General features: G+C 37.7%; 3 protein-coding genes, 1 long non-coding RNA gene and 1 pseudogene across 4 annotated transcripts; 2 read left to right on the top strand and 3 right to left on the bottom strand.

Annotated features, from left to right (window-relative positions):
* LOC141443230 (uncharacterized) overlaps positions 1 to 2,656 on the bottom strand; it is a 3,070-nt pseudogene extending 414 nt beyond the window's left edge.
* A 25,387-nt stretch (positions 2,657 to 28,043) lies between these two features.
* LOC141443232 (putative trypsin-6) lies at positions 28,044 to 28,865 on the top strand. The gene has a single exon (XM_074108440.1). It carries the CDS (start codon positions 28,044 to 28,046, stop codon positions 28,863 to 28,865), a length of 822 nt encoding a protein of 273 aa, XP_073964541.1.
* A 6,363-nt stretch (positions 28,866 to 35,228) lies between these two features.
* Positions 35,229 to 36,828, top strand: LOC141443491 (brachyurin-like). Its single transcript, XM_074108811.1, has one exon. It carries the CDS (start codon positions 35,383 to 35,385, stop codon positions 36,199 to 36,201), a length of 819 nt encoding a protein of 272 aa, XP_073964912.1. The 5' UTR covers positions 35,229 to 35,382; the 3' UTR covers positions 36,202 to 36,828.
* A 7,163-nt stretch (positions 36,829 to 43,991) lies between these two features.
* LOC141443366 (uncharacterized) lies at positions 43,992 to 45,415 on the bottom strand. The gene is made up of 2 exons (XR_012453017.1): positions 45,248 to 45,415; positions 43,992 to 44,317 (listed from the first exon to the last, which is right to left on the bottom strand). It is a non-coding gene; the product is annotated as an uncharacterized lncRNA (long non-coding RNA).
* An 8,361-nt stretch (positions 45,416 to 53,776) lies between these two features.
* On the bottom strand, positions 53,777 to 56,118 carry LOC141443413 (putative trypsin-6). Its single transcript, XM_074108675.1, has one exon. It carries the CDS (start codon positions 55,897 to 55,899, stop codon positions 55,072 to 55,074), a length of 828 nt encoding a protein of 275 aa, XP_073964776.1. The 5' UTR covers positions 55,900 to 56,118; the 3' UTR covers positions 53,777 to 55,071.
* Positions 56,119 to 62,876: the final 6,758 nt, after the last annotated feature.

A 62,876-nucleotide genomic window follows, 5' to 3' on the forward strand; every position in this document is an offset into this window, starting at 1 on the left:
AGCATAGCTCTCTCCATAGCTCGTTGCGTGACTTTGAGCCTCTCTAAGAGGCCAACAGTTAAGGACCACGTCTCAGCGCCATAAGTCATCACTAGCAACACACACTGGTCGAAGACTCTAGTCTTCAGGCACTGCGGAATATTGGACGAGAAGACATCACGAAGTTTCCCGAACGCTGCCCATCCGAGTTGGATTCTTCGGGCGACCTCTTTGTCGAAGTTGGACCTACCCAACTGGACAACTTGTCCAGGTAAACATAGTGGTCAACAACTTCGAGTACATCGTTCCCAACGATAACCGGCACGGTGTGACATGGACATTTGACATGATTTTAGTCTTGTCCATGTTCATCTTAAGACCCACCTGTTGGGAGACGATACTGAGGTCACTGAGCATAGTATTGAGCTCCTCCAGCGACTCCGCCATTATGACTATATCATCGGCAAAACGAAGATGGGTGATGTACTCGCCGTTGATATTGATGCCGAACCTGTTCCAGTCCAAGAGCTTGAAAACGTCCTCCAACGCATTTGTGAACAGTTTCGGAGAAATAACGTCTCCCTGTCTCACACCTCGCTGCAGTTGGATTGGTTGTGTACTCTCGTCCTGCAACCGGATCGACATAGTGGCGCTGCTGTACAAACTCTTTAACACCTCGATGTATCTATAGTCAATATGGCATCGCTGAAGGGACTGCAGTACAGCCCAGGTCTCGATTGAATCGAAGGCTTTTTCATAGTCCACAAACGCTAAACATAGTGGCCGATTATACTCCTCGGTCTTCTGTATAATCTGGCGGAGCGTGTGAATGTGGTCTATGGTGCTAAAGCCTTTACGGAATCCAGCTTGTTCGGGAGGCTGGAAATCATCAAATCTTCGCTCGAGACGATTCGTAATGACCCTCGAAAACAACTTGTATACATGACTCAGGAGTGAGATGGGTCTATAGTTCTTCAATAAGGTATTGTCGCCTTTTTTGAAGAAGAGCACCACCACACTCCTGTGCCATGCTTCCGGCGTGGTACCCTCGAGTATGACGGAATTAAATAACCTCTGGAGGACTACAAGTACCGGTTTACCACCCGCTCTCAGAAGTTCTGTCGTGATTCCGTCATCCCCCGGAGCCTTGTTGTTTTTAAGTTGTTTGAGAGCCACTCTAATCTCGTACAGGCTGATATCTGGGATGTCTTCAGTGTAATGACGGGTTAGTTTAGCTCTGGTATCTTGAGCTGCACCTACAACGGGCTTCTGTGTCGAGGCATATAACTGTTCGTAAAACCTTTCGAGCTCTCTCAACAACTCCGGTTTCGATGAGATGATACTGCCATCGTCGATCTTCAACTTAGTCATTTGGCTTTTCCCAATAGACGAATTCTTTGCAAACACTTTAGAGCCCTGGTTCCGCTCAATTGCTTCCTTAATACGTGCAGTATTAAAGGCACGCACATCGTGTCGCATGGATTTTGAGATTCGCCTATTAAGTCTGCCATATTCCGACATGTCAGTTGAAGATTGCAGCCTCATCTCGTTCCGAAGTTCCATTAATTTAATCGTTTCATTGGAGAGCTTCTGAGGTCTTTTCCGGCGCGGAGTCTTGAAGAACTGGGACCCCACGGCCTGAACAGTTTCTACCAGCCCGTTGTTGATCTCGTCCGCTGTTTTGCATTCGGCTAGGCACTGGAAGCGATTATGCAATAAGAGTTGAAAGCTTTCGGGGTTCTGGATTTGGACAGGACAAGGACGGAGCGTGGACTTCACAAGACGTGACCGTTCTAGCTTCACATTAATATTCAGTGTGCCTCTGACAATACGATGATCACTTCCGGTTTTCACCCTGTTGATCACAGAGACATCACTGAATATTCGCTTCTTGGTCGTCATAATGAAGTCAATCTCATTTCTGACTGAACCATCGGGGCCGATCCACGTCCACTTCCTGGATGGTCGCTTCTGGAAAAAGGAGTTCATTACGTAGAGCTTCTCTTTCTCCAAGAAGTCGACCAGCCGCTGGCCCCTTTGGTTCCGCTGCCCATAACCGTACGGCCCCACTCTCAACTCATCGCCATTCTGAGTGCCCACCTTAGCATTGAAGTCCCCATAACAACGGTGAAGTATGTCTCAGAGGAATGTATGGCTTGAGAGATTTCTTCATACATAGCCTCTACTTCATCGTCAGGGTGTGTCGAGGTTGGCGCATACACCTGGATAACCTTCAACGAATACCTATCGGTGATTCTGAGTATCAGGTATGCTACCCTGCTCGACACACTATCGACTTTTACCACGTTATTAATGAGGGACTTGCGGACGAGAAACCCGACACCACCCTGAGACTTTCGGTCTCCTTCCCGGAAGAAGAGCATGTTGCCAGACTCCAGGATTATCGTATCCTGCCCCTTTCGTCGGACTTCCGATAATCCCATGATGTCCCAACGCAAACTACTCAATTCTTCCTCCAGCTCAATGATTTTCTCATCTGTCCTCAGCGTGCGAATGTTGTGCGTGGCCAGGGCCAATGTCCGGTGGGAATGGTAGCGAGGAGTCACCCGGTGATTCTTCGCACCCCTTGCTCCTCCGTTACCTGGCCCGCTACCAAGGCCAGGGATAAAGGAGCTGCCGGGGACTAGGGGCCGCGGCTTATTTGTACCTATCATTTTTTTATTTGGGGGGGGGTTGCCATAATCCCCACGCTTGGCAGGCGGCTTGGGATCGCAGTGTTTGCTGATGGTTTACGCAAAAGACGCTACTGCCCGTCTTCTGGATTTTTCCCTTAGTCGCCTTCTACGACACCCAACGGAATGAGATCGGGGGGAGCTATTCTTGTCCGGCCACCCCCTCGGCAGCGAGAACATAATTTAAATGTAACATAAGAATAAAACCACATATACCTACCTGTTTACAAAACAAACACATTTTTTTAAAATTGAATCCGATTATTATCAAATATAATAATTACATTAAAACCATAAAAAGAGTCCAGTAGCTACAATGCAATCTTAACTTCTTGTACTAATGTCACACTTATTTTTTAATACTGCAAAAAGCCTCATCTCGGGGTAATTGAAAAGGTTGAACAATTAAACCTTTAAATATGATTTTTATTAAGATTTCTATTACATAAACATAAATAGATTTGTTAAAAAATCATTATTTAACAAATAATAATTATACTGTAGAGGCAGTATACGGAATTCTTTTTAAAAAAAAAAAACAAGAGAAGCGGCTTTCGTGCAACGAGGTTGCATACTTTATTAAAAGATCGGGAAAATTTACATTTTGGAAATATTTCGATATATTTTTAATACCAAAAATTTAATTTGAGTTTGTAATCGACAAATTTGATCCTATCTCTTGATTTTTTCGAGTTGAAGTAAAATGACAGATCAAAGTAAAGTTCAAATATTTGGAATTCAGTGAGTAGACCCAACACTGTACTCAGCATTTAAAAAAAATAATTAAAAAGTTACTTTGTCTCACGGAGTGAGCAAAATGCGATTTTGCTCACTGATATCTCATAGAAAAACCTGCCTGTTTGAGGTGCTGAGGTGAAAATGTTATTTTTTCGAATATGTGCTAAACCAGACAGTACAAAGAGTTAGGATGAAACGAGCTGTATGACACCTCGTTACAACCTTTTATTAAATTCAATTCTGCAGTTTAAAACGTGACCCGGTTCCACTATTTCGGTGCCCCTTTAAGGTATAAGGTTTGTATCTGGGACTAAGTTCTAGCAGTAGTAGTAGTATCTGGGTAGTACTAGTTAAGGGTTGTGACTGACCTTTGAATGGTGATCAAAGTAAAAAACGGTAATGTAAGTTACTTCAAAAGTAATTAACATAAAGGCCTGTTTACTTAATAAGCTTGAACTTCTTCAAGCTTATTAAGTACCTCACCATCTTGTCTTGTCTTAGGGGGCGTCCATAAATTACGTGAGACATTTTTTAGGATTTTTTGACTCCCCCGCCCTACCTGGTGAGATTTCGTAAGATTTTCCTTAACTCCGCCCCCACCCCAAATCTCACGTGAGATTTTTTGAAATGTGTTTTGGCTTTTCACATGTATTTAAAACGGGTTAAACGAGCATGCGGGCCATTTAATGGGAAGCTAAGATAAAATAAATAAATAAAAAATATCATGTAACACGTGAGTCCCAAACTAAGCAAAGCTTGTACTATGGATACTAGGCAACAGATAAACATACTTATATAGATAAATACATATTAAACAATGAACTAAAATAATTTCCTTGCTCACCCGCGACCTTACGATAGCTAAGCTTATGCAAAATATGCGTGTTCATGCAGTTCCTCCACCCTCCACACTGTAAGAACACACACAAATCACACAAACCCATCTATCACCACCACCACACTACACTGACGCGTTTCGAACTCAAACAGAGCTCATCTTCAGAGTGACACAACCGTACACCATGCTACCAGTTGTTAGACTAACGAACCACAACCACCGTTTTAACTTGTCACTGTAACTCCCCAAGTACCCACATACGTTTTATGAAACAAAACAAAACTACCCACAAATTATTAATAAAAAATTTTAACCGTCCTTCAAAACTACCTTGATTTTTTATTTATTTACTGTCAAGGCATGTTTTATTAACTACCATTGCTGAAATTAGATCCAAGCCGTAGCAAGGGAGATGAAACTAAATTTACCTGCTCATTAATAATAGACCCCATAGTGTTGTATCTAATTATCTCCATGCATTCTAAAACATCGAGACGAAACCCCTTGCCACAATAATGTAACACTTCATACGAATCGGAGTCCGATAAAGAATGATTTAGTTCCAACAAATGTTTGGCAAAATTCGACTTATCAGGATGCTCATTCCTATATGCCGAAACATGCTCTTTAAATCTAGCATTAAAACTGCGTCCTGTCTGACCAACATATACTTTACTGCAGTCATTACAAGTGAGCTTGTATACACCCGATCTAGTTCCTTTATCTACCTTCTCTTTGTGGTTACAAAGTTTAGAGTACAAAGAGTTGTTAGTCTTAAAGGCTACCTTAACATTGTTTGATTTTAAAATACCACAAATTCTATCAGACAACCGACCAACGTATGAAATGCTACACCTATATTTGTTAGAAGACTGCAATGGTAACACGGCGTAAAGCATGCTATTCACTATCCGTGCCTGCTTCTTCTGAACCAAACTATTGACCATTGATTTAGTATAACCATTCGACAACGCTATCTGATAAATAGTATTTAACTCCAAATCAAAATCTTCCCTAGAAAGAGGTACAGTTAACAATCTATGTACATAACAATGAAAAGCTGCTAATTTATGCTGCCACGGGTGATTAGACGATGCTGGTATCACGGCATCTGTGTACGTGGGCTTTCGGTAAATTTTGAACTGGTGTTTATTATTAAATCTAATAATAGTCAAATCCAAAAAGTTTAACGAAAAATTTTCTTCTAATTCTTTTTTAAATTTTATTTTAACATGTTTGTTATTTAAACCATTCACAAACAAGTCGAGCTGTCTCATACTTCCCCTCCAGCACAGAATTAAATCATCAACGTACCTATAATAATACACAATATTATTATTACCCACTATGTACCTATATTCAATAAATTACATATTAAACAACCAAGACCCGAGAACAAACATTCGTAAGTATTATTTGAATATCGTTACTTTTGAAACGGAAGTTATATCGGATGTCAGTCAATGCTTACCGCCGCGACTGGACATGAGCGGCGTACATCAAAAACAAACAGAAGGCTAAATTTAATTATGTAACGTTTCTGACATTCGCGATCACAATCTGACATTCGCGGGTCACAATCTGACAGTTTTCGTATGCGAAAACTGTCAGATTGTGATCGCGGGTGTCACAAACGTTACGCAATAAACCCTCAGGTTTAGTGGACCTACCCTTAACATCTCGTCCACCTATCACTCGGGCTCCGATTCTGGTTCCGGTTCCAATTTCGGTTCCGATTCCGTTTCTGGTTCCGATAAAACCACATCCGTTACATCCCTGGTAGGCATGCAATAAGCAGTTAAAATCAAATGGTAAAATAAAATTTGAATAAGCAGATTTAACCATTTTATTTTATTGTGATCACTTACACAAGCCACCATAAAAACAAAGCCTTACAAAATATCAAGCTTTAACCCACCTGGAACAAACTTCAACAAATCGTGGTGAAGTCTTCTAACGATTTCTACGCAAAATTATTATGCCATCCGCATTTGAAATCGTGTTCTACGCGCTTTTGACACTGTCGCCAGTAGCGGCGCGGCAGATACGACCGAGGGTCGTGGGAGGAGTGCCGGATGATGGACAGGAATTCCCATTCGCCGTTATGATTCAGAGGGCAAAACCTCCAATGTTCCGGACCTGCTCCGGCAGTCTCATCACCCCAAACTGGGTACTCACCGCAGCCCACTGCATCCCCCCCGGTGAGCGAAGGTTAGAATTAAATACGGCGATACAACGATACCAGCGAACGAAACAAAATTCTTTGCAAAAATAATCAAAACTTTGAAACATCCAGGTTACATAGATATTCTTAAACCTAAATTATTAATAAATAACGACATCGGATTGTTGAAAATTGAAAGAGTTTCAAACACGCCTCTTGCGAAACTATCAGCCATTGACTATGTTGCTTTCATGGGGCTGCCAGTCAAATACGCTGGTTTCGGAATGACGAAATTACTACCCCTAGGTAAGATTATGCCTAGTAAAGATGATGTACAGGTTGAAGACTTCGACCCAATGCTTCGTGTTGGCGAGTCTGTGGTGATCTCCTGCAAACAAAACGGCGGTGTATTTGTTGGGAACCCGCACATCTGCATTGCGCCTCGCTGTGGTCCACACCAGCAGGCCTATTTCGGAGATTCAGGCGGCCCGTTGGTGTACAATGGACGCATCATCGGCGTGGCTTGCGGCTCTGAATTAGATGCTCTTAAATATCGAATACCTATTTTAGCTTATACGGCCGTTAGTCCTTTTCTTGGTTGGATATACGACACAATTAATTCTGATTAAAAAAAATGTATTGGATGACTTAGAACCACCGTTTCGTGTGAGGGAGTCTGTGGTGATCTCCTGCAAACAAAACGGCGGTGCATTTCTTGGGGACCCGCACATCTGCATTGCGCCTCGCTGTGGTACCTGTCAGCAAGTCTAAACTTTTTCGAACATTCGAGACAAAGTAGTCTCTTGCATTCAATGATGACACTTATTGTAACCACCTTTTGTGACTGGTTACTAGGAAGCATGTTGTAGTAAAAAATAAAATAAAATATTTTTTAATTATATATACCATATACCATAGTATATATGGTCCTTGATTATATTAAAAATGTTAACAAATAAAACAATCAAAACCACCTACGTTCGGTCTGGGAGATCACGTAAGAATATTACGCAACCACCTACCTGAGCATTTCTAAAAAAGTTTGTACATTTTGCGGACAGCATAGGCTAATTTGAAATTAATAATTTTGTATATTATTTTAATTGCATATTATTACCTAGTTCTTAAAGATTCTAAATAATATATTTCTTAGAGATTGTAACTATAAAATAAGCTGTAAAGTTTAATCAACTGAGTCGAGGCAGTCGATAATTCCTATTTTGTGACTAAGATTCAATTAAGTATAATAAAAACCACACACCTTATTTAGTTGCTTTTATTGAAGAAATAAGGTAGCAATAATAACATTGTTGACGTTTTAAATGCTAATTCTTACTCTTGTAATTACAAAAATAATGAAGATAATCACTCCTTTACGTTACCATTTGGTCAAACGTACCCTGAAAAGTTACAATATAATGCACATTTCTAAAGTTGCATTAATATTATTTGGAAATTATCATAATTCAATTGGTAAAGATTCGTCTGAAATATTTAAAATATATGATATTTTAACAAAATATAAACAAAAAATATCAAAAACTTCCTATTTTTTTACGGGACAGTAACAATAATAGGAACATAGGTAACAAATTAGGAACTCTTAGGCACAGTGTGCATTAGTCGATTTCAATATTATAATTATATTATAAATGAAACACAAAAATAGTTTTTCTTCATATTAAATAAAAAATAATAATTATGTACTTAAATCACATAATACAGGGTAAAATCAAAATTTTGATACAAAATGTTGTGTTAAATTATTTATTCATACCTTCTTATTATGAAGAGATCGCAGAAAAAACATTTAAAAATATTAACTTTTGATGTATGTATGTAGTCTTTAATATTGTACATAAAAACATGAAATTAACAGTTAACAAGAGAAATAGATGTACAATGATGATGATGATCTCTCTTATAAATAAACAAAAGACATTCTCAAATTTAATAGTCTACACACTGCCTTAGGTATCCTTTTTTGTAACTCCCATTTCCTAGCCATACGTTACCATTCAAAAGTAACAAAAAGGAGGTAACGATATGGTACCCGACACATTTAAAAATTCGTCAAACCAAATATAACGTACAATTTGAGCAAAGAATTTAAGCATATACATCTTGATAAACTGTTAATAAATATAATTCATGTCAAAGTAATAAAAAATCAAAACTTACCCAAGTTTTCCAGTAACAAAAGTGGACTTTTATTTCAGTTATGACCAACCATGCACTTGTTTCAACCAGCATTTCGATTTTTGAAATGTGACGGTTACTGATTAAAGATGGCCAAATGATGCTAGTGTTGCCAGCTTCCTATAAAGAATCTACTAAATTTTGTAGAAATACCTTTTAAGGACGAAAATGCGGTAACAAAAACTGGAATCAAAATAGAAACTTTTTGTAGGACAAACTTAAATTTTTAATTTTTAAATATATTTCTTAGACAATCATATGAAAAACATGTAGAAAATGATTGCTTGAGACTATAAGAAGGTAATTAAACAGACCACTGAATCGAGACCTTAAAACTGATTAAAAAAATCGATATTTAATGTTCGAAATTTACAATGGGACATTTAACTTTTCATACAAATTGTACTGGACGATTATTTTAAAAATATGTTTTTTAAATAATCAAATACATATGTATTTAAGACAGTTAATTGTTATTTAAGATAATGAAACGAATTTTATGTTTAATATTTCAAATAAAATATGCAGTGGCCTCGTGATTAAAGAAAACAATAAATCGGCAGAGGACAATGAGAAACGACAAATGTACAAACTTTTTTAGAAATGCTCACCTACGGTCTCTGAGACCGTTGTCGCCAGTATTATGCTCACTTAATTCAAAGTAATACACATCCAAACCTGTCGACCACATGGCGGCCATTTATTGGCCCCCAGGAAAAGGTACAAGGTCACTAGAAGTATGTGCGACGCGATTGCATCGAATTATTATCATTTTTAAATCTGCTTTGGAGTGTAGGTCTGCTTAGGCTGTAACTCGTAGATAACATAGTAAAAGACAATGATATTTTTTAGCGATCTATAGGTACTATACACTATATGCGCCTATAGTCTATTATATGAACATAGGTACGTAATGTTGTATTCTTCCGCTTTAACTATGTATTTTATTAGGCGTTTGTTTGAACTCTCGCAGGCGATCCAGGTAGTAGAACCTTATGTACGATCCGTCCGCATCGCTACCACCATTTTACTTGTTAATCCTGTCTCCAAGCAGCAGAGGGGCTACTACGAAACTCGCAAATCGAAGTTCGTATCGCACCGTCCCTTTCACTCGCGTATTAAATGACATAAGCATCAGCGGGACGGCAACATACGAAGTTCGAGTTTTGCACTCCGTGGTATAGGGCCAGTAGGTACTTGCGCTTATGTTTCATTTAATTTCATTGATATATTTTAATAAAACATATACAGTTGGTAGGTACAAATTGTAATTAGTAAGTAGGGAAATTTACATAGTGTTCGATATAGTGCCATCTATGGTTGACTTGCTGAACTAGACGACTTGCTAATCGATATTAGTTATTGATCGAATGACAACCATTAACTTACAACATTACTCTTAATTACAAAACATGACATAATTTGAAGTATCGCTGATTGTTAATAGGTATCGATCATTAACATACAGGGGGCAAAGTAAATAATGGACAAGATTCTATCCACCGAATTGAAGTTTTTTAAAAATAATTTAGCCACCATAAAGGTTCATTTAAATGGCTGTCTAGGTTAAAAATAAGAGTGTTCTCGTTATATTTATTGCTAAATATAACCTAATAGTGAAGCTCACGGATGTGTCTCTCTAAGCTGGTAACGTATAGTAGGTAGGTAAGTACTGGCGTTTTAAATAAATTTTATTAACTTAACCCGTAGAGCGCCCCGAAGGAGAACCAAGCGCCTAACGAAGTTAGTCCGCAACGAGAGAGTCGCTCTTACTGAGTTTTTTTTAAAGCAATATTTACTAGATGTATAGGTACGTTACATATGTACTATTTAGTAGCATGTTAGCCATGGCTAACCCGTAAAGGTTGAATTTGTATAGCCTTGCCTGGCCGAGGATGTTCTCAACAGATTAGCAAAATTTTGCATCAAAATCCGCTCAGCCGTTTTCACGTGATGCGCGGTCAAATAAACAGATAAAACAATTCCATATGCCCTACCCACGACTTCAGACTATCTTATCTATCTATCTTAGTAGTTTTGAAAAGTACTTAAAAAATAATACTAATACTAATGTAAATAAAAATCTTCGGTCTCCGGGTCTTCGGGTCTTTGGGTGGGTTCTACCACGTTGGTGCGCCAGTGTCACGGGGTGGTGTCGGATGAAGGAAGAAGACAGGAATAGGGCAGACAGTGATATTTATTTAGGAAAATAATAAAAGGGCACCTGCGGATAAAACAGACGCGGTCTTAAGTATCTAAAAGGTATGCTTTGACACTGCATCAACAATTATAAAAATACATAGTTAATCAACTTACGTTTCCGTGCCCAGTTCTTTATTTATATAAATCAATGGCACTGAAGTCCAGCAGTATTACGATCTAATGATCTTATGAAACTTCACAAAATGCACTGTACAATTATAAAAACCTTCCTTCGTATAGGAGTAGTAAATTATGAGCTTGTTATGGAGTTTTAAGAGATTTATAGGATCTAGGATAAAGAAAGGTAAGTGTTCAGCTCGGAGGCTCTGAATAGAATGGCTACTTGACGTAAATTGAACAGGTGTGGAATTTAGAAAAGGAAATTTGAATTTAAATGTTATTTTTTCGAATATGTGCTAAACCAGACAGTACAAAGAGTTAGGATGAAACGAGCTGTATGACACCTCGTTACAACCTTTTATTAAATTCAATTCTGCAGTTTAAAACGTGACCCGGTTCCACTATTTCGGTGCCCCTTTAAGGTATAAGGTTTGTATCTGGGACTAAGTTCTAGCAGTAGTAGTAGTATCTGGGTAGTACTAGTTAAGGGTTGTGACTGACCTTTGAATGGTGATCAAAGCAAATAACGGTAATGTAAGTTACTTCAAAAGTAATTAACATAAAGCCCTGTTTACTTAATAAGCTTGAACTTCTTCAAGCTTATTAAGTACCTCACCATCTTGTCTTGTCTTAGGGGGCGTCCATAAATTACGTGAGACATTTTTTAGGATTTTTTTGACTCCCCCGCCCTACCTGGTGAGATTTCGTAAGATTTTCCTTAACTCCGCCCCCACCCCAAATCTCACGTGAGATTTTTTGAAATGTGTTTTGGCTTTTCACATGTATTTAAAACGGGTTAAACGAGCATGCGGGCCATTTAATGGGAAGCTAAGATAAAATAAATAAATAAAAAATATCATGTAACACGTGAGTCCCAAACTAAGCAAAGCTTGTACTATGGATACTAGGCAACAGATAAACATACTTATATAGATAAATACATATTAAACAACCAAGACCCGAGAACAAACATTCGTAAGTATTATTTGAATATCGTTACTTTTGAAACGGAAGTTATATCGGATGTCAGTCAATGCTTACCGCGGCGACTGGACATGAGCGGCGTACATCAAAAACAAACAGAAGGCTAAATTTAATTATGTTACGTTTCAGACACTCTCCGATCACAATCTGACAGTTTTCGTATGCGAAAACTATCATTTGATTGTGATCGCGGGTGTCACAAACGTTACGCAATAAACCCTCAGGTTTAGTGGACCTACCCTTAACATCTCGTCCACCTATCACTCAGGCTCCGATTCTGGTTCCGGTTCCGTTTTCGGTTCCGATTCCGTTTCTGGTTCCGATAAAACCACATCCGTTACATCCCTGGTAGGCATGCAATAAGCAGTTAAAATCAAATGGTAAAATAAAATTTGAATAAGCAGATTTAACCATTGTATTTTATTGTGATCACTTACACAAGCCACCATAAAAACAAAGCCTTACAAAATATCAAGCTTTAACCCACCTGGAACAAACTTCAACAAATCGTGGTGAAGTCTTCTAACGATTTCTACGCAAAATTATTATGCCATCCGCATTTGAAATCGTGTTCTACGCGCTTTTGACACTGTCGCCAGTAGCGGCGCGGCAGATACGACCGAGGGTCGTGGGAGGAGTGCCGGATGATGGACAGGAATTCCCATTCGCCGTTATGTTTCAGAAGGCAAAACCTCCAATGTTCCGGACCTGCTCCGGCAGTCTCATCACCCCAAACTGGGTACTCACCGCAGCCCACTGCACCCCCCCGGTGAGCGATTCCAAGAAAATTAGAATTAAATACGGCGATACAACGATACCAGCGAACGAAACAAAATTCTTTGCAAAAATAATCAAAACTGTGAAACATCCAGGTTACATAGCGGTGCGTAAACCTAAATTATTAATATATAACGACATCGGATTGTTGAAAATTGAAAGAGTTTCAAACACGCCTCTTGCGAAACTATCAGCCATTGACTATGTTGCTTTCATGGGGCTGCCAGTCAAATACGCTGGTTTCGGAATGACGAAATTACTACCCCTAGGTGAGAGTACGCCTAGTATTGATGAACTGGTTGAAGACTTCGACCCAATGCTTCGTGTTGGCGAGTCTGTGGTGATCTCCTGCAAACAAAACGGCGGTGTATTTCTTGGGAACCCGCACATCTGCATTGCGCCTCGCTGTGGTCCACACCAGCAGGCCTATTTCGGAGATTCAGGCGGCCCGTTGGTGTACAATGGACGCATCATCGGCGTGGCTTGCGGCGCTGAATTAGATGTTTTTAAATATCGAATACCTATTTTTGCTTATACGGCTGTTAGTCCTTTTCTTGATTGGATATACGACACAATTAATTCTGATTAAAAAAAATGTATTGGATGACTTAGAACCACCGTTTCGTGTGAGGGAGTCTGTGGTGATCTCCTGCAAACAAAACGGCGGTGCATTTCTTGGGGACCCGCACATCTGCATTGCGCCTCGCTGTGGTACCTGTCAGCAAGTCTAAACTTTTTCGAACATTCGAGACAAAGTAGTCTCTTGCATTCAATGATGACACTTATTGTAACCACCTTTTGTGACTGGTTACTAGGAAGCATGTTGTAGTAAAAAATAAAATAAAATATTTTTTAATTATATATACCATATACCATATACCACCATAGTATACATGGTTTCTTGATTATATTAAAAATGTTAACAAATAAAACAATCAAAACCACCTACGTTCGGTCTGAGAGATCACGTAAGAATATTACGCAACCACCTACCTGAGCATTTCTAAAAAAGTTTGTACATTTTGCGGACAGCGTAGGCTAATTTGAAATTAATAATATTGTATATTATTTTAATTGCATATTATTACCTAGTTCTTAAAGATTCTAAATAATATATTTCTTAGAGATTGTAACTATAAAATAAGCTGTAAAGTTTAATCAACTGAGTTGAGGCAGTCGATAATTCCTATTTTGTGACTAAGATTCAATTAAGTATAATAAAAACCACACACCTTATTTAGTTGCTTTTATTGAAGAAATAAGGTAGCAATAATAACATTGTTGACGTTTTAAATGCTAATTCTTACTCTTGTAATTACAAAAATAATGAAGATAATCACTCCTTTACGTTACCATTTGGTCAAACGTACCCTGAAAAGTTACAATATAATGCACATTTCTAAAGTTGCATTAATATTATTTGGAAATTATCATAATTCAATTGGTAAAGATTCGTCTGAAATATTTAAAATATATGATATTTTAACAAAATATAAACAAAAAATATCAAAAACTTCCTATTATTTGTTTAGTATCAATATCCGGAATCCATCTTGAGTCAAGCACCTGTCTTTCAGCCCTAAAGTCAGCGTTTCCGGTTCCTTTCCGACGGTGGCACCCTCTAGAGTGTCGATTTGGTACTACTCACGAGGCGCGCGAGCACCAGGTTGAGATTCATCATTATAGCGTTGTTTTTCGCGCCTTACACAAGTCAGTTCAGTTGCAAAAAACATTTATCAGTTAATAATCTAGTTAAATTTGCATAGAAATATTGGTTCCTTTCCGTTAAAAAGTTAAGTATTAAGTATGGAGAAACCAGACGCGGGTAGTGGTAGTGAAAATGAAGAAAACGCGGCTGCGAGAAAACGTAGCCGCTCTTCGTCGTCGAGTGCGGATAGCAGTGATTCATCCAGCAGCGACACCGGGGGTCCAGAGCGAGCAAAGAGAAGGAAAGTACATCAAACCGTGAGTTATGCACATTTTGAATTTTTATCACAACAAGTTGCATTTTTGACAAATATCATTACGCAAAATAACGGAATTTCAAACTCTAACCAGAAAAATGTTCCATCGTTAGAGACTAGTTCGAATGATCTTAACTTGCAACGTCCGACCGAAATTGCTTCACAGGTTCATAAACTAAATTTGTCCGAACTAACTACAACAGTGAAAGATCCGTTATATGCACAGGCAAATGAACTACATGTCAAAAAATTAATCGAATTGCAACGATTTAAGTGTGATGATTGGTATGCAGTTCGGTTTGCCGATGCACAGAAAAAATATCTCGCTACCCCCGGGTTCGTTGAATTAAGTGTAAATGATTCATTAAAACGATTTGAAGCTGCATCGTTGCGTGAGGACCCTCGGTCCTATTTGCTAGAACGTTCTTTTGCCGGATTAACAAATGCTCTGCTTTTCCAAAAAGATGAAATGCAAAAAACCTTACAAACTTTAGTTGATTGGGCAAATGAGGCTAAACAAACATTAACTCCTAATGCCTTGTTTGACAAAATTGAGTCCTTATTTTCAAAAGAGTCATCGTATAGTAAGGTCATCATCATCATCATCATCAGCCCGAAGACGTCCACTGCTGGACAAAGGCCTCCCCCTTAGAACGCCACAATGAACGACAACTTGCCACTTGCATCCACCGGTTTCCCGCTACTCTCACGATGTCGTCAGTCCACCTGGTGGGAGGCCTGCCAACGCTTCGTCTTCCGGTTCGTGGTCGCCACTCGAGGACTTTTCTCCCCCAACGGTTATCTGTTCTTCGAGCGATGTGGCCTGCCCATTGACACTTCAATTTGCATATTTTTTCAGCTATGTCAGTGACTAGTTCTTCGACGAATTTCCGTATTCCGGATTCTATCGCGCAAAGAAACTCCAAGCATAGCTCTCTCCATAGCTCGTTGCGTGACTTTGAGCCTCTCTAAGAGGCCAACAGTTAAGGACCACGTCTCAGCGCCATAAGTCATCACTAGCAACACACACTGGTCGAAGACTCTAGTCTTCAGGCACTGCGGAATATTGGACGAGAAGACATCACGAAGTTTCCCGAACGCTGCCCATCCGAGTTGGATTCTTCGGGCGACCTCTTTGTCGAAGTTGGACCTACCCAACTGGACAACTTGTCCAAGGTAAACATAGTGGTCAACAACTTCGAGTACATCGTTCCCAACGATAACCGGCACGGGTGTGACATGGACATTTGACATGATTTTAGTCTTGTCCATGTTCATCTTAAGACCCACCTGTTGGGAGACGATACTGAGGTCACTGAGCATAGTATTGAGCTCCTCCAGCGACTCCGCCATTATGACTATATCATCGGCAAAACGAAGATGGGTGATGTACTCGCCGTTGATATTGATGCCGAACCTGTTCCAGTCCAAGAGCTTGAAAACGTCCTCCAACGCATTTGTGAACAGTTTCGGAGAAATAACGTCTCCCTGTCTCACACCTCGCTGCAGTTGGATTGGTTGTGTACTCTCGTCCTGCAACCGGATCGACATAGTGGCGCTGCTGTACAAACTCTTTAACACCTCGATGTATCTATAGTCAATATGGCATCGCTGAAGGGACTGCAGTACAGCCCAGGTCTCGATTGAATCGAAGGCTTTTTCATAGTCCACAAACGCTAAACATAGTGGCCGATTATACTCCTCGGTCTTCTGTATAATCTGGCGGAGCGTGTGAATGTGGTCTATGGTGCTAAAGCCTTTACGGAATCCAGCTTGTTCGGGAGGCTGGAAATCATCAAATCTTCGCTCGAGACGATTCGTAATGACCCTCGAAAACAACTTGTATACATGACTCAGGAGTGAGATGGGTCTATAGTTCTTCAATAAGGTATTGTCGCCTTTTTTGAAGAAGAGCACCACCACACTCCTGTGCCATGCTTCCGGCGTAGTCCTCGAGTATGACGGAATTAAATAACCTCTGGAGGACTACAAGTACCGGTTTACCACCCGCTCTCAGAAGTTCTGTCGTGATTCCGTCATCCCCCGGAGCCTTGTTGTTTTTAAGTTGTTTGAGAGCCACTCTAATCTCGTACAGGCTGATATCTGGGATGTCTTCAGTGTAATGACGGGTTAGTTTAGCTCTGGTATCTTGAGCTGCACCTACAACGGGCTTCTGTGTCGAGGCATATAACTGTTCGTAAAACCTTTCGAGCTCTCTCAACAACTCCGGTTTCGATGAGATGATACTGCCATCGTCGATCTTCAACTTAGTCATTTGGCTTTTCCCAATAGACGAATTCTTTGCAAACACTTTAGAGCCCTGGTTCCGCTCAATTGCTTCCTTAATACGTGCAGTATTAAAGGCACGCACATCGTGTCGCATGGATTTTGAGATTCGCCTATTAAGTCTGCCATATTCCGACATGTCAGTTGAAGATTGCAGCCTCATCTCGTTCCGAAGTTCCATTAATTTAATCGTTTCATTGGAGAGCTTCTGAGGTCTTTTCCGGCGCGGAGTCTTGAAGAACTGGGACCCCACGGCCTGAACAGTTTCTACCAGCCCGTTGTTGATCTCGTCCGCTGTTTTGCATTCGGCTAGGCACTGGAAGCGATTATGCAATAAGAGTTGAAAGCTTTTGGGGTTCTGGATTTGGACAGGACAAGGACGGAGCGTGGACTTCACAAGACGTGACCGTTCTAGCTTCACATTAATATTCAGTGTGCCTCTGACAATACGATGATCACTTCCGGTTTTCACCCTGTTGATCACAGAGACATCACTGAATATTCGCTTCTTGGTCGTCATAATGAAGTCAATCTCATTTCTGACTGAACCATCGGGGCCGATCCACGTCCACTTCCTGGATGGTCGCTTCTGGAAAAAGGAGTTCATTACGTAGAGCTTCTCTTTCTCCAAGAAGTCGACCAGCCGCTGGCCCCTTTGGTTCCGCTGCCCATAACCGTACGGCCCCACTCTCAACTCATCGCCATTCTGAGTGCCCACCTTAGCATTGAAGTCCCCCATAACAACGGTGAAGTATGTCTCAGAGGAATGTATGGCTTGAGAGATTTCTTCATACATAGCCTCTACTTCATCGTCAGGGTGTGTCGAGGTTGGCGCATACACCTGGATAACCTTCAACGAATACCTATCGGTGATTCTGAGTATCAGGTATGCTACCCTGCTCGACACACTATCGACTTTTACCACGTTATTAATGAGGGACTTGCGGACGAGAAACCCGACACCACCCTGAGACTTTCGGTCTCCTTCCCGGAAGAAGAGCATGTTGCCAGACTCCAGGATTATCGTATCCTGCCCCTTTCGTCGGACTTCCGATAATCCCATGATGTCCCAACGCAAACTACTCAATTCTTCCTCCAGCTCAATGATTTTCTCATCTGTCCTCAGCGTGCGAATGTTGTGCGTGGCCAGGGCCAATGTCCGGTGGGAATGGTAGCGAGGAGTCACCCGGTGATTCTTCGCACCCCTTGCTCCTCCGTTACCTGGCCCGCTACCAAGGCCAGGGATAAAGGAGCTGCCGGGGACTAGGGGCCGCGGCTTATTTGTACCTATCATTTTTTTATTTGGGGGGGGGGGGGTTGCCATAATCCCCACGCTTGGCAGGCGGCTTGGGGATCGCAGTGTTTGCTGATGGTTTACGCAAAAGACGCTACTGCCCGTCTTCTGGATTTTTCCCTTAGTCGCCTTCTACGACACCCAACGGAATGAGATCGGGGGGAGCTATTCTTGTCCGGCCACCCCACGGACACATACAATTTTTCACCTCGGCAGCGAGAACATAATTTAAATGTAACATAAGAATAAAACCACATATACCTACCTGTTTACAAAACAAACACATTTTTTTTAAAATTGAATCCGATTATTATCAAATATAATAATTACATTTAAAACCATAAAAAGAGTCCAGTAGCTACAATGCAATCTTAACTTCTTGTACTAATGTCACACTTATTTTTTAATACTGCAAAAAGCCTCATCTCGGGGTAATTGAAAAGGTTGAACAATTAAACCTTTAAATATGTTTTTTATTAAGATTTCTATTACATAAACATAAATAGATTTGTTAAAAAATCATTATTTAACAAATAATAATTATACTGTAGAGGCAGTATACGGAATTCTTTTATAAAAAAAAAAACAAGAGAAGCGGCTTTCGTGCAACGAGTTTGCATACTTTATTAAAAGATCGGGAAAATTTACATTTTGGAAATATTTCGATATATTTTTAATACCAAAAATTTAATTTAAGTTTGTAATCGACAAATTTGATCCTATCTCTTGATTTTTTCGAGTTGAAGTAAAATGACAGATCAAAGTAAAGTTCAAATATTTGGAATTCAGGGAGTAGACCCAACACTGTACTCAGCATTTAAAAAAAATAATTAAAAAGTTACTTTGTCTCACGGAGTGAGCAAAATGCGATTTTGCTCACTGATATCTCATAGAAAAACCTGCCTGTTTGAGGTGCTGAGGTGAAAATGTTATTTTTTCGAATATGTGCTAAACCAGACAGTACAAAGAGTTAGGATGAAACGAGCTGTATGACACCTCGTTACAACCTTTTATTAAATTCAATTCTGCAGTTTAAAACGTGACCCGGTTCCACTATTTCGGTGCCCCTTTAAGGTATAAGGTTTGTATCTGGGACTAAGTTCTAGCAGTAGTAGTAGTATCTGGGTAGTACTAGTTAAGGGTTGTGACTGACCTTTGAATGGTGATCAAAGTAAAAAACGGTAATGTAAGTTACTTCAAAAGTAATTAACATAAAGGCCTGTTACTTAATAAGCTTGAACTTCTTCAAGCTTATTAAGTACCTCACCATCTTGTCTTGTCTTAGGGGGCGTCCATAAATTACGTGAGACATTTTTTAGGATTTTTTGACTCCCCCGCCCTACCTGGTGAGATTTCGTAAGATTTTCCTTAACTCCGCCCCACCCCAAATCTCACGTGAGATTTTTTGAAATGTGTTTTGGCTTTTCACATGTATTTAAAACGGGTTAAACGAGCATGCGGGCCATTTAATGGGAAGCTAAGATAAAATAAATAAATAAAAAATATCATGTAACACGTGAGTCCCAAACTAAGCAAAGCTTGTACTATGGATACTAGGCAACAGATAAACATACTTATATAGATAAATACATATTAAACAATGAACTAAAAATATTTCCTTGCTCACCCGCGACCTTACGATAGCTAAGCTTATGCAAAATATGCGTGTTCATGCAGTTCCTCCACCTCCACACTGTAAGAACACACACAAATCACACAAACCCATCTATCACCACCACCACACTACACTGACGCGTTTCGAACTCAAACAGAGCTCATCTTCAGAGTGACACAACCGTACACCATGCTACCAGTTGTTAGACTAACGAACCACAACCACCGTTTTAACTTGTCACTGTAACTCCCCAAGTACCCACATACGTTTTATGAAACAAAACAAAACTACCCACAAATTATTAATAAAAAATTTTAACCGTCCTTCAAAACTACCTTGATTTTTTATTTATTTACTGTCAAGGCATGTTTTATTAACTACCATTGCTGAAATTAGATCCAAGCCGTAGCAAGGGAGATGAAACTAAATTTACCTGCTCATTAATAATAGACCCCATAGTGTTGTATCTAATTATCTCCATGCATTCTAAAACATCGAGACGAAACCCCTTGCCACAATAATGTAACACTTCATACGAATCGGAGTCCGATAAAGAATGATTTAGTTCCAACAAATGTTTGGCAAAATTCGACTTATCAGGATGCTCATTCCTATATGCCGAAACATGCTCTTTAAATCTAGCATTAAAACTGCGTCCTGTCTGACCAACATATACTTTACTGCAGTCATTACAAGTGAGCTTGTATACACCCGATCTAGTTCCTTTATCTACCTTCTCTTTGTGGTTACAAAGTTTAGAGTACAAAGAGTTGTTAGTCTTAAAGGCTACCTTAACATTGTTTGATTTTAAAATACCACAAATTCTATCAGACAACCGACCAACGTATGAAATGCTACACCTATATTTGTTAGAAGACTGCAATGGTAACACGGCGTAAAGCATGCTATTCACTATCCGTGCCTGCTTCTTCTGAACCAAACTATTGACCATTGATTTAGTATAACCATTCGACAACGCTATCTGATAAATAGTATTTAACTCCAAATCAAAATCTTCCCTAGAAAGAGGTACAGTTAACAATCTATGTACATAACAATGAAAAGCTGCTAATTTATGCTGCCACGGGTGATTAGACGATGCTGGTATCACGGCATCTGTGTACGTGGGCTTTCGGTAAATTTTGAACTGGTGTTTATTATAAATCTAATAATTGTCAAATCCAAAAAGTTTAACGAAAAATTTTCTTCTAATTCTTTTTTAAATTTTATTTTAACATGTTTGTTATTTAAACCATTCACAAACAAGTCGAGCTGTCTCATACTTCCCCTCCAGCACAGAATTAAATCATCAACGTACCTATAATAATACACAATATTATTATTACCCACTATGTACCTATATTCAATAAATTACATATTAAACAACCAAGACCCGAGAACAAACATTCGTAAGTATTATTTGAATATCGTTACTTTTGAAACGGAAGTTATATCGGATGTCAGTCAATGCTTACCGCCGCGACTGGACATGAGCGGCGTACATCAAAAACAAACAGAAGGCTAAATTTAATTATGTAACGTTTCTGACATTCGCGATCACAATCTGACATTCGCGGTCACAATCTGACAGTTTTCGTATGCGAAAACTGTCAGATTGTGATCGCGGGTGTCACAAACGTTACGCAATAAACCCTCAGGTTTAGTGGACCTACCCTTAACATCTCGTCCACCTATCACTCGGGCTCCGATTCTGGTTCCGGTTCCAATTTCGGTTCCGATTCCGTTTCTGGTTCCGATAAAACCACATCCGTTACATCCCTGGTAGGCATGCAATAAGCAGTTAAAATCAAATGGTAAAATAAAATTTGAATAAGCAGATTTAACCATTTTATTTTATTGTGATCACTTACACAAGCCACCATAAAAACAAAACCCACCTGGAACAAACTTCAACAAATCGTGGTGAAGTCTTCTAACGATTTATATTTCAATTTCTACGCAAAATTATTATGCCATCCGCATTTGAAATCGTGTTCTACGCGCTTTTGACACTGTCGCCAGTAGCGGCGCGGCAGATACGACCGAGGGTCGTGGGAGGAGTGCCGGATGATGGACAGGAATTCCCATTCGCCGTTATGATTCAGAGGGCAAAACCTCCAATGTTCCGGACCTGCTCCGGCAGTCTCATCACCCCAAACTGGGTACTCACCGCAGCCCACTGCATCCCCGATCCCCCGGTGAATAAAATTAGAATTAAATACGGCGATACAACGATACCAGCGAACGAAACAAAATTCTTTGCAAAAATAATCAAAACTGTGGAACATCCAGGTTACATAGCGGTGCGTAACCTAAATTATTAATATATAAACGACATCGGATTGTTGAAAATTGAAAGAGTTTCAAACACGCCTCTTGCGAAACTATCAGCCATTGACTATGTTGCTTTCATGGGGCTGCCAGTCAAATACGCTGGTTTCGGAATGACGAAATTACTACCCCTAGGTGAGAGTACGCCTAGTATTGATGAACTGGTTGAAGACTTCGACCCAATGCTTCGTGTTGGCGAGTCTGTGGTGATCTCCTGCAAACAAAACGGCGGTGTATTTCTTGGGAACCCGCACATCTGCATTGCGCCTCGCTGTGGTCCACACCAGCAGGCCTATTTCGGAGATTCAGGCGGCCCGTTGGTGTACAATGGACGCATCATCGGCGTGGCTTGCGGCGCTGAATTAGATGTTTTTAAATATCGAATACCTATTTTAGCTTATACGGCTGTTAGTCCTTTTCTTGGTTGGATATACGACACAATTAATTCTGATTAAAAAAAATGTATTGGATGACTTAGAACCACCGTTTCGTGTGAGGGAGTCTGTGGTGATCTCCTGCAAACAAAACGGCGGTTCATTTCTTGGGGACCCGCACATCTGCATTGCGCCTCGCTGTGGTACCTGTCAGCAAGTCTAAACTTTTTCGAACATTCGAGACAAAGTAGTCTCTTGCATTCAATGATGACACTTATTGTAACCACCTTTTGTGACTGGTTACTAGGAAGCATGTTGTAGTAAAAAATAAAATAAAATATTTTTTAATTATATATACCATATACCATAGTATATATGGTCCTTGATTATATTAAAAATGTTAACAAATAAAACAATCAAAACCACCTACGTTCGGTCTGGGAGATCACGTAAGAATATTACGCAACCACCTACCTGAGCATTTCTAAAAAAAATTGTACATTTTGCGGACAGCATAGGCTAATTTGAAATTAATAATTTTGTATATTATTTTAATTGCATATTATTACCTAGTTCTTAAAGATTCTAAATAATATATTTCTTAGAGATTGTAACTATAAAATAAGCTGTAAAGTTTAATCAACTGAGTCGAGGCAGTCGATAATTCCTATTTTGTGACTAAGATTCAATTAAGTATAATAAAAACCACACACCTTATTTAGTTGCTTTTATTGAAGAAATAAGGTAGCAATAATAACATTGTTGACGTTTTAAATGCTAATTCTTACTCATGTAATTACAAAAATAATGAAGATAATCACTCCTTTACGTTACCATTTGGTCAAACGTACCCTGAAAAGTTACAATATAATGCACATTTCTAAAGTTGCATTAATATTATTTGGAAATTATCATAATTAAATTGGTAAAGATTCGTCTGAAATATTTAAAATATACGATATTTTAACAAAATATAAACAAAAAATATCAAAAACTTCCTATTTTTTTACGGGACAGTAACAATAATAGGAACATAGGTAACAAATTAGGAACTCTTAGGCACAGTGTGCATTAGTGGATTTCAATATTATAATTATATTAAAAATGAAACAAAAAAATAGTTTTTCTTCATATTAAATAAAAAATAATTATTATGTACTTAAATCACATAATACAGGGTAAAATCAAAATTTTGATACAAAATGTTGTGTTAAATTATTTATTCATACCTTCTTATTATGAAGAGATCGCAGAAAAAACATTTAAAAATATTAACTTTTGATGTATGTATGTAGTCTTTAATATTGTACATAAAAACATGAAATTAACAGTTAACAAGAGAAATAGATGTACAATGATGATGATGATCTCTCATATAAATAAACAAAAGACATTCTCAAATTTAATAGTCTACACACTGCCTTAGGTATCCTTTTTTGTAACTCCCATTTCCTAGCCATACGTTACCATTTAAAAGTAACAAAAAGGAGGTAACGATATGGTACCCGACACAATTAAAAATTCGTCAAACCAAATATAACGTACAATTTGAGCAAAGAATTTAAGCATATACATCTTGATAAACTGTTAATAAATATAATTCATGTCAAAGTAATAAAAAATCAAAACTTACCCAAGTTTTCCAGTAACAAAAGTGGACTTTTATTTCAGTTATGACCAACCATGCACTTGTTTCAACCAGCATTTCGATTTTTGAAATGTGACGGTTACTGATTAAAGATGGCCAAATGATGCTAGTGTTGCCAGCTTCCTATAAAGAATCTACTAAATTTTGTAGAAATACCTTTTAAGGACGAAAATGCGGTAACAAAAACTGGAATCAAAATAGAAACTTTTTGTAGGACAAACTTAAATTTTTAATTTTTAAATATATTTCTTAGACAATCATATGAAAAACATGTAGAAAATGATTGCTTGAGACTATAAGAAGGTAATTAAACAGACCACTGAATCGAGACCTTAAAACTGATTAAAAAAATCGATATTTAATGTTCGAAATTTACAATGGGACATTTAACTTTTCATACAAATTGTACTGGACGATTATTTTAAAAATATGTTTTTTAAATAATCAAATACATATGTATTTAAGACAGTTAATTGATATTTAAGATAATGAAACGAATTTTATGTTTAATATTTCAAATAAAATTTGCAGTGGCCTCGTGATTAAAGAAAACAATAAATCGGCAGAGGACAATGAGAAACGACAAATGTACAAACTCTTTTAGAAATGCTCACCTACGGTCTCTGAGACCGTTGTCGCCAGTATTATGCTCACTTAATTCAAAGTAATACAGATCCAAACCTGTCGACCACATGGCGGCCATTTATTGGCCCCCAGGAAAAGGTACAAGGTCACTAGAAGTATGTGCGACGCGATTGCATCGAATTATTATCATTTTTAAACCTGCTTTGGAGTGTAGGTCTGCTTAGGCTGTAACTCGTAGATAACATAGTAAAAGACAATGATATTTTTTAGCGATCTATAGGTACTATACACTATATGCACCTATAGTCTATTATATGAACATAGGTACGTAATGTTGTATTCTTCCGCTTTAACTATGTATTTTATTAGGCGTTTGTTTGAACTCTCGCAGGCGATCCAGGTAGTAGAACCTTATTACGATCCGTCCGCATCGCTACCACCATTTTACTTGTTAATCCTGTCTCCAAGCAGCAGAGGGGCTACTACGAAACTCGCAAATCGAAGTTCGTATCGCACCGTCCCTTTCACTCGCGTATTAAATGACATAAGCATCAGCGGGACGGCAACATACGAAGTTCGAGTTTTGCACTCGTGGTATAGGGCCAGTAGGTACTTGCGCTTATGTTTCATTTAATTTCATTGATATATTTTAATAAAACATATACAGTTGGTACAAATTGTAATAAGTAAGTAGGGAAAATTACATAGTGTTCGATATAGTGCCATCTATGGTTGACTTGCTGAACTAGACGACTTGCTAATCGATATTAGTTATTGATCGAATGACAACCATTAACTTACAACATTACTCTTAATTACAAAACATGACATAATTTGTAGTATCGCTGATTGTTAATAGGTATCGATCATTAACATACAGGGGGCAAAGTAAATAATGGACAAGATTCTATCCACCGAATTGAAGTTTTTAAAAATAATTTAGCCACCATAAAGGTTCATTTAAATGGCTGTCTAGGTTAAAAATAAGAGTGTTCTCGTTATATTTATTGCTAAATATAACCTAATAGTGAAGCTCACGGATGTGTCTCTCTAAGCTGGTAACGTATAGTAGGTAGGTAAGTACTGGCGTTTTAAATAAATTTTATTAACTTAACCCGTAGAGCGCCCCGAAGGAGAACCAAGCGCCTAACGAAGTTAGTCCGCAACGAGAGAGTCGCTCTTACTGAGTTTTTTTTAAAGCAATATTTACTAGATGTATAGGTACGTTACATATGTACTATTTAGTAGCATGTTAGCCATGGCTAACCCGTAAAGGTTGAATTTGTATAGCCTTGCCTGGCCGAGGATGTTCTCAACAGATTAGCAAAATTTTGCATCAAAATCCGCTCAGCCGTTTTCACGTGATGCGCGGTCAAATAAACAGATAAAACAATTCCATATATACCCACGACTTCAGACTATCTTATCTATCTATCTTAGTAGTTTTGAAAAGTACTTAAAAAATAATACAAATACTAATGTAAGTAAAAATCTTCGGTCTCCGGGTCTTCGGGTCTTTGGGTGGGTTCTACCACGTTGGTGCGCCAGTGTCACGGGGTGGTGTCCGGGGGAATAGGGAATAGGGCAGACAGTGATATTTATTAAGGAAAATAATAAAAAGGCACGTGCGGATAAAACAGACGCGGTCTTAAGTATCTAAAAGGTATGCTTTGACACTGCATCAACAATTATAAAAATACATAGTTAATCAACTTACGTTTCCGTGCCCAGTTCTTTATTTATATAAATCAATGGCACTGAAGTCCAACAGTATTACGATCTAATGATCTTATAAAACTTCACAAAATGCACTGTACAATTATAAAAACCTTCCTTCGTATAGGAGTAGTAAATTATGAGCTTGTTATGGAGTTTTAAGAGATTTATAGGATCTAGGATAAAGAAAGGTAAGTGTTCAGCTCGGAGGCTCTGAATAGAATGGCTACTTGAAGTAAATTGAACAGGTGTGGAATTTAGAAAAGGAAATTTGAATTTAAATGTTATTTTTTCGAATATGTGCTAAACCAGACAGTACAAAGAGTTACGACGAAACGAGCTGTATGACACCTCGTTACAACCTTTTATTAAATTCAATTCTGCAGTTTAAAACGTGACCCGGTTCCACTATTTCGGTGCCCCTTTAAGGTATAAGGTTTGTATCTGGGACTAATAGTTCTAGCAATAGTAGTAGTATCTGGGTAGTACTAGTTAAGGGTTGTGACTGACCTTTGAATGGTGATCAAAGCAAATAACGGTAATGTAAGTTACTTCAAAAGTAATTAACATAAAGCCCTGTTTACTTAATAAGCTTGAACTTCTTCAAGCTTATTAAGTACCTCACCATCTTGTCTTGTCTTGGGGGGCGTCCATAAATTACGTGAGACATTTTTTAGGATTTTTTTGACTCCCCCGCCCTACCTGGTGAGATTTCGTAAGATTTTCCTTAACTCCGCCCCCACCCCAAATCTCACGTGAGATTTTTTGAAATGTGTTTTGGTTTTTACATGTATTTAAAACGGGTTAAACGAGCATGCGGGCCATTTAATGGGAAGCTAAGATAAAATACATAAATAAAAAATATCATGTAACACGTGAGTCCCAAACTAAGCAAAGCTTGTACTATGGATACTAGGCAACAGATAAACATACTTATATAGATAAATACATATTAAACAACCAAGACCCGAGAACAAACATTCGTAAGTATTATTTGAATATCGTTACTTTTGAAACGGAAGTTATATCGGATGTCAGTCAATGCTTACCGCGGCGACTGGACATGAGCGGCGTACATCAAAAACAAACAGAAGGCTAAATTTAATTATGTAACGTTTCTGACATCCGCGATCACAATCTGACAGTTTTCGTATGCGAAAACTGTCAGATTGTGATCGCGGGTGTCACAAACGTTACGCAATAAACCCTCAGGTTTAGTGGACCTACCCTTAACATCTCGTCCACCTATCACTCGGGCTCCGATTCTGGTTCCGGTTCCAATTTCGGTTCCGATTCCGTTTCTGGTTCCGATAAAACCACATCCGTTACATCCCTGGTAGGCATGCAATAAGCAGTTAAAATCAAATGGTAAAATAAAATTTTAATAAGCAGATTTAACCATTTTATTTTATTGTGATCACTTACACAAGCCACCATAAAAACAAAGCCTTACAAAATATCAAGCTTTAACCCACCTTAAAACAAACTTCAACAAATCGTGGTGAAGTCTTCTAACGATTTCTACGCAAAATTATTATGCCATCCGCATTTGAAATCGTGTTCTACGCGCTTTTGACACTGTCGCCAGTAGCGGCGCGGCAGATACGACCGAGGGTCGTGGGAGGAGTGCCGGATGATGGACAGGAATTCCCATTCGCCGTTATGATTCAGAGGGCAAAACCTCCAATGTTCCGGACCTGCTCCGGCAGTCTCATCACCCCAAACTGGGTACTCACCGCAGCCCACTGCATCCCCGATCCCCCGGTGAGCGAAGTTAGAATTAAATACGGCGATACAACGATACCAGCGAACGAAACAAAATTCTTTGCAAAAATAATCAAAACTGTGGAACATCCAAGTTACATAGATGTTCTTAAACCTAAATTATTAATAAATAACGACATCGGATTGTTGAAAATTGAAAGAGTTTCAAACACGCCTCTTGCGAAACTATCAGCCATTGACTATGTTGCTTTCATGGGGCTGCCAGTCAAATACGCTGGTTTCGGAAAGACGAAATTACTACCCCTAGGTAAGATTATGCCTAGTGGTGTAGATGATCTACAGGTTGAAGACTTCGACCCAATGCTTCGTGTTGGCGAGTCTGTGGTGATCTCCTGCAAACAAAACGGCGGTGTATTTCTTGGGAAACCGCACATCTGCATTGCGCCTCGCTGTGGTCCACACCAGCAGGCCTATTTCGGAGATTCAGGCGGCCCGTTGGTGTACAATGGACGCATCATCGGCGTGGCTTGCGGCTCTGAATTAGATGCTGTTAAATATCGAATACCTATTGTAGCTTATACGGCTGTTAGTCCTTTTCTTGATTGGATATACGACACAATTAATTCTGATTAAATAAAATGTATTGGATGACTTAGAACCACCGTTTCGTGTGAGGGAGTCTGTGGTGATCTCCTGCAAACAAAACGGCGGTGCATTTCTTGGGGACCCGCACATCTGCATTGCGCCTCTTAAGTCTAAACTTTTTCGAACATTCGAGACAAAGTAGTCTCTTGCATTCAATGATGACACATATTGTAACCACCTTTTGTGACTGGTTACTAGGAAGCATGTTGTAGTAAAAAATAAAATAAAATATTTTTAACTATATATACCATAGTATATGGTCCTTGATTATATTAAAAATGTTAACAAATAAAACAATCAAAACCACCTACGTTCGGTCTGGGAGATCACGTAAGAATATTACGCAACCACCTACCTGAGCATTTCTAAAAAAGTATGTACATTTTGCGGACAGCATAGGCTAATTTGAAATTAATAATTTTGTATATTATTTTAATTGCATATTATTACCTAGTTCTTAAAGATTCTAAACAATATATTTCTTAGAGATCGTAACTATAAAATAAGCTGTAAAGTTTAATCAACTGAGTCGAGGCAGTCGATAATTCCTATTTTGTGACTATAATTCAATAAAGTATAATAAAAACCACACACCTTATTTAGTTGCTTTTATTGAAGAAATAAGGTAGCAATTATAACATTGTTGACGTTTTAAATGCTAATTCTTACTCTTGTAATTACAAAAATAATGAAGATAATCACTCCTTTACGTTACCATTTGGTCAAACGTACCCTGAAAAGTTACATTATAATGCACATTTCTAAAGTTGCATTAATATTATTTGGAAATTATCATAATTCAATTGGTATAGATTCGTCTGAAATATTTAAAATATATGATATTTTAACAAAATATAAACAAAAAATATCAAAAACTTCCTATTTTTTACGGGACAGTAACAATAATAGGAACATAGGTAACAAATTAGGAACTCTTAGGCACAGTGTGCATTAGTCGATTTCAATATTATAATTATACTATAAATGAAACACAAAAATAGTTTTTTCTTTATATTAAAATAAAAAATAATAATTATGTACTTAAATCACATAATACAGGGTAAAATCAAAATTTTGATACAAAATGTTGTGTTAAATTATTTATTCATACCTTCTTATTATGAAGAGATCGCAGAAAAAACATTGAAAAATATTAACTTTTGATGTATGTATGTAGTCTTTAATATTGTACATAAAAACATGAAATTAACAGTTAACAAGAGAAATAGATGTACAATGATGATGATGATCTCTCATATAAAAAAACAAAAGACATTCTCAAATTTAATAGTCTACACACTGCCTTAGATATCCTTTTTTGTAACTCCCATTTCCTAGCCATACGTTACCATTCAAAAGTAACAAAAAGGAGGTAACGATATGGTACCCGACACATTTAAAAATTCGTCAAACCAAATATAACGTACAATTTGAGCAAAGAATTTAAGCATATACATCTTGATAAACTGTTAATAAATATAATTCATGTCAAAGTAATAAAAAATCAAAACTTACCCAAGTTTTCCAGTAACAAAAGTGGACTTTTATTTCAGTTATGACCAACCATGCACTTGTTTCAACCAGCATTTCGATTTTTGAAATGTGACGGTTACTGATTAAAGATGGCCAAATGATGCTAGTGTTGCCAGCTTCCTATAAAGAATCTACTAAATTTTGTAGAAATACCTTTTAAGGACGAAAATGCGGTAACAAAAACTGGAATCAAAATAGAAACTTTTTGTAGGACAAACTTAAATTTTTAATTTTTAAATATATTTCTTAGACAATCATATGAAAAACATGTAGAAAATGATTGCTTTAGACTATAAGAAGGTAATTAAACAGACCACTGAATCGAGACCTTAAAACTGATTAAAAAAATCGATATTTAATGTTCGAAATTTACAATGGGACATTTAACTTTTCATACATACAATTTACTGGACGATTATTTTAAAAATATGTTTTTTAAATAATCAAATACATATGTATTTAAGACAGTTAATTGATATTTAAGATAATGAAACGAATTTTATGTTTAATATTTCAAATAAAATCTGCAGTGGCCTCGTGATTAAAGAAAACAATAAATCGGCAGAGGACAATGAGAAACGACAAATGTACAAACTCTTTTAGAAATGCTCACCTACGGTCTCTGAGACCGTTGTCGCCAGTATTATGCTCACTTAATTCAAAGTAATACACATCCAAACCTGTCGACCACATGGCGGCCATTTATTGGCCCCCAGGAAAAGGTACAAGGTCACTAGAAGTTTGTGCGACGCGATTGCATCGAATTATCATTTTTAAATCTGCTTTGGAGTGTAGGTCTGCTTAGGCTGTAACTCGTAGATAACATAGTAAAAAAAATAAAAAAATAACAAAAAAATGGAACTGACTACAAAACCCTTGAAAATATTTTTCTAGGTAAGTAGGTACGTACCAGCTCGAAGTCGGTGACTCAGCACGGGCCAGCAGGAGTGGGACAATTCACAATAGTCGTCTACCTCACCTACATACTATGTGGGTTTCAATCCCTCCTGCTGGGTCGTGCTGAGTCACCGACTTCGAGCTGGTACGTACCTACTTACCTAGAAAAATATTTTCAAGGGTTTTGTAGTCGGTTCCATTTTTTTGTTATTTTTTTATTTTTTTGGAGTCGGTTTTACTTTTTTGTTAAAATTTTTCTTTATTTCTCACTTTTTAGTGATTCGTAGCCAAAGAACATCTCACAACGATTCCATTAAGCCCAAACACGACTTAGTTACGTTGTTTTATAACAGAGTTCCGTTGCCTACCTTCTGGCTTCAGCATCAGATCAGTTTGAAAGTTAACTTAAAGCTCTTCAGTCGCTTAGTAATATATCATCATCCCAGCCATATACGTCCACTGCTGCAAGCCTCCTCTCAGAACAAGGCTTCTATAGTTCCACAGTGCATTAACTTCACACGCACATTGAATTGCTTCGCAGGTTTGTGCAGTTTCCTCACGATGTTTTCCTTCACGCAAAGCTCGTGGTAAATTTCAAATGTAATTCCGCACATGAATTTAATTTACGACCTTGTTTTAGTCAACCATAGGCCCGTTTTCCGGTAGTATATTAATCATGATAATTTAAATTAACCCGTGAAATACTTGTTATTGATAGTAGTAGTTCCGTGGTCAAATCTGGTCTTCATCATCAGTTCCAATTCACCAAATTATGATTTGCAAGAGCAAATGCACGAGTTACTGCTAAATATATCCAAATTACCATAGGTGTCCCTACAATATTTGAAGAGTTCCCTCGATTTCCTTAAGATCCGATCATCAGATCCTAATTTGCTGCTTATGGGACCTAATTGAAAGCATTCCTAGACGAACTCAAAAAAAAATTTTTAAATCGGTTCATAAATGACGGAGTTCTGAGGTAACAAACATTAAAAAAAAAAACATACAACAGAATTGATAACCTCCTCCTTTTTTTGAAGTCGGTTAAAAAGACAATGATATTTTTTAGCGATCTATAGGTACTACACACTATATGCGCCTATAGTCTATTATATGAACATAGGTACGTAATGTTGTATTCTTCCGCTTTAACTATGTATTTTATTTGGCGTTTGTTTGAACTCTCGCAGGCGATCCAGGTAGTAGAACCTTATGTACGATCCGTCCGCATCGCTACCACCATTTTACTTGTTAATCCTGTCTCCAAGCAGCAGAGGGGCTACTACGAAACTCGCAAATCGAAGTTCGTATCGCACCGTCCCTTTCAGTCGCGTATTAAATGACATAAGCGTCAGCGGGACGGCAACATACGAAGTTCGAGTTTTGCACTTCGTGGTATAGGGCCAGTAGGTACTTGCGCTTATGTTTCATTTAATTTCATTGATATATTTTAATAAAACATATACAGTTGGTACAAATTGTAATTAGTAAGTAGGGAAATTTACATAGTGTTCGATATAGTGCCATCTATGGTTGACTTGCTGAACTAGACGACTTGCTAATCGATATTAGGTATTGATCGAATGACAACCATTAACTTACAACATTACTCTTAATTACAAAACATGACATAATTTGTAGTATCGCTGATTGTTAATAGGTATCGATCATTAACATACAGGGGGCAAAGTAAATAATGGACAAGATTCTATCCACCGAGTTGAAGTTTTTTTAAAAATAATATAGCCACCATAAAGGTTCATTTAAATGGCTGTCTAGGTTAAAAATAAGAGTGTTCTCGTTATATTTATTGCTAAATATAACCTAATAGTGAAGCTCACGGATGTGTCTCTCTAAGCTGGTAACGTATAGTAGGTAGGTAAGTACTGGCGTTTTAAATAAATTTTATTAACTTAACCCGTAGAGCGCCCCGAAGGAGAACCAAGCGCCTAACGAAGTTAGTCCGCAACGAGAGAGTCGCTCTTACTGAGTTTTTTTTAAAGCAATATTTACTAGATGTATAGGTACTTTACATATGTACTATTTAGTAGCATGTTAGTCATGGCTAACCCGTAAAGGTTGAATTTGTATAGCCTTGCCTGGCCGAGGATGTTCTCAACAGATTAGCAAAATTTTGCATCAAAATCCGCTCAGCCGTTTTCACGTGATGCGCGGTCAAATAAACAGATAAAACAATTCCATATATACATCCCCACGACTTCAGACTATCTTATCTATCTATCTTAGTAGTTTTGAAAAGTACTTAAAAAATAATACTAATACTAATGTAAATAAAAATCTTCGGTCTCCGGGTCTTCGGGTCTTTGGGTGGGTTCTACCACGTTGGTGCGCCAGTGTCACGGGGTGGTGTCCGGGGAAGTTGTTCGGATGAAGGAAGAAGACAGGAATAGGGCAGACAGTGATATTTATTTAGGAAAATAATAAAAGGGCACCTGCGGATAAAACAGACGCGGTCTTAAGTATCTAAAAGGTATGCTTTGACACTGCATCAACAATTATAAAAATACATAGTTAATCAACTTACGTTTCCGTGCCCAGTTCTTTATTTATATAAATCAATGGCACTGAAGTCCAGCAGTATTACGATCATTTGATCTTATAAAACTTCACAAAATGCACTGTACAATTATAAAAACCTTCCTTCGTATAGGAGTAGTAAATTATGAGCTTGTTATGGAGTTTTAAGAGATTTATAGGATCTAGGATAAAGAAAGGTAAGTGTTCAGCTCGGAGGCTCTGAATAGAATGGCTACTTGAAGTAAATTGAACAGGTGTGGAATTTAGAAAAGGAAATTTGAATTTAAATGTTATTTTTTCGAATATGTGCTAAACCAGACAGTACAAAGAGTTACGACGAAACGAGCTGTATGACACCTCGTTACAACCTTTTATTAAATTCAATTCTGCAGTTTAAAACGTGACCCGGTTCCACTATTTCGGTGCCCCTTTAAGGTATAAGTTTGTATCTGGGACTAAGTTCTAGCAGTAGTAGTAGTATCTGGGTAGTACTAGTTAAGGTTTGTGACTGACCTTTGAATAGTGATCAAAGCAAATAACGGTAATGTAAGTTACTTCAAAAGTAATTAACATAAAGCCTGTTTACTTAATAAGCTTGAACTTCTTCAAGCTTATTAAGTACCTCACCATCTTGTCTTGTCTTGGGGGGCGTCCATAAATTACGTGAGACATTTTTTAGGATTTTTTTGACTCCCCCGCCCTACCTGGTGAGATTTCGTAAGATTTTCCTTAACTCCGCCCCCACCCCAAATCTCACGTGAGATTTTTTGAAATGTGTTTTGGCTTTTCACATGTATTTAAAACGGGTTAAACGAGCATGCGGGCCATTTAATAGGAAGCTAAGATAAAATAAATAAATAAAAAATATCATGTAACACGTGAGTCCCAAACTAAGCAAAGCTTGTACTATGGATACTAGGCAACAGATAAACATACTTATATAGATAAATACATATTAAACAACCAAGACCCGAGAACAAACATTCGTAAGTATTATTTGAATATCGTTACTTTTGAAACGGAAGTTATATCGGATGTCAGTCAATGCTTACCGCGGCGACTGGACATGAGCGGCGTACATCAAAAACAACAGAAGGCTAAATTTAATTATGTAACGTTTCTGACATCCGCGATCACAATCTGACAGTTTTCGTATGCGAAAACTGTCGGATTGTGATCGCGGGTGTCACAAACGTTACGCAATAAACCCTCAGGTTTAGTGGACCTACCCTTAACATCTCGTCCACCTATCACTCGGGCTCCGATTCTGGTTCCGGTTCCAATTTCGGTTCCGATTCCGTTTCTGGTTCCGATAAAACCACATCCGTTACATCCCTGGTAGGCATGCAATAAGCAGTTAAAATCAAATGGTAAAATAAAATTTGAATAAGCAGATTTAACCATTTTATTTTATTGTGATCACTTACACAAGCCACCATAAAAACAAAGCCTTACAAAATATCAAGCTTTAACCCACCTGGAACAAACTTCAACAAATCGTGGTGAAGTCTTCTAACGATTTCTACGCAAAATTATTATGCCATCCGCATTTGAAATCATGTTCTACGCGCTTTTGACACTGTCGCCAGTAGCGGCGCGGCAGATACGACCGAGGGTCGTGGGAGGAGTGCCGGATGATGGACAGGAATTCCCATTCGCCGTTATGTTTCAGAAGGCAAAACCTCCAATGTTCCGGACCTGCTCCGGCAGTCTCATCACCCCAAACTGGGTACTCACCGCAGCCCACTGCGTCCCCGTGGTGAGCGATTCCAGGAAAATTAGAATTAAAAACGGCGATACAACGATACCAGCGAACGAAACAAAATTCTTTGCAAAAATAATCAAAACTGTGAGACATCCAGGTTACATATTGGTGCATAAACCTAAATTATTAATAAATAACGACATCGGATTGTTGAAAATTGAAAGAGTTTCAAACACGCCTCTTGCGAAACTATCAGCCATTGACTATGTTGCTTTCATGGGGCTGCCAGTCAAATACGCTGGTTTCGGAATGACGAAATTACTACCCCTAGGTGAGATTACGCCTAGTATTGATGAACTGGTTGAAGACTTCGACCCAATGCTTCGTGTTGGCGAGTCTGTGGTGATCTCCTGCAAACAAAACGGCGGTGTATTTGTTGGGAATCCGCACATCTGCATTGCGCCTCGCTGTGGTCCACACCAGCAGCCCTATTTCGGAGATTCAGGCGGCCCGTTGGTGTACAATGGACGCATCATCGGCGTGGCTTGCTGCACTGAATTAGATGCTGTTAAATATCGAATACCTATTGTAGCTTATACGGCTGTTAGTCCTTTTCTTGATTGGATATACGACACAATTAATTCTGATTAAAAAAAAATGTATTGGATGACTTAGAACCACCGTTTCGTGTGAGGGAGTCTGTGGTGATCTCCTGCAAACAAAACGGCGGTGCATTTCTTGGGGACCCGCACATCTGCATTGCGCCTCTTAAGTCTAAACTTTTTCGAACATTCGAGACAAAGTAGTCTCTTGCATTCAATGATGACATTTATTGTAACCACCTTTTGTGACTGGTTACTAGGAAGCATGTTGTAGTAAAAAATAAAATAAAATATTTTTAACTATATATACCATATACCATATACCATAGTATATATGGTCCTTGATTATATTAAAAATGTTATTAAATAAAACAATCAAAACCACCTACGTTCGGTCTGGGAGATCACGTAAGAATATTACGCAACCACCTACCTGAGCATTTCTAAAAAAGTTTGTACATTTTGCGGACAGCATAGGCTAATTTGAAATTAATAATTTTGTATATTATTTTAATTGCATATTATTACCTAGTTCTTAAAGATTCTAAATAATATATTTCTTAGAGATTGTAACTATAAAATAAGCTGTAAAGTTTAATCAACTGAGTCGAGGCAGTCGATAATTCCTATTTTGTGACTAAGATTCAATTAAGTATAATAAAAACCACACACCTTATTTAGTTGCTTTTATTGAAGAAATAAGGTAGCAATTATAACATTGTTGACGTTTTAAATGCTAATTCTTACTCTTGTAATTACAAAAATAATGAAGATAATCACTCCTTTACGTTACCATTTGGTCAAACGTACCCTGAAAAGTTACAATATAATGCACATTTCTAAAGTTGCATTAATATTATTTGGAAATTATCATAATTAAATTGATAAAGATTCGTCTGAAATATTTAAAATATATGATATTTTAACAAAATATAAACAAAAAATATCAAAAACTTCCTATTTTTTTACGGGACAGTAACAATAATAGGAACATAGGTAACAAATTAGGAACTCTTAGGCACAGTGTGCATTAGTCGATTTCAATATTATAATTATACTATAAATGAAACACAAAAATAGTTTTTCTTCATATTAAATAAAAAAATTATGTACTTAAATCACATAATACAGGGTAAAATCAAAATTTTGATACAAAATGTTGTGTTAAATTATTTATTCATACCTTCTTATTATGAAGAGATCGCAGAAAAAACATTTAAAAATATTAACTTTTGATGTATGTATGTAGTCTTTAATATTGTACATAAAAACATTAAATTAACAGTTAACAAGAGAAATAGATGTACAATGATGATGATGATCTCTCATAAAAAAAACAAAAGACATTCTCAAATTTAATAGTCTACACACTGCCTTAGATATCCTTTTTTGTAACTCCCATTTCCTAGCCATACGTTACCATTCAAAAGTAACAAAAAGGAGGTAACGATATGGTACCCGACACATTTAAAAAATCGTCAAACCAAATATAACGTACAATTTGAGCAAAGAATTTAAGCATATACATCTTGATAAACTGTTAATAAATATAATTCATGTCAAAGTAATAAAAAATCAAAACTTACCCAAGTTTTCCAGAAACAAAAGTGGACTTTTATTTCAGTTATGACCAACCATGCACTTGTTTCAACCAGCATTTCGATTTTTGAAATGTGACGGTTACTGATTAAAGATGGCCAAATGATGCTAGTGTTGCCAGCTTCCTATAAAGAATCTACTAAATTTTGTAGAAATACCTTTTAAGGACGAAAATGCGGTTACAAAAACTGGAATCAAAATAGAAACTTTTTGTAGGACAAACTTAAATTTTTAATTTTTAAATATATTTCTTAGACAATCATATGAAAAACATGTAGAAAATGATTGCTTGAGACTATAAGAAGGTAATTAAACAGACCACTGAATCGAGACCTTAAAACTGATTAAAAAAATCGATATTTAATGTTCGAAATTTACAATGGGACATTTAACTTTTCATACAAATTGTACTGGACGATTATTTTAAAAATATGTTTTTTAAATAATCAAATACATATGTATTTAAGACAGTTAATTGTTATTTAAGATAATTAAACGAATTTTATGTTTAATATTTCAAATAAAATTTGCAGTGGCCTCGTGATTAAAGAAAACAATAAATCGGCGGAGGACAATGAGAAACGACAAATGTACAAACTTTTTTAGAAATGCTCACCTACGGTCTCTGAGACCGTTGTCGCCAGTATTATGCTCACTAATTCAAAGTAATACACATCCAAACCTGTCGACCACATGGCGGCCATTTATTGGCCCCCAGGAAAAGGTACAAGGTCACTAGAAGTTTGTGCGACGCGATTGCATTGAATTATTATCATTTTTAAATCTGCTTTGGAGTGTAGGTCTGCTTAGGCTGTAACTCGTAGATAACATAGTAAAAGACAATGATATTTTTTAGCGATCTATAGGTACTATACACTATATGCACCTATAGTCTATTATATGAACATAGGTACGTAATGTTGTATTCTTCCGCTTTAACTATGTATTTTATTAGGCGTTTGTTTGAACTCTCGCAGGCGATCCAGGTAGTAGAACCTTATGTACGATCCGTCCGCATCGCTACCACCATTTTACTTGTTAATCCTGTCTCCAAGCAGCAGAGGGGCTACTACGAAACTCGCAAATCGAAGTTCGTATCGCACCGTCCCTTTCACTCGCGTATTAAATGACATAAGCGTCAGCGGGACGGCAACATACGAAGTTCGAGTTTTGCACTTCGTGGTATAGGGCCAGTAGGTACTTGCGCTTATGTTTCATTTAATTTCATTGATATATTTTAATAAAACATATACAGTTGGTACAAATTGTAATTAGTAATTAGGGAAATTTACATATTGTTCGATATAGTGCCATCTATGGTTGACTTGCTGAACTAGACGACTTGCTAATCGATATTAGGTATTGATCGAATGACAACCATTAACTTACAACATTACTCTTAATTACAAAACATGACATAATTTGTAGTATCGCTGATTGTTAATAGGTATCGATCATTAACATACAGGGGGCAAAGTAAATAATGGACAGATTCTATCCACCGAATTGAAGTTTTTTAAAAATAATATAGCCACCATAAAGGTTCATTTAAATGGCTGTCTAGGTTAAAAATAAGAGTGTTCTCGTTATATTTATTGCTAAATATAACCTAATAGTGAAGCTCATGGATGTGTCTCTCTAAGCTGGTAACGTATAGTAGGTAGGTAAGTACTGGCGTTTTAAATAAATTTTATTAACTTAACCCGTAGAGCGCCCCGAAGGAGAACCAAGCGCCTAACGAAGTTAGTCCGCAACGAGAGAGTCGCTCTTACTGAGTTTTTTTTTTAAAGCAATATTTACTAGATGTATAGGTACGTTACATATGTACTATTTAGTAGCATGTTAGTCATGGCTAACCCGTAAAAGTTGAATTTGTATAGCCTTGCCTGGCCGAGGATGTTCTCAACAGATTAGCAAAATTTTGCATCAAAATCCGCTCAGCCGTTTTCACGTGATGCGCGGTCAAATAAACAGATAAAACAATTCCATATATACTTCCCCACGACTTCAGACTATCTTATCTATCTATCTTAGTAGTTTTGAAAAGTACTTAAAAAATAATACAAATCCTAATGTAAGTAAAAATCTTCGGTCTCCGGGTCTTCGGGTCTTTGGGTGGGTTCTACCACGTTGGTGCGCCAGTGTCACGGGGTGGTGTCCGGGGAAGTTGTTCGGATGAAGGAAGAAGACAGGAATAGGGCAGACAGTGATATTTATTTAGGAAAATAATAAAAGGGCACCTGCGGATAAAACAGACGCGGTCTTAAGTATCTAAAAGGTATGTTTTGACACTGCATCAACAATTATAAAAATACATAGTTAATCAACTTACGTTTCCGTGCCCAGTTCTTTATTTATATAAATCAATGGCACTGAAGTCCAGCAGTATTACGATCTAATGATCTTATAAAACTTCACAAAATGCACTGTACAATTATAAAAACCTTCCTTCGTATAGGAGTAGTAAATTATGAGCTTGTTATGGAGTTTTAAGAGATTTATAGGATCTAGGATAAAGAAAGGTAAGTGTTCAGCTCGGAGGCTCTGAATAGAATGGCTACTTGAAGTAAATTGAACAGGTGTGGAATTTAGAAAAGGAAATTTGAATTTAAATGTTATTTTTTCGAATATGTGCTAAACCAGACAGTACAAAGAGTTACGACGAAACGAGCTGTATGACACCTCGTTACAACCTTTTATTAAATTCAATTCTGCAGTTTAAAACGTGACCCGGTTCCACTATTTCGGTGCCCCTTTAAGGTATAAGGTTTGTATCTGGTGTTGTATAATCTATGGTCACCTGCGTTTCGTTTATAAAGCAGCGTTCAAATAAATAAAAGATTACTTGATCTACCGTCGACAGCAACTGGTTGTTTTACTGTATCCTCCAACTATTTAAATATAAACTCCCAAACCCGCGTCTAATACATGGTGTCAGAGTGCGGAGAAATAGTCTGAAGGGTCAAGAAATATTACAAGTCTGATGAAAAATTGAAGAAGTCAAGAAAGAAAAAATACAGTCAAAATGGGAGAAAAGGTACATAATGTTATTTTAGCTAATAATCTGAAACCTCTATGCTTATCCAAGGATAATGGAGGAAAAGACTGTGCTAATTCTGAAAAATGGAAGCTGTGGAAACAAAAATTCCTAATTTATTTCGAAGCAAATGACATAGAAAAAGTACCAGAGTCAAAACAAATCGCTATATTCCTTAATGCGATAGGCGATGAAGGTCTGCAAATATTTAACTCTTTCAATGTCGAGTTCAAAGATGAAACGTTAACGTCCATTTTGAAAAAATGTGATTTAAAATTTAACGAACATAAAAACGTAACGGTCGAAAGATACAATTTTTTCACCCGTTACCAAGAACAAAATGAGTCATTAGATGAATATGTAACTTATTTAAATAATTTGTCGTCAAGTTGCAAATTCGAAACATTAAAAGAGTCTCTAGTCAAAGATATGTTCATAATTGGCATTAAAGACAGTCAAATAAAAGAAAAACTTCTTCAAAAAGAATTCAAAGACGTCAATGAAGCAGTCGAAGCAGCAAAAACAATCGAATTATCATGCCAGAGATCAAAAAAGCTTGGAAATAAAGAAAATGAGCTTCAAGTACAAGCCATTTCCAAAAGAAGTCATGTTAGTAGAAGCTCAACACCGACGAGACATAAATCAAGACATAATTTCGACAGCCAGCGCAAATATAGAAACAATAGTCAAAGTCAAGAAAGAAGAACCAACAATTTCTTTTCAGGCAATTTCAGGTCAAACAGTAGTTCACGAGGCAATAAAACGGTCTGTAAAAGATGTGGTCAGCAGCATAGAATAAAATGTCCAGCTAAAGGAAAAGTATGTTCCATCTGCAAGAAACTAAACCACTTCGCGGCATATTGTTACTTCAGCGACAAAAACAATAAAAATGTAAGTTCTATAAATACCAGTAATTTGAATTTAAATGAAACTGACATTTTTAATTTAACCGACATTTCTGATAATAATAATTTTTCTAATTATTTTGTAATTAATTCAATAAATAATAATAGCCAAAATAATTGTAATTCATCTAATTGGAAAATAAATATTAATTTCTTTAATCATAAAATTAACTGTCAAATTGACACTGGAGCTGACATCAATGTAATTTCTTTGGAAACATTATATCATTTAGAGAGCATTTGTAGCAGGAAAATTCCTATAAAAAAGACAAAAGATAGAATATTTACATTTTCAGGTCAACTTATAGAAAATGTGGGTAGTGTCGCATTAGCATGTACTTTTGATAACGGTCAAAAGGTGAATATTAATTTTATAGTGGTAAATTGTAAATGTGCTACTATATTAGGTTGGAAGACTTGTGAGGAATGTGGCATCGTGAAAAGAATGTTTAAATTAACGAATACACCAATTATTAACCAGAACCAAAGGTCAGTACAAACAATTATCGAAAATTATTCAGATACTTTCGAAGGGTTAGGATGTTTACCATTCGAAGCGCATTTAGACATGGATAATAGCATCACTCCAAAAGTCTGCCCTGTTCGCCGAATTCCATACGCATTGCACCCAAAATTAAAGTCAGAGCTAGATAGAATGGAAAAATTGCAAGTCATTCAAAAGGTAACTAAACCAACTAATTGGGTTAACGCAATAGTTCCTGTAGAAAAACCAAACGGTCAATTACGCATTTGTTTAGACCCAAGAAATTTAAATAAAGCTATTAAAAGACCTCATTTTCCATATCCTACTTTAGATGATTTACGCTCAAAGGTTGCTGGTGCTGCAATATTTTCAAAATTAGATGCGAATTCAGGCTATTGGATGATTAAACTTGATTCAGAGAGTAGTGACCTATGTACATTCAATACTCAATTTGGTAGGTACAAATTTCTACGTCTACCTTATGGCATAAACTCGAGTGGTGAAATTTTCCATCGAGTCATGACAGATTTATTTGGTGAATTACCTGGTGTTTTAATTTTTGTTGATGATATACTAGTTTATGGCTCAAACCAAGCAGAACACGACGCTAGGCTAGAGAATGTTCTTAAAAAGGCTAGAGAAATTAATTTAAAATTCAATAAGTCAAAATGTAAATTTAATAAGACCGAAGTTTCTTATGTAGGGCATATTTTTAATAAAAATGGTATATCGGCAGATTCTTCAAAAATAGAAGCTATAATGAAAATGCCTAAGCCGGAGAATGTCAAAGATCTCCAACGATTTCTCGGTATGGTAAATTACTTAGGTTCATATATTCCTAATTTGGCACATGAAACAAGTTTACTGAGAGATCTACTTAAAAAACAAAATATTTGGCAGTGGACACTCAACCATGATAAGCAATTTGTAAATTTAAAGAAATTAATTTGTCAGTCACCTGTCTTGGTCCATTATGATGTAAATAGGCCAGTTAGAATGTCAGTAGATGCAAGCCAAAAAGCAGTGGGGGCAGTCATTTTCCATGGGAAAAACCCCATAGCTTATTCATCAAAGTCCTTAACAAAAACTCAAGAAAATTACGCGCAAATAGAAAAAGAATTGTATGCAATTGTTTTCGGATGTAAAAAATTCCATCAATATATATATGGCAAAACAATACATGTCGAAACGGATCATCAACCTTTGATCACACTGTTTAAAAAGCCACTTTCAGATGTGCCGGCAAGACTGCAAAGAATGATGATTACGTTGCAATCATACGACCTAATTGTTTCATATACAAAAGGTACTGAAATGTATATCTCAGATACTTTGTCAAGAGCGCCTGTCAGTAATACCGAGGTAGAGAAATTGGATTTGGATGAATTTGAAAACAATATTATTTGTCAGGTCAGGTTGTTGACTTCAAATTTGGCAATAAGTGAGGGTAGGTTACAGCAAATTGTGTCTCATACAAAGTCAGATGAAATCTTACAAAAATTAAAAGAATATCATAAAATAGGATGGCCTAATAGTAAACAACAATGTGATCCTTTAACCCTGCCATATTGGAATATTCGAGATGAAATTCATGTAGTTGATGAAATTGTATTTAAAAACCAATCAGTAATCATTCCAAAGTCAATGCGGTCAGAAATACTACAGCAGTTGCATGAGGGTCATATGGGCATGGAAAAAACTAAAAATTTAGCCCGTGGTATTGTATTTTGGCCTAATATTTATAATGACATAGAAATGAAAATCAGACAATGTGAGACTTGTATGACATACAGTGCTAATAAAACAAAGGAAACTTTATTAACTCATGAACAACCAGTATTGCCATGGCAAAAGGTAGCAACAGATTTATTTGAGTACAATAATAAAAAATATTTGCTAGTTGTTGATTATTATTCTAACTACATTGAAATAGCTCAGTTAAATACAGATAGTCGAAGTCAAACAATAATAACACAATTGAAGTCTATTTTTGCCCGTCATGGAATTCCAGTACAATTGGTAAGCGATGGAGGTCCGCCATACAATTCCAATGAATTTCAAAATTTCATGAAGGACTGGGATGTTGAACACATAATGTCTAGTCCTCATTTGTCAAGGTCGAACGGACTCGCAGAAATTTCTGTGAAAATAATAAAAAACATATTAAAAAAATGTGAACATTCAGGCACAGATATTTATACAGGTTTATTACAGTATAGGACAACAACTAGAGGTAATTTAAAGTCACCATCTGAATTACTCATGTCAAGAAAGTTAAAAAAATTACCCATAAAAACTTGTCAGTTAAAACCTAAAATAGTAAAATTTTCTGATCATTTCAAAAATAAGACTGAAATGATAGAAAAAAGTAAGTCTTACTATAATAAAAATGCTAAATATGTAATGAGTTTCAGCTTAATGATGAAGTATATTTTAAAAAAAAAGATCTGACATGGTCTAAAGGTTATATTGTGTCTAAGACTAAATTTCCTAGGTCATATATAGTAAAAAATGAAAATGGTGTAACATACAGAAGAAATTCTCAACATATTAAGTTGTTTAAGTCAAACATGTCAAACCTAATAGTCACAAGCCATAGCAATATTCCAAGTAGTTACAAACAAAAAGAACAGATCAAGTTTTACTGACAACTTGAAACAAGTTCAAATAAAGTTGAAAAATGTATAAAAGAATGATACAGTGAAATATTATTACATTCCAGAGTTTATTGTAAATGCTCAAAACCAAGTGTCAAATTATAATAATTATAGTCAAAATAGTTCAAAAACAAACTCCATAAATGAAACATTTATATCAATGGAGTCAAGTCGGTCAAGTGTAAATAGTCCATGTAATAAAAGCAATGTATCACAAAATAAGAACAATGAAAGTAATATGTCAAATATTTCAGATATTGTAAGTCCTATGTCAAGTTTATGTAATGATGGGGATATAATATTGTCTCCATTGTTTGTCGAAATGAATGAGAACAATCAGGATACAGAATTCTTGAATGAAAATCAAATAGTCATGTTTCAGTCAGTATCAAGTAACAGTGTTCAAAACTTACCAGAAATGTTAGACATTGCAATTGGTAGCAATACACCTGAAATAAGATACAGTTCTAGAGGTAGATTGCTAAAGAAAACAAACAGATTGGATTTGTGAATAATTTATTATTGTGAAATTACATATTTGGACATAACAGATAATTGTAAATAAATTGTATTATATTATTAGGTATTTGACATTGTAAAAATTGTATTAAATTATTTATTGTTGTTGTTATTATGAAGAGATCGCATAAAAAACATTTAAAAATATTAACTTTAGATGTATGTATGTCAATGAGTCTTAATATTGTAAGAAAAACATGTTGTTAACAGTTAACAAGGAAATAGATGTACAATGATGATGATGATCTCTCATAAAATAAACAAAAGATTCTCAAATTTAATAGTCTACACACTGCCTTACTGTATCCTTTTTGTAACTCCCATTTCCTAGCCATACGTTACCATTCAAAAGTACAAAAAGGAGGTAACGATATTGTACCCGACCTTTGAAAATTCGTCAAACCAAATATAACGTACAATTTGAGCAAAGAATTTAAGCATATACATCTTGATAAACTGTTAATAAATATAATCATGTCAAAGTAATAAAAAATCAAAACTTACCCAAGTTTTCCATAAAAAAGTGGACTTTTATTTCAGTTATGACCAACCATGCACTTGTTTCAACCAGCATTTCGATTTTTGAAATGTGACGGTTACTGATTAAAGATGGCCAAATGATGCTAGTGTTGCCAGCTTCCTATAAAGAATCTACTAAATTTTGTAGAAATACCTTTTAAGGACGAAAATGCGGTAACAAAAACTGGAATCAAAATAGAAACTTTTTGTAGGACAAACTTAAATTTTTAATTTTTAAATATATTTCTTAGACAATCATGAAAAACATGTAGAAAATGATTGCTTGAGACTATAAGAAGGTAATTAAACAGACCACTGAATCGAGACCTTAAAACTGATTAAAAAAATCGATATTTAATGTTCGAAATTTACAATGGGACATTTAACTTTTCATACAAATTGTACTGGACGATTATTTTAAAAATATGTTTTTAAATAATCAAATACATATGTATTTAAGACAGTTAATTGTTATTTAAGATAATGAAACGAATTTTATGTTAATATTTCAAATAAAATTTGCAGTGGCCTCGTGATTAAAAAAACAATAAATCGGCAGAGGACAATGAGAAACGACAAATGTACAAACTTTTTTAGAAATGCTCACCTACGGTCTCTGAGACCGTTGTCGCCAGTATTATGCTCACTAATTCAAAGTAATACACATCCAAACCTGTCGACCACATGCGGCCATTTATTGGCCCCAGGAAAAGGTACAAGGTCACTAGAAGTATGTGCGACGCGATTGCATCGAATTATTATCATTTTTAAATCTGCTTTGGAGTGTAGTTCTGCTTAGGCTGTAACTCGTAGATAACATAGTAAAAGACAATGATATTTTTTAGCGATCTATAGGTACTATACACTATATGCGCCTATAGTCTATTATATGAACATAGGTACGTAATGTTGTATTATTCCGCTTTAACTATGTATTTTATTAGGCGTTTGTTTGAACTCTCGCAGGCGATTCAGGTAGTAGAACCTTATGTACGATGCGTCCGCATCGCTACCACCATTTTACTTGTTAATCCTGTCTCCAAGCAGCAGAGGGGCTACTACGAAACTCGCAAATCGAAGTTCGTATCGCACCGTCCCTTTCAGTCGCGTATTAAATGACATAAGCGTCAGCGGGACGGCAACATACGAAGTTCGAGTTTTGCACTTCGTGGTATAGGGCCAGTAGGTACTTGCGCTTATGTTTCATTTAATTTCATTGATATATTTTAATAAAACATATACAGTTGGTACAAATTGTAATTAGTAAGTAGTGAAAATTACATAGTGTTCGATATAGTGCCATCTATGGTTGACTTGCTGAACTAGACGACTTGCTAATCGATATTATTGATCGAATGACAACCATGTCCCTCTTAATTACAAAACATGACATAATTTGTAGTATCGCTGATTGTTAATAGGTATCGATCATTAACATACAGGGGGCAAAGTAAATAATGGACAAGGTTCTATCCACCGAATTGAAGTTTTATAAAAATAATATAGCCACCATAAAGGTTCATTTTAATGACTGTAGGGTGCTGTAGGTTAAAAATAAGAGTGTTCTCGTTATATTTATTGCTAAATATAACCTAATAGTGAAGCTCACGGATGTGTCTCTCTAAGCTGGTAACGTATATATAGTAGGTAGGTAAGTACTGGCGTTTTAATAGTCGATTATTGTCGTGGCCTGGAAGTAGGCAATTGCTGGCTGAGTATGAGTATTAAACGGACGAGCTTGCGAGTCCGTTTAACTAATACGAAGCCAGCAATTCCAGCCGAGACTAATATAAAGCTTTTCTCAAAAATGGTGAATAATTCTGAAATAGAATAAACTTTTTCTCAAAATATATTGTAAAATTTTATTTTATTCCAATATTTTTCTTATGCTTCCCCGCCTTTTTTTCATTAAAAATAAACTGCAGGAGTATTTTTCCACCGAAAACACCACAAGCTATTTCAGACCCAATAGAAAAAGTCCGGAGTTCCAACGAAATATCTGATACCGGCCATTAGACTTGGCTGTATACGACTTGTGCCAACAATTACATGGCCTTTTAACTTAAAAAAAAAATGTGACTGATTGCAGGGCGCGCTAATTCATTATTGTCGAGCTAGCGCGCCTGCAATCCTTTTTAACTTTTTAATTTTTCGCTGACCATAAACTATGCACTTCACCTTCTGATGTGTAAAGAATAATGTCAACTTTTACGGACATTTTTGAGAAAATAAATTTTATTAACTTAACCCGTAGAGCGCCCCGAAGGAGAACCAAGCGCCTAACGAAGTTAGTCCGCAACGAGAGAGTCGCTCTTACTGAGTTTTTTTTAAGCATTATTTACTAGATGTATAGGTACGTTACATATGTACTATTTAGTAGCATGTTGTACGGTTGCGTTGCTCTGAAGATGAGCTCTGGTTGAGTTCGCAACGCGTCAGTGTAGTGTGGTGATGGTGATAGATTAGTGTTTGTGTGATTTGTGTGTGTTCTTACAGTGTGGAGGTGGAGGAACTGCATGAACACGCATATCAGCATACGCATTCCATATGTGGGCGCAGGTTCACCCACATATGGAATACTGCTCTCATCTGTGGGCAGGGGCTCCCCAGTACCAGCTTCTCCCTCTGGACCGCATACAACGGAGAGCGACTCGAATAATAATAATAATAATAATAATAAATTTTTATTTCAGATAATTTTTACAATCATCTATAAAAGTATAAGTATTTTGGTTAGTGTGTAAAATAAATGCTTAAATTCTATGTTAGTAAAGACTTACAAAGATAACTATAACTATTAGCTAGTGGCACCTATAGCCTTCCTCACCATATGCCATACGAGGGGACTGTCATAACGCTTAGAAAGCGTCCTCAAGATGCCGTTGCCGCTACCGCGCACACGACGGAGAAGAGAGGCGGCCTTCTTCCGCATGATAGCGTGAAAGCCATCCGTTCGGGCAGCAGCAAACATTCCAGACGCGCTGCAGTGGCGCGGCAGCCCCAACAACATCCTGAGGGCGTTGTTGTACTGTACACGCAAGGCGTTGTAGGCTTGTTTCGTGTACCGACACCACAGACCGCTGGAGTAAAAAGAGGTACAGTAAGCCTTGAAAAGAGTCACTTTTACCTCATCCGAACAGCGAGCAAATCTGCGGGCCAGGACATTACTCCTCACTGCCAACGCCCTGCGCTCCCTCTCCACATCATAATCATCTTTCAGATCATCGGTGATAATGTGACCCAAGTACTTAAACTTGTTAACCACTCGCAAAACAGATCCAGCAAGCACAACCGAAGGCACATTAGTAAGATCACATTTATTAGCCCTAAAAATGAGCACTTCACTCTTTTTAGAGTTGTACTTGAGCCCATGCGTTTCCGCATACTGCTCACAAATGGCCACCAACTTTCTAATCTATCCGATCGAGGGAACCAGCAGCACCATGTCGTCAGCATAACTGATATTATTTACGCATGTTCCGTCTATATGACAACCGACATGCGTGCCACTAAGCTCCTCGATCAACTGATTAAAATGAATAGTCGGCTGCCAGCGAGTTTCTGATCGACTTGACTCTTTGACGCTGCGTAGAGATGTAGCTTCACTGTGCATCTTCTATCGCATGTACAACGGGGAGTGCTCCGAGGAGTTATTCGGGTTGATCCCTGCCGTATCCTTTCGCCACCGACCTACGCGACAACACTTCCATCCTCACCATTTAGATGGTTGGCGGTCCTCTACTGTGCGTTTTTCCAGAAATTTTCCTGCCTCGCACAGCAAAACTCTGGAATGAACTATCGCCTGCGGTATTCCCGGACCGATATGACCTTCAAGTTTTCAAGAAAAGAGCGTACTCCTACCTTAAAGGCCGGCAACGCACTTGTGACTCTTCTGGCGTTGCAGGTGTCCATGGGCAACGGTAATCGCTTACCATCAGGCGATCCGCCTGCTCGTTTCCCCCTATACCATAAAAAAAAAAACTTGCATAAACGTAGCTATCATAAGGTCGCGGGTGAGCAAAGAAATTCTTTTAGTTCATTGATATGGACCTCCGCTAAGTACTTAACGCCTGATTAAATAAATTAACACTTCCAGTTACTAGTAAAGACTAGTAACAGTCATAAATCAATAACAAAGTTCCGTATTATGAACTGATAAAATTCACAGACGGTCGCTAAACGAATCAATACAAATTTAAATTAATGCTATAACTTAAATGCACGCGCCTGTTTCTAATACGAATAGATTTGACTGTCTCTCTCTACTTCTTAGGATCAATTTGAGAGTAAGAAATATTATTTTAGGTCATATAACTATCTACGTCCCACGGCTGGGCACAGGCCTTCTCTCAGAATGAGAGGGCTTGGGCAGTAGTTCCCACGCGGGCCCAGTGCGGATTGGGAACTTCACACACACCATTGAATCGCTTCAAAGGTTTGTGCAGGTTTTCTCACCTGCACGAATAGCTTGTGATAAATTTCAAATGTAATATAATTTCGCACATGAATTTCGAAAAACTCAGAGGTGCGAGCCGGGGTTTGAACGGCAGCAAACGGCGAAGTGCCAGAACCGATATGGCGCGTTTCATGATATATATGCCTAGGAATTTCATGATCTGCCTAAACATCACTAGGCAAATCGTTAAACGGTGAGTTTTGGATGATAGAGCGGATGTCCCTTAGCTAATTCATGAAATGGCGCCATTTCACGATATGCCTATGAGGTTTGTGATCTGGCGGATTTTGCGATCGGCCGCCGACAGATTTATGAGAAATATAAAAAAGCCTTAATAACTTAGTGTTTTGACCTATGGCCTCTCAAGCAGAAGATTGTAGGTTCGAGCCAGAGACCGTTTGCGTAACGTTTTGACGCTCGCGATCGCAATCAAATGACAGTTTTCACATGCAAAAACTGTCATTACATTATGAGCGCGAGTGTCAGTGTCAGAAGCGTTATAGCGCCTACAGACTCACGCGAGAAGTCTCGGCGAGAAGTCTTGCCGAGGAAATTGCATGAAAACCGAGAAGGCATCTACACTCCCGACCTTCTCATTTGCATTCTCGATCGTTATCCGGAATGGACGACATTGCAGACATCCATCCATGGTCGCACTGATGCCGAACAAGAATGTAATACTTACCGTTCAACCCTTTGAAAATACCGACACCGATCGGAGAACAGGAGAGCGCGAGAACGAGACGGCGAGAAAGCGATTACAATCACGCTTCTCGGGTGTTCTCGGGGGTTCTCGGCGTGAGTCTGTAGGGGCTATTAGACAATACGGCCTTAGGTTTTATATAACAGATAGTTTGAGTTCCGGGGAAGAACATAACATAGTTTTTACTGGTATCTCGGAAAATTGCATAGTTCTCGCGAGATAATATGATAAACGAATACACGTACGTAGTCGCGGGCAACAGCTTGTATGCTTATAAAAGTCATACCTTTGCCTCGTGATTGTCATTTCGGTGGCACCTGCCTTGACACCGATGTGACACTTAGCATGTTTGACATGAAATTATTTCATTTGCTAATGTCATTATCACTACAAAAGTTACACTTGAGATCAGCGGGGTCGATGGCTGTAAAAGATCGAAAATTGTAGCTGATCCTGTAGTTTGTTACGAGTGCCAAGTGCGAGTCGGTGCGCAACCGAGGGTTCCGTAAAAGTTCTATGAATTTCTATGTTTATCCAGTGTAAGCAGAGCCCCTTTCCAAAGCATATTGTAGGTACGCAGTGTGGGGTCATTGATGGTTACTGTACCTCCTACTGACTGACATCGACAAAAAAACATAGAAAATTAAGCTTTTTCAATTTTTTTCTATGGTTTGTGCCATCGACATCTGTGTAGTGTAGGTACCTTCGTTTGTGCTATGAGAGCTACCTTCATTCCATTGAAGTTTTTAGGACAACCAACTAAAGTACCCTACAAGTTTTTTACTCTACCTATACTGTTTTTGCTTAAGGCACTGCAAAAGAAAAATCTTTTAAGAATACCTAATCAAATCTAAGCATGGTGCATAGATTACATACACGTTAGTAAAAACTTTACTTTTAGAAGCTGTTTCACCACCCATTGATTAATTTTATTTGATGGGATGCCGTCTCGCATCACATTTATCCGTGAAATAAATTTAATCAATGGATGGTGGAACAGGGGGTTAAAGTAAAAGAATGATATTTTTATTGTTAATAAAGTATCATTTTATTATATACATAAAGTCATAGATATTGATAAATTAAATCCAATGTCAGTCATCGTCATCATAAAACACATATTACATTAAAAACTACAATAAAATACGATACACACTACATACGATAAAATTAAAACAATTAAAAAACCGGCCAAGAGCGTGCCGGTCACGTCCAAGATAGGGTTCCGTAGCCATTACGAAAAAAGATCAAGTAATATTATGTGCGTTATAAACTTTTAACACAATTAAAACACTTACTACAGTCTTAAAATCTATTACCAGAAAAAGAGCATATCTTCATGGCACTTACGTCCTTTTGTTGAGAAGCGCAGTTTTTCGGAAATAACACAAAAACGGTATATCCGATCATGTTGAAATTAATTTAAGTTGAAAGTATTTATTAAGCGCTACCTTTCCATATTTTTGCATATTTTTTGGACAAATGGTTTACAAGATAGAGGGGAGGGAACACAATTTTTGCTACTTTGGAGAGATTTCCGGAAATCTTTATTTAATCAAAAATGTTTTTGAGAAACCTTACTATCTTTTCAAAACGGCTGTCGAACTATGTGCCACACGTTGATGCGACTTAATTTTTTATTTTTTTTTTCAATTTCTGTTACGTGTATAGAGTGCCCCCCTAAAAAGGTTTATTTTTGTAATTTAACTACAAAACTAAATAGCGGCTTTGACAAGACATCTGTACTCCAAATTTCATTGATATACATCTTGTAGTTTTCGAGTAAAATGCCTGTGACATACGGACGGACAGACAGACAGACGGACTTGACGAAACTATAAGGGTTCCGTTTTTGCCATTTTGGCTCCGGAACCCTAAAAATGACAAAAAAAATCATTCATTTCATTTTAATGTTATTTTATTAGTCCTTCATTCTACATAGATACGGTTGCGATGTGAATGAAACATTACGAAATAGGTACCTACTGAACGAGTAAGTACTTCCTAAATCAAATCTCAACAAATTGCAAAGTCTCAATAAAACTGAACGATACAAATCAAATCAATCTAAATAAATTGCACGATATGACAAATGCCTACAAATTCGTACCTTGTGTGCTATTCGCGCTATAGTCAGTAGTAGCTGTAGGAGACGCGACTGAGGGTCGTGGGGGGGGGTACAGGATGATGGTTCCTTACGAATTGACCAGCCATATGCTTCTACGGAACTAAAGTCACCGACATACCTAGCTGGAAAAATATGCAAGTTGAAGTGGCAATGGGCGGTCAGCGCTCGGAGAATAGATAACCGTTGATGGAGAAAGATCGAGTGGCGACCACAAACCGGAAACGAAGCGCTGGCAGGTCTCCCACCAGGTGAACTGACGGCGTCGTGAGAGTTCCGGGAAACTGGTGGATACAAGGTGGCGAGTGGTCGTTCATTGTGGCGTTCCAAGGAGGAGGCCTTTGTTCAGCAATGGACGTCTTCCGGCTGATGATAATGATGCTGATGATGCTTCTACGGATTGACCTCCCAATGATACTGACCTCGCTTCGGCAGTGTCACCGCCCCGACCTGGGTGCTTACAGCCAGCGACTGCAGCCCTTGAGGACGAGAGAAGATAAGAGTTAGGAAAATGCTGGAACGCAACAATATCGGCCGACAACGCAAGTCGCAATCACTCATCGCAAGAATGATTCCTTCGGAATTTACGCAACTTCCGAACTACAAGGTAACTGTTATAAGGGGTGTGGTTTGTAATATAAGCAAATAATTAAAACATAGATCATTCTCCTCAAACTGAACAACATTAGTTCAGCTACTTTTAAAAATACTTAATTAGTTTTTTAATTTTTATTACACTTAAGTTTATTCGAAGAAGCAATTTAAAGCCAAATAATTGATGTTTGTAGCGTGACAGGCGACGTCAGTTGTGTTCTAGGATGGCAGTATTTAATTTGTACAATGGAAAAAGGAAAATTCAAAGACTCCATTATTTCTAAAAGTCACTGATCTAATGTTGTTCAGTTTGACGAGGACGATCTATGTTTTAATTTTTTGCTCGTATTACAGGCCACACCCGGTATTTAAAATCAGAGTAATCAATGAAAATTTAGCGAATCTCAATATCGCCTTCTGCCATAGAATAAATACTTCTGCGAGGTTATCTGGCGTGTGCAGCGAGAGTCATCATCATCCCAGCCTATATGCGTCCCACTGCTGGGAATTGAACCCAGGTCCTCAGCAAACCATGCTGCGTGCTATAACCCCTACACCACCGCTGGACAGGAGTCTAGACACAAATTTTTCCTATGCACATATATCTCAGGTTGCTTTTTTCTACTACGCTACTTAAGCAGCAGCATAGCAAGCTACAGGCCTGTCACCAGAATAGACCAGCCATGCTTTTACGGATTGACCTCCCATGACACCTACCACGCTTTGGCAGTGTGATCTGTTCTTACGAGAGAAGACGATTAGAGTTAAATACGCTGGGACCCGACAATACTGTCTCGAAACAAAGTTCTTCGCATTGGTTAAAGCTATACGCAACACCTGCGTTATAAGTAGGGTTGCCATAACGCCTAGGGACCAATACGGGTCCAATACCAAGATTTCCTAGCTACGAAGCTAATACGAAGATTTTTTGCCGCTCAGTATATTTTGCATTGTAACAGTATAGGTATCAAATGAAAGCCATTCTAAATATACACATGTTTAATATTTTTAATCTACCATTTTCACAAAAATATCAAAAAGTACAAAATAAAAAACATTTTAATTAAAAAGATAAAAAAGCAGACCGCTTTAAAAAACTGAAAAGAAAGAAACAAGTCTAAAGGTCTGTTAATTCTGTTAAGTAACTTTAAATTCGACAGTCGGGACCCACTCCAAATCGTGACCGGCTCAAAAAATCTCAGTAATGGTATGGGTCCCGGACTGCTGAATTGAAACTTATTTACTTAGAATTCTAGACCTCTAAACTTGTTTTCTTCTTCTTAAAAAAGTCAGGTCTTTTTTTATTTTATTTTTATTTAAATTAAATATTTTCCTTATCGGAATGGATTGTGTCGTAAATCCAATCAAGATAGGGACTGACAGGTGTATAAGCCACGAGAGGTACTCTTAAAGCGAATGAATCATCAGTAGCACCGCTGCATACGCCAATGAGGCGTCCGTCATATACCAACGGGCCACCTGAATCTCCAAAGTAGGGTTGCTGATGGGGACCACAACGAGGCGCAATGCAGATGTTCGGTCTCCCGTACATCATGCCGCCGTTCTGTTTGCAGGAGATCACCACAGCCTCCCCCATACGAAGCGCTGGCTCTAAGTCATTTATCACGTCCACTGTTTTAGGTACTTTCTCTCCTTTTAGTAGTAATTTCGTTCGGCCAAATCCAGCGTATTTGACTGGCAGCCCCATCCAAGCTAAATAGTCAGTACCCGATAGTTTCGTAATAGGCGTGTTTCGAATTCTTTCAATTTTCATTAATCCGATGTCGTTATATAACCTTTTGTTAATGTGTTTGAAACTTGGGTGGTGCACAGTTTTGATTATTATTGAGAAGAATTTGGTTTCGTTCGATGGTATCGTTGTGTCCCCGTATTTGACTCTAATAATGTTCTTTATGATATCGACATTTGGCGGGGTGCAGTGGCCAGCTGTGAGTACCCAGGTCGGGGTGATGAGACTGCCGGAGCAGGTTCGCGCCATTGGGGGTGTTGCAAACTGAAGCATAACGGCGAATGGAAATTCATATTCATCATCCGGTATTCCTCCCACAACCCTCGGTCGTATCTGCCGGGCCGCTACTGGCGACAGCATACAAACTGCGTAGAACACGAATTCCAATGCGTTTTGCATAATAAATTTGCGTAGAACTTGAAATATGAATTGTTAATACCTCAACGCGATTTGTTGAAGTTTGTTTTAGGTAGATTAAAGCTTGATATTTCGTAAGGTTTTGTTTTTATGATGGCTTGTGTAAGCGATCACAATAAAATAAACTGATTGAATCTGCATTCTCGCGTTTTATTTTACGATTTGATTCCAACTGTTTATTGCACGAGAGACGTTGTTAAGAGTTTACAACTTGCCCAGAGCTGGCACTCACAAAAAATGCTAAATATACAAGGGAAATTAAATCACAATTACCATTGCCTCCCATTAAGTGACCCACATGTTCTTATAATATGCATTTTTGAGATACATTTTTATGCGACGTCTTTACGTTACTCCCGGATTGTGTTCGAATCGCTTAACGGTATAAGCGCCTATTCAATTATTGGAATTATACCTTTATAGTTTTTGTGGTACTAGTCGTGGCAATGAACTTTGTAAAATGACTGAATTTAACTTTTTATGCCTAACTAAGTTTGTGATTTGATTGGTTAAAATGGTAATCAAATTTCAATTTCAATTGATCTTTCGATGTATCGTGCGTGATGGTGAATAATAGTACATTTCATCACACTTGCTCGTAAACAGTGTCAAAACATGAAGGCTACCTTGATTGCACCCCCCAGATAAAACCCTCGTCCGTAATGTACTTGTCATGAAACCCGTGGTCGGTAAATGAGTCATTGCGCGTACACATTTTCTTGTCATGAAGACCAAGGACGGTAAATGAGTCGGTCGGTGCCCGTACTGATGGCGCTGCGCGCGGTGCTGCGCATGGTGCAGCAGCAGGACCACATGCACACGCGGCTCAGGCACAAGCTGAGGGAGGGTGAGGGAGGGCGGCGCTGCCAAGAGCGCAGCCTAAGGTATAGCCAATATTTAGAACAATTATATTTTTTCTTTTAAAAATATAAATTTTACTCGCAAATGTGATGAAAAACATTGTATGTCGCACGGGCGGTACTAGAATTACGAACATCGACTCATTAAAGCCCTCAGTCTTCGACTTCGGGCTTCTAATAGACTCTCGTTCGTAATTACTAATAATAATATAATTGTACTGTAACCTATCATCATCAAACCTATTTTAGTTAAAATGCCGCTAAAATTCGTTTGTCCTTATCTGTCACTTCGACATTTGTATTTGTTAGAAAGGGACAAAGCATTTGTTAGTTAACATAGGCTTGTTAAGTTTTATGAATAAGGGGGTTAGTGTTTTGACCTTATGGCCTCTCAAGCAGAAGATTGTAGGTTCGAGCAAGAGACCGTTTGCCTAACGTTTTGACGCTCGCGATCGCAATCAAATGACAGTTTTCACATACAAAACTGTCATTTCATTGTGATCAAGACAATACGGCCTCAGGTTTTATATACAAATAGTTTGAGTTCCGGGGAAGGACATAATATAGTTTTTACTGGTATCTCGGAAAATTGCATAGTTCTCGCGCGATAATGAATGATAAACGAATACGCGTACGTAGTCGCGGGCAACAGCTAGTATGCTTATAAAAGTCATACCTGGGCCAATCAACTTTTTTACCGACACTAATCTGTCCGCGAAATTTTTCAAACAATTGCAGATTTTTGTAAGTAAATATGTCTTTTCTGTAATTTAATAGATGGTGTAAATGAATACATGCCATCCTACGTATGCTTAACCTATTAAACCGTGAAATATCTTGTTGGAAGTACGATTTTTTGGTAACGCCAGAGACAATTTTGGTAACGCGGGAGACGCCGAAAGTGTCGGTAAAAAAGTTGATTGGCCCACCTTTGCCTTGTGATTGTCATTTCGGTGGCACCTGCCTTGACACCGATGTGACACTTAGCATGTTTGACATGAAATTATTTCATTCGCTAATGTCATTATCACTACAAAAAATACACTTGAGATCAGCGGGGTCGATGGCTGTAAAAGATCGAAAATTTGAGCTGATCCCGTAGTTTGTTACGAGTGCCAAGTGCGAGTCGGTACGCAACCGAGGGATCCGTAAAAGTTCTATGAATTTCTATGTTTATCCAGTGTAAGCAGAGCCCCTTTCCAAAGCATATTGTAGGTACGCAGTGTGGGGTCATTGATGGTTACTGTACCTCCTGCTGACTGACATCGACAAAAAAACATAGAAAATTAAGCTTTTTCAATTGTTTTCTATGGTTTGTGCCATTTACATCTGTGTAGTGTAGGTACCTTCGTTTGTGCTATGAGAGCTACCTTCATTCCATTGAAGTTTTTAGGACAACCGAAACTAAAGTACCCTACAAGTTTTTTACTCTACCTATACTGTTTTTGCTTAAGGCACTGCAAAAGAAAAATCTTTTAAGAATACCTAATCAAATCTAAGCATGGTGCATAGATTACATACACGTTAGTAAAAACTTTACTTTTAGAAGCTGTTTCACCACCCATTGATTAATTTTATTTGATGGGATGCCGTCTCGCATCACATTTATCCGTGAAATAAATTTAATCAATGGATGGTGGAACAGGGGGTTAAAGTAAAAGAATGATATTTTTATTGTTAATAAAGTATCATTTTATTATATACATAAAGTCATAGATATTGATAAATTAAATCCAATGTCAGTCATCGTCATCATAAAACACATATTACATTAAAAACTACAATAAAATACGATACACACTACATACGATAAAATTAAAACAATTAAAAAACCGGCCAAGAGCGTGCCGGTCACGTCCAAGATAGGGTTCCGTAGCCATTACGAAAAAAGATCAAGTAATATTATGTGCGTTATAACACAATTAAAACACTTACTACAGTCTTAAAATCTATTACCAGAAAAAGAGCATATCTTCATGGCACTTACGTCCTTTTGTTGAGAAGCGCAGTTTTTCGGAAATAACACAAAAACGGTATATCCGATCATGTTGAAATTAATTTTATTTGAAAGTATTTATTAAGCGCTACCTTTCCATATTTTTTGCATATTTTTTGGACAAATGGTTTACAAGATAGAGGGGAGGGAACACAATTTTTGCTACTTTGGGAGAGATTTCCGGAAATCTTTATTTAATCAAAAATGTTTTTGAGAAACCTTACTATCTTTTCAAAACGGCTGTCGAACTATGTGCCACACGTTGATGCGACTTAATTTTTTTTTTTTTTTTTTCAATTTCTGTTACGTGTATAGAGTGCCCCCCTATAAATGTTTATTTTTGTAATTTAACTACAAAACTAAATAGCGGCTTTGACAAGACATCTGTACTCCAAATTTCATTGATATACATCTTGTAGTTTTCGAGTAAAATGCCTGTGACATACGGACGGACAGACAGACAGACGGACTTGACGAAACTATAAGGGTTCCGTTTTTGCCATTTTGGCTCCGGAACCCTAAAAATGACAAAAAAAAACTTTCATTTTAATGTTATTTTATTAGTCCTTCATTCTACATAGATACGGTTGCGATGTGAATGAAACATTACGAAATAGGTACCTACTGAACGAGTAAGTACTTCCTAAATCAAATCTCAACAAATTGCAAAGTCTCAATAAAACTGAACGATACAAATCAAATCAATCTAAATAAATTGCACGATATGACAAATGCCTACAAATTCGTACCTTGTGTGCTATTCGCGCTATAGTCAGTAGTAGCTGTAGGAGACGAGGACTGAGGTCGTGGGGGGGGGTACAGGATGATGGTTCCTTACGAATTGACCAGCCATATGCTTCTACGGAACTAAAGTCACCGACATACCTAGCTGGAAAAAATATGCAAGTTGAAGTGGCAATGGGCGGTCAGCGCTCGGAGAATAGATAACCGTTGATGGAGAAAGATCGAGTGGCGACCACAAACCGGAAAACGAAGCGCTGGCAGGTCTCCCACCAGGTGAACTGACGGCGTCGAGAGTTCCGGGAAACTGGTGGATACAAGGTGGCGAGTGGTCGTTCATTGTGGCGTTCCAAGGAGGAGGCCTTTGTTCAGCAATGGACGTCTTCCGGCTGATGATAATGATGCTGATGATGCTTCTACGGATTGACCTCCCAATGATACTGACCTCGCTTCGGCAGTGTCACCGCCCCGACCTGGGTGCTTACAGCCAGCGACTGCAGCCCTTGAGGACGAGAGAAGATAAGAGTTAGGAAAATGCTGGAACGCAACAATATCGGCCGACAACGCAAGTCGCAATCACTCATCGCAAGAATGATTCCTAAAATTTACGCAACTTCCGAACTACAAGGTAACTGTTATAAGGGGTGTGGTTTGTAATATAAGCAAATAATTAAAACATAGATCATTCTCCTCAAACTGAACAACATTAGTTCAGCTACTTTTAAAAATACTTAATTAGTTTTTTAATTTTTATTACACTTAAGTTTATTCGAAGAAGCAATTTAAAGCCAAATAATTGATGTTTGTAGCGTGACAGGCGACGTCAGTTGTGTTCTAGGATGGCAGTATTTAATTTGTACAATGGAAAAAGGAAAATTCAAAGACTCCATTATTTCTAAAAGTCACTGATCTAATGTTGTTCAGTTTGACGAGGACGATCTATGTTTTAATTTTTTGCTCGTATTACAGGCCACACCCGGTATTTAAAATCAAAGTAATCAATGAAAATTTAGCGAATCTCAATATCGCCTTCTGCCATAGAATAAATACTTCTGCGAGGTTATCTGGCGTGTGCAGCGAGAGTCATCATCATCCCAGCTTATATGCGTCCCACTGCTGGGAATCGAACCCAGGTCCTCAGCAAACCATGCTGCGTGCTATAACCCCTACACCACCGCTGGACAGGAGTCTAGACACAAATTTTTCCTATGCACATATATCTCAGGTTGCTTTTTTCTACTACGCTACTTAAGCAGCAGCATAGCAAGCTACAGGCCTGTCACCAGAATAGACCAGCCATGCTTTTACGGATTGACCTCCCATGACACCTACCACGCTTTGGCAGTGTGATCTGTTCTTACGAGAGAAGACGATTAGAGTTAAATACGCTGGGACCCGACAATACTGTCTCGAAACAAAGTTCTTCGCATTGGTTAAAGCTATACGCAACACCTGCGTTATAAGTAGGGTTGCCATAACGCCTAGGGACCAATACGGGTCCAATATCAAGATTTCCTAGCTACAAAGCTAATACGAAGATTTTTTGCCGCTCAGTATATTTTGCATTGTAACAGTATAGGTATCAAATGAAAGCCATTCTAAATATACACATGTTTAATATTTTTAATCTACCATTTTCACAAAAATATCAAAAAGTACAAAATAAAAAACATTTTAATTAAAAAGGATAAAAAGCAGACCGCTTTAAAAAACTGAAAAGAAAGAAACAAGTCTAAAGGTCTGTTAATTCTGTTAAGTAACTTTAAATTCGACAGTCGGGACCCACTCCAAATCGTGACCGGCTCAAAAAATCTCAGTAATGGTATGGGTCCCGGACTGCTGAATTGAAACTTATTTACTTAGAATTCTAGACCTCTAGACTTGTTTTCTTCTTCTTAAAACAGTCAGGGCTTTTTTTATTTTATTTTTATTTAAATTAAATATTTTCCTTATCGGAATGGATTGTGTCGTAAATCCAATCAAGATAGGGACTGACAGGTGTATAAGCCACGAGAGGTACTCTTAAAGCTAATGAATCATCAGTAGCACCGCTGCATACGCCAATGAGGCGTCCGTCATATACCAACGGGCCACCTGAATCTCCAAAGTAGGGTTGCTGATGGGGACCACAACGAGGCGCAATGCAGATATTCGGTCTCCCGTACATCATGCCGCCGTTCTGTTTGCAGGAGATCACCACAGCCTCCCCCACACGAAGCGCTGGCTCTAAGTCATTTATCACGTCCACTGTTTTAGGTACTTTCTCTCCTTTTAGTAGTAATTTCGTTCGGCCAAATCCAGCGTATTTGACTGGCAGCCCCATCCAAGCTAAATAGTCAGTACCCGATAGTTTCGTAATAGGCGTGTTTCGAATTCTTTCAATTTTCATTAATCCGATGTCGTTATATAACCTTTTGTTAATGTGTTTGAAACTTGGGTGGTGCACAGTTTTGATTATTATTGAGAAGAATTTGGTTTCGTTCGATGGTATCGTTGTGTCCCCGTATTTGACTCTAATAATGTTCTTTATGATATCGACATTTGGCGGGGTGCAGTGGCCAGCTGTGAGTACCCAGGTCGGGGGTGATGAGACTGCCGGAGCAGGTTCGCGCCATTGGGGGTTGCAAACTGAAGCATAACGGCGAATGGAAATTCATATCATCATCCGGTATTCCTCCCACAACCCTCGGTCGTATCTGCCGGGCCGCTACTGGCGACAGCATACAAACTGCGTAGAACACGAATTCCAATGCGTTTTGCATAATAAATTTGCGTAGAACTTGAAATATGAATTGTTAAGACCTCAACGCGATTTGTTGAAGTTTGTTTTAGGTAGATTAAAGCTTGATATTTCGTAAGGTTTTGTTTTTATGATGGCTTGTGTAAGCGATCACAATAAAATAAACTGATTGAATCTGCATTCTCGCGTTTTATTTTACGATTTGATTCCAACTGTTTATTGCACGAGAGACGTTGTTAAGAGTTTACAACTTGCCCAGAGCTGGCACTCACAAAAAATGCTAAAATATACAAGGGAAATTAAATCACAATTACCCATTGCCTCCCATTAAGTGACCCACATGTTCTTATAATATGCATAAAAAAAACAACTAACTAGGTATACCACAGAATAAGGAGTTAGTTCATTTCGTCTAAAAAGGAGTTGGTCTACGTAACAAATTAGCAATTGGTCTAAGGTCGCAAGTGGTCTAAGAAGCAACTGGTCTAAGTATCAAGTGGTCTAAATTTTTTTGACTCGAAGTCGACTGAGGCGCTTCGCGCCTTGACGCAACTCTTACCTAACCTACCTATGTTTTTTCAAGTTTTCGACAAAAACTGGTTAGGACTAGTTGCTTTTAAGA

Source organism: Choristoneura fumiferana, chromosome 27 (genome assembly GCF_025370935.1).
Source record: "Choristoneura fumiferana chromosome 27, NRCan_CFum_1, whole genome shotgun sequence".
Classification (NCBI taxonomy): Eukaryota; Metazoa; Arthropoda; class Insecta; order Lepidoptera; family Tortricidae; genus Choristoneura; species Choristoneura fumiferana.

Bases quoted from the DNA above. Each gene is read 5' to 3' on its own strand.
- LOC141443232 (XM_074108440.1), top strand. From the start codon at position 28,044: ATGCCATCCGCATTTGAAATCGTGTTCTACGCGCTTTTGACACTGTCG.
- LOC141443491 (XM_074108811.1), top strand. From the start codon at position 35,383: ATGCCATCCGCATTTGAAATCATGTTCTACGCGCTTTTGACACTGTCG.
- LOC141443413 (XM_074108675.1), bottom strand. From the start codon at position 55,899: ATGCAAAACGCATTGGAATTCGTGTTCTACGCAGTTTGTATGCTGTCG.